This window comes from Babylonia areolata, chromosome 22 (assembly GCF_041734735.1).
Source record: "Babylonia areolata isolate BAREFJ2019XMU chromosome 22, ASM4173473v1, whole genome shotgun sequence".
Classification (NCBI taxonomy): Eukaryota; Metazoa; Mollusca; class Gastropoda; order Neogastropoda; family Buccinidae; genus Babylonia; species Babylonia areolata.
The window spans coordinates 11,561,580-11,633,668 of record NC_134897.1 but is presented as its reverse complement, the minus strand read 5'-3'; the positions used below and the strand labels follow the sequence as shown (position 1 = coordinate 11,633,668).

The following is a 72,089-nucleotide window of genomic DNA, read 5'->3' as shown; positions in this document are numbered from 1 at the left end:
GTGTTTGTGTGCATGTGTGGGTCTGTATTTTTGAGTGCGTTTGTGCATGCGCGAGAGTGTAAGTGTACACAAGTGTCAGTAGAGTTCTGTGCACGTGCGTGTGTGTGTGTGTGAGGGGGAGGTGGGGGTGCGAGGGGAGGTGGGGTAGAGGATGAGGTATACGAGTGTATGCATGCCTACACTGTGGGACAACAGGATATTGGAACGTATATATATATATATATATCTTTGTATATATGTGTGTGGAGATATGGGCATATGTGTGTGTGCTTGTACAAGTAAGTGTTCATCTCTGTGTGTGTGTATGTGTGTGTGTTGCCGTGGAAGCTGTGATACGTAGACCTAGAAATGAGTGTGTGGAGGAGGGGGGGTAGAGGAGGTGCAGGGTAATGTGTGTGGTGTGTGTGTGTGTGTTGGAGCTCATGTATGTTTATATGTATTTGACTGTGCTTTCGTATCTGTGAAACTGCATGTTCGGTGCATATCTGTTATGCATGTGTGGGTGTATATGTGAATGTGTGTCTTCATGTTTTACATCTATTTGCTTATTTATCATCATTGTTATCTTATTTATTTATTTTTTTTTACATTATAGTTATTATTTATTTATTTATTTGTGTAAGTTTATCTATTATTTATTCACCTTTTTTTTTTTTCTCAAGGCCTGACTAAGCGCGTTGGGTTACGCTGCTGGTCAGGCATCTGCTTGGCAGATGTGGTGTAGCGTATATGGATTTGTCCGAACGCAGTTACGCCTCCTTGAGCTACTGAAACTGAAACTGAAACTGTGACACTTTCTATGTGTGTGTGGCTTGTATGTATGATAGGTCATGTCCGACTGTGACCATCAGAACAGCAGAGGAGGCAACTGCTGTCCTGACTGTTTGGGCGAGAATTTGATTATGGTGGAGAGTGTCTTGCCCAGGTTACACCCCCACTCTCTCGGCCAAGAGGGTTTTAGGACAGTCGGTGTTGGGATGGTTCCCAAAGGCCAACTAGCCCCCAAGGCTGCAGCTGTAAGAGCCAGTGCAATTTGGCCTCCTGGTTTGAGAGATTTAGTCCTTCACAGAAGACTAGGTTGTTAATGATTTCCCATTGCAATGGAGAAACCATTGATAATACAGCTCTCACTTTGCCCACCAGTAAACTTATGTCAGTGTGTGATATAAGCTGAGTGTTGGGCCTGTGTGGTTTACAGGAGCGTCACAAGCGACAGCGACAGGATGAGAAGGAGGCGGAGCAGCAGGTGCAGTTTGAGAGCGCGCCCAGAAACTGGTGGTCATTGAGCAGTGGAGAGAAAAACTTCAGCAGGATGACCTGAACCGTCAGCAGGTGTGGCTTTGATTGTCAGCACTCTGTGGCCAGCTGGGCCACTCATTAAGCCCCTGCACCCCACAGCATTTCTTTAGCTTCAAAATTTGTCTCAGTAAAACGATATTCACGTTCCAACACAAGCATAAATCGTAAGGGAAGTGAAGTAACTTCTGCGTATTTCTTGATGTGTCCACGTGTAATTTGGGGAAAAAAACAGTTATTTAAATTTTGCTGCATTATCAACTCAAATACCATAATCAATTTATCACACAAAAAAGCCCCATATTTGATTTTACTTCCTCTCGACCCGGATATGCTTGGTTCGAATCTGCTTAAGATGCCCCCCCTTCCCTGTTTTTTCAAATTTTTTTACAAAAATAAGTGAATGGTGGATTTCAGCCCACAAATGCAGACAAATATTACTTCATGCTTTCCTGTTTAAGGATGGTGGGGGTGAGAGATGAGATACTATAATGCAGGTATGATGAAGTGTCATTGTTTTATGGGCATTATCAGTCGCTTAATCATATGGGTTTTAGGTGGGTATATACTGGTTTCAAGACATCAGTATTTAACAAGATGCAGATGAAATTTGCTTTGTTTTTTTCCTTCCTTCACATTTTCAACAGTTGATAATAATGTTTTGACTGGTGTAAGTTGGGTTTTTTTTCTTGTTTTCACAACCTGTAAAACTGTGTTGTAGTTTGAGATCTTCAGCAGGATCAAAGTAAATGAATTTTACTGAGAAACGTATGTGTTTTCTAAAGGGTGCCATAGGTAGGTGGGTAGTTCCTAGTGTTCAATTGCACAAGTGTATTCTGGCACATGTTTTCTGTGTGGGGGGGGTGGGGGGGGGGGGGGGGCGTTATGGAGGGTTGGAGGAGGGGGTGTGGGAGTGGGGGTGGGGGTGGCGAAAAGTAAAGCACTTTGAGCAGTATTTCTGGAAAAAGCGCTATATAAATGTCCATTATTTTTGGGAATAAGAAATCAAGAACATGGAAAGAATTGAGATAGAACAGCTCGGAGCTTCCTTTTTTGAGGAAGTGTCTGGTTTTGTTCCAGTGTACCTTTAATATACCTGTGTGCTCGCTGAATTGGTAGAATGAGCAGCATGACTTGAAGTTGTGTCCCTTCTACATGAAAGATTTACGACTCTTTACTGTTTATGAATAGAATGCAATATTGATGGGAAATGAAAAGAAAGAAGCTGTATAGCATTCGTTTTATCTCTTCCCCCCGTGGGAGGTAAGCACACCTGATCAGTAGTTCTTCACGAGAAATCTGAGCAGATAGATGGAAAGTTGACCCCACAAGTACAGATGAAGACCAAAGACAAACAAGAGATGCAAGGCCTTCAAGACTCGCTTGTGATACACTTAAAAAAAAAAAAAAAAATCCAAGCTTTTAATGTATTGAGTATAATTTCAGAGTGTAATGTTTAAGATGAGAAAGATCAGTTTAGAGCAAATTAAAGTCCCCTAGCATTAATTACAGAGCAATTTCCCTTTTTTACTATCTGCACCAAAAACGTTTGCAAAATAAATAAAACTTCCTTGCTGAGCAAAAGAAGTTCCTGTTTGAACAGCAAATGATGATAATGACTGCTCTTGTTTGTTGGGTCAATGCAGTTTGCATATAATTAGGCTTCATTTTTGACTCACTTGTGTAAACAAGTGAGTCTATGTTTTAACCCGGTGTTCGGTTGTCTGTGTGTGTGTGTGTGTCTGTGTGTCCGTGGTAAACTTTAACATTGACATTTTCTCTGCAAACTACTTTGTCAGTTGACACCAAATTTGGCATAAGAATAGGAAAAATTCAGTTCTTTCCAGTCATCTTGTTTAAAACAATATTGCACCTCTGGGATGGGCACAAAAAAATAAAGAATGAAGCCTAATTATATGCAAACTGCAATTTACTGTTATATTTATATTTTTTGTATTCTCTAAACTTGGCACTTTGATCTGATATTCTGACCCAACAGCTAGAGCAGTCATTATTATCATTTTTTTGTTCAAACAGGAACTTCTTTTCCTAAGCATGGAATTTTATTTATTTTGCAAACGTTTTGATGCAGATAGTAAAAAAGGGAAATTACTCTGTAATGCTAGTGGAGTTAATTTGCTTTAAACTGATCTTTCTCATCTTAAACATTACATTTTGAATCAAGAGAGGCAAGGCCTTCAAGACTCACTTGTGATGCACTTTTTAAAAAAAAATCCCAAGCTTTTTATGTATTGAGTATAATTTCAAAATGTTAATGTTTAAGATGAGAAAGATCAGTTTGAAGCAAACTAAGTTCCCCAGCAGAGTAATTTCCCTTGTTTTAATGTCTCCACCAAAAACGTTTGCAATAAATAAAACTTCCATGCTTAGCAAAGGAGTTCCTGTTTGAACAAAAAATGATAATAATGACAGATCTTTTGTTGGGTCGAATATCAGATCAAAGTGCCAAGTTTAGAGAATACAAAAAATATAAATATAACAGTAAATGCATTATACTCAATACATAAAAAGCTTGGATTTTTTTTTTTAAAGTGTATCACAAGTGAGTCTTGAAGGCCTTGCCTTTCTTGTTTTATTTTTTTGTGCCCATCCCAGAGGTACAATATTGTTTTAAACAAGATGACTGGAAAGAACTGAATTTGTCCTATTTTTATGCCTAATTTGGTGTCAACTGACAAAGTATTTGCAGAGAAAATGTCAATGTTAAAGTTTACCACGGACACACACACACACACACACACACAGAGACAACCGAACACCGGGTTAAAACATACACTCACTTTGTTTACATAAGTGAGTCAAAAATGAGCAAAGGCACATAACCACATAAGTTTAAATAGATTTTTTAACACGGTTGGTAGGGGCACTTTAGTGCTGTGAGTAAGTCTGCTAACTCTCGACCAGTATATGCTTGGTTCATACCTGCTAAGATGGTCGCTTTTTTTCCTTTTTTTGAAATTTTTTTTCTTTTCCGTCTTCCAGATGAAGAAGATGAAAGAAATAGCCGACAAAACTCTGAGCAAAGTGCGTCGAGAGATCCGTGAGGCTCGCAAAATGAAAGACACTGTGTCCAGACTGCAGAAGCTGAGGGCGATAAGGAACGACACTGCTGAGAAAAGAGGTAAGGTGTGTGTGTGTGTGATGCCATCTATACTGCTCCATATGGAAATGTATGTAGCACATTTCTGACCCAGCAAAATTTGTGGGGTTACTGCCCCCTAGACAAAGCAATTTTTGACTGTAGCAGTCAATGCTGCAGGTTGTGTTGTATAAAATCTTTGTTTTGCCATAATCTTGAACAAATGTACTAACACTGCATTCATAGAAAATTCAGAGGGTAGTTTTCCACTGACGCTTGCAAAATGCGTCTTTGTCTTTTGTCTGCAGTAACAACCATGCCAAAAGTAGATGTCAGGACCAGCAATATATCAGTTGTGGGTGGTACATATTGGCGGAATTTTGTGGGGACCAACAATTTGTTGGTTGCGGTCAGAAATGTGCTAAATGAACTCCAGGCTTCTGATACGTTAACACATGTTGGAGGCCCCTGAGAGACTTTTTCCATAATCCTAGGGGGTCCCAGACTACCTTCACAGGGTCTCTCTAATGCTGCACATTATAACTAAATCGCATCACTGCTCACACACAGAGGCAGGCATAACTTCTGAGTTTTCTATGCCAAGACATGGTGAAGGGAAGCAGTTCTTCTTTGTAGCAGATGATCTTTGATTCAGACTGAAAGTCTGATGCACATTTTCACTCTTTTTTTTTTGTATTGGTTCTAGAATGTTCTAGACTGTTCCAGAGATGTCTTGATGAACATAGTGCCTCCTGTCCACGTTCAAAGTGTCAGTGAACATATTAAAATTAGTTTTCAGTAGTCCCAAATAGGAGCAACAGAATGATCACCTCTGACCAAAATCTATGTGAACAAAAAGTCTTTGATGAATGTTTTGATATCTCTTCCCTGGGGCTGTGTACACTTGCAGTCATCCAGAATTTCACACAGAGAATGTGCTGCAGCTTATCAGATTCATCACTCCCTTCTCTCTGTTATACTGAGAAAGCTGTTGTGGTTGGAGTTTTGGTCTTTGAAGGTTACACACGGCTGCCTCAGCCGAGCACAAAATCCGGCTCTTCTAGTTGCCACCGAGCAGCGTCTAGCGTCTCTTGGGTCAAATTTTTTTTAATGCCAGACTTTCCCACGCACTCTGTACTGACCGGCACCATTCGCTGCGGTAATTTTCCTGGCCCCGGCGCGCCTAACTGGACGCTGCCTTCTTTGTTTCACCTCGGCCCCGCGGCCCCCCGCCCCACTTTTTCCCACCCTTTTCACAGCAACTCCACACATTTCAGCAGCGATTACAGGAAGTTTGAATTATTGTATTCCTGGTAGTATTATTGGAGTGCAAGTTTGATTTGATTTACACAATTTCATTATTTTACAACATCATCCGTTTCATTTTTTTTTTTTTTTTTTTTTACCTTAAAATCATCGTCTTTCTCAGTGGAATGAAGGCCGGCAGTGCCATAAGCCGACAGACACTCACCGCCGCTCTCATCCCCTGCTGCTACACTCTCACCATGCTACAGTGTGTTCATTTACAACGATTGTTTGTGACTGCCAAGAAAATCTCCACAACTCAAAGGTAAGCTAATCTGCATGCAGGCATGCTATATGTCTGTGTAGTATTTACGAATGTTATTGTGCTCAAACGCCTGTTTTCTTAGAAGAGGGATTTAAACTTAACGATTTTTGCGATCCTGTTTCTGTTATCCTTCTCTTCTCTTTCTTCATTTATGTTTCAGCCTTTGCCGCAACAACCGCGATGAAAGAAAACATATTGTGTTTGGAGTCAATGGAAAGCTTATTTTGTGTTCTTTTTAGAAAAACACTTCTTTAGTCCGTTATTTCCGATCCATCCGAGGAGATGATGCGCGAAAGAAACAAAGCAGATTTACCGCCGAACAGCGTACAGCGAGTGCTGCTGGCGCGGCCTGTTTGTCAGCCGCGTTTATTTATATCCATGCCCTACTTCCTGGGTTCACGAACTTTCGCAGGGCCAACTAAAGTGCCAGCACTGAACACCCGTGTACAAAACAAAAAAACAAAACAAAAAAAAACAAAAAAAATCCCTCTATAAAAACTGACTAGGATTTGTAAACTTTGTAAATTTGATGTTGTCCCCATAACAATTAAAGAATAATAAAACATTTGCAGTGTTGGATGGAAAAATCAGAATAGCTCTAATAAGACACGATTCTTGCAAATTATGATCTTCAAAGTTTTGAATTTCTCTTTCGGGTGAAATCTGAGAATTGTTTACTTTGCATTCTTCCAGGCCATTATGCATATATCTGCAGCTAACTTTAAATCGCTCTTGTGGATCATCCTTTCATTTGAATGCTCAGATAAATCAAAATGCTCAGCCTTGTAAATTCAATGACGTTTGGTAAATCTTTGAAACATATGAGTTTGGAAATTTTGTCCAGTAGTCGTTGCAAAAGTGTTTAATTTTGTGCTCTCTTGTGATCATGAACTCTGATAGATAAGGTCATGGTTTGTGCATCATAGGACAGTTAAATTGTTTTCACTGTTTTCAGGTCAGACATTCCCACCCTCAGTTGCTGAGCATTTCACGGCGAAGACAGAAGATCTCATCGACCTTCTCTCACAGCAGATCCAGGCGTTTGAAAAGGAAGAGGCTGCTCTCAAGGTGGGTTTGTCTGTGATTTAACTTGTAGGGTAGGTCTGCCTAATTGTGAATGGTCCAGTTGAAGCGACCAGCACTGGTAATGCACAATTCATTCATCATATCCAGTCAACCCAGCCAATTTAAATTGTGTCAAAGTCCTACTACTTGCTTCCCTTGATTTTAGGATTTTGAGAGCATGTTTGTAAACTTGGTCAACAGTGGTGCGCGAAGAGAAGAAAAAGTGCGGAAATAGCCAGAAAATAACTGACGTTGGGATTGGTTCTTGGAAATGGATATTCATTAAGGTATCAGAATGAGGTTGGAGGCAGACGTTCACATTCCGAACGAAAGGCCCTTATCGTGCCCTACCTGTTTAAAAACCATTTCGGACATAGGGTCCCCGATCGAGGCCTTAGACGATTTTGAATTTTTTGGAGTGGGCATCTGATTTTCATTATAACGTTATGAAGTATGAATATCTTAAGTGACCTTGTCCACTCTACACCGCAACCAGTAAATGCAGTGTGTGTTGCTGTGCTCGCAGCAGGAGTTATTTTCGAGGTGACTGGTTCACATGAACAGTGTGTTGTCAACAGTAGCGTCCTGACCCCGTTGTCTTGTCAGTCACAAGGCAGACAACAGGCAAAGGGTCCCTATCATGGCTATATAATGCGTCTGAATTTTAATCTGTTTTCAAACTCTTTGTTGCTTAACCTGGATTCGTTTACGAGGTCATCAGTGTGTGCAAATTTCTAACAAAAAATGTAAGTTTAATTACACATACTTACCCGTGCCCAACTAGTGCAGACTCCGCAGGGGTCTGACATTCCTGTCCTGTGCAAACTATCCGCCCATGCGGGAGCAAGACGAAACTACGGCCGATAACCTCCCGGAAGTAGGTAACCTCCCCTTTGTCTCGCTGGTTATCGCCCTCTTTTTCCGGGGCCCCTCAGGGCTCCGGGACCGTGCCTCTTAAACCTAAAATTTTTTTTGTATTTCTTTTCTGCTTTCGATTTCCCTGGGTTCTTTTTTTTTGGGGCAAATTTATTCCCAAAACCCCCGGGCACTAATTAAAAGCCGATTTTGGGGAAACGGGCTTAAAAATTTAAACCGGGGATCCAATCAATTTTGCTGAAAACTCTGGGGCCCACCCCCTGGGCCCCCAAAAAAAACGCCAAAACCCGGGCCCCTTTTCCCTTTCCTCCGTCCCTTTTTCCCCGGTTCCCCCTCCAACCTCCGCCACCTCCCCTCTGACTTCCCAAGGTTTGTGGTCCCACACTCAGGTTTATTTTTACCTTTCCCTGTCATTTTTATCGACCCGGGAAATCATCGACGCGACCCCCCGTTTCGATCTCCTCCCATCTCTTTTTCCCTACCCAAAATTTTCACCAAAGGGAAAGGCCCCCAATCCCTTGGGGGGAAAAAAAAAAAAAAAAGAAAAAAAAAAAAAAAAAACAGCTTGTCCCTTGGGTCCCAAATTAGACTGGCCCCCCATGTGGGGATGCCCTCCGTGGGGGCCCCGGGCATCGGGTTTACGCCCACCCCCCACCCGGCTTCCTCGACCTTTTTTCGATCCCAAAACGCCCACCCAGAGGGATGCCCTCCCCTGGTGGAGGGAGGAAGGGGGAAACCCCTAAAGGGGCAACGCTTGCCCATACCGTGCACACCCCCCCCCCCCCCCTTTGGGCCCGGGTCACCCATCCCCAAGGGGGGGCAACCCCCCCGCTTCCCCCTTGGGCCCTTTACGGCCGGGAAATTTAATTTTCCCTTTTCCCCCCCGGCACTGCTCCTCGCCCCTTTAAGGGGATTTGTCACGGGCCTACCAAAACTAGGGGTGAAGGGCCCTATTGCCCCCCACCCCGGGCGCGTTTTCCCCTCCACTAATGGTCTCAGCAACTACTCAACCAAACCAAAACAACAACCTTTGCCAAACTTTTCTGCAAACAATTTGCCCCACCCCTGCCCCTTTCCCGGTCCGGGGGCCCCTTTCGCCCCCAAAACAGGTTTCGTGCCCCCCCCATTGGAAACCCTTTGCATGTTGGTTCCCTTTTCCCCCTTTCCCCTTTTCCCCGCGGGTTTTCCCCGCCCAATTTGGCACTTTCCCCTTGGGGTAACCTCTTTTATCATATCAAAAATCAATAAACAAGGCGTGCCAAACCCCCAAAGGGCCCTTTTTCCCCCCCTTTTAATGTTGGGAAATAAAAGGACCCCCCCTAAATCCCTTTGCATTTTCCCCAAAAAAAGGGGCGCAGTCGAAAAAAACCCGAAAATAAGTAAAGAAATTTTTATTTAAAGTTTTTTCCCCAAGAAAAAACCCAAAAAACAAAATTTTTAAAAAAACTCGAACCGCCACCGTCCAGCCCCGCCTCCGTCTACACTTTATCCGGGCCAAAAACACAACGACAAATGAACGGGTCCCTCCAAGGGAATAATTTTTGGGAAATTTACCCGGGCCCTTCACAACAGGGGATGCACATCCCACGGCAACCGACGGGCTTGTCACCCCCCCCCGGGGCCCCCCAAAACCCCAAAAAAACGGATTTAAAGCGCCCTCATGCCCCCAACCCTCCCCTCCCGCCCACGGGAACCGATTCGGGTTTTAAAGCCCCGGCCAACTAAGGGGATTAAAAATTAACCCCTTTGCCCCCCGTTTTTTACCGGGGGTCCGTTAAAGGTTTTTAAGAACCAAGGAAAAACCCCACACACAACTTTACACTCCTCCCTGTTGACGAGGGCAAAGTCCCCACAAGGGGATATGGGGTCCCCAAAAAAAATTTCCCTTTTCGAGATTTTTCGTTGGGCCCAAAGGGGGGGGAACCCCACAATTTTTAAAAATAGGGGCTCGAAGCTGTGGGTTTTTAATTTCGCCGACACAGCACATCACTCCTGCCCCCCGTGCTGTCCACCAACGATGTTTTTCTTTTCGGTTCTCATTGGTCCTCATGCCCCGTCAGGGACTTGATCACATCTTTGCATACATCTGCACGTTGCTTGCTGTGTTCGCCAGGCTATTGGACTTACAGGAAATGCATCACAATATTTCCCCTTCTATCCATTTGATTTATTATCACAAGCAACAATCACGAAATATATATAGAAAAATCTATAACATACTTACCGTGACCCAAATTTAAGACCCTCCCGTCCTCCCCGCTTCCTGTTCTTCCTGCTTGCTGCGCTGGTGATGGCATATTGCCGTCAAAAGAGGGCGATAACCAGCGAGACAAAGGGGAGGTTACCTACTTCCGGGAGGTTATCGGCCGTAGTTTCGTCTGCTCCGCATGGGCGGATAGTTTGCACAGGACAGGAATGTCAGACCCCTGCCGGAGTCTGCACTAGTTGGGTCACGGTAAGTATGTTATTTAAACGTAATTTTAGATAGAAAATTTCCTATACTTTCATCATCTCACTGTATGATAGCATAAGAAGGGAAGAAGTTTTATATTTTGTCCCCAACTAATTTGTTATATTACAGATCAGTTTGGAAGTTTTCAGTTCATAAATTCTAACATTTGTTTTTGGGCGATTTTGATTCTTGCCCACACAAATGGGTTGTCTGTGGAGAAAGTCAGGGGAGCTAACTGGCAGTACAAAGTGAGTTAAGAGTGTCAAATGTGTGTGGTGAAAATGCTTGGAAATGGGGTGGTGCGCAAACCGTTTGCAGTTACACGCTTTTCGCAATTAGGCATACCTACCCTATTATACTGTCATTGTGTTATCCATACAATTTCAGGATGTGGTCCGAAAGAGTGATCCTCTATTTCAGTCTCCAAGGAAGTCAGTGATTCAATAAACTTGATTAAAATTTGTTGTGGACTGAGCAAGAGAGCAATGATTTGATATTTTTAACCCTTAGCCTGCAGTCTAATAATTCTTTGGAATTGTTTTCTGTTCTAACTTTTATCTGTTCTCTGTCTATCAGACGAGGGCAGTACTATCATTTTTATGGAGCTATTTCGTTTTTTCTGCTGTAAGATTTTCATTCAGCTGATCAGTTCCTGTGAGTTCTGAGTTAGAAGAAAATTTTGGATTCGATCTGTTGTGTAGTAACGTCAGTATAATGACAACTCCTTTTTTGTGGTTGCTCAGTTGTGAAAATACTTGGACTGCTATGTATTAAATAAGTTGTATGCATGTGCGCGCGCGCGCACGTGCACGCACACACACACACACACACACACACACACACATATCACTTTATTGCTAAAATACATATGCACACCCCTATCGCTATAGAAACCAATAAACATGTTAACAGTTCCTTTAGATCAGAACCAGTTTCGTCACTGGGTCCTGTTGTCTGATTGTTCTCAACTCTGTAATGTTGGCACACAGCTGATTCTGGAGACGGAGAATGAAGAAGCAAAGGAGAGGGAGAGAGCGGAGAAGAAGGAGAAAGAGAGAGGAGTCCGGCAGAGAGAGCTGGATGAAGAAAGGCAGTGTCTGTTTGGCAACCTGGGTGAGTGATGACCCTTGTGACTGGATGCGGTGTGTGTTGTAAGTTCAGAAAGAAAAGATCTGAGCACATAACTCCTCTTTTGCAACATCTCCACTCGCTCCCTGTCTCACACAGAATAAAGTACAAGATCAGCACTCTATGTTATAAATGTATTCACAAATCAGCCCCTTCCTATCTCTGTGGCTGCCTTCACCTCTACACTCCATCTCGCTCACTACGATCAGCTTCGGATCCACTCTGTTTACGCAAACCCAGATTCAAGCTTTCGACTGTTGGCCGCCGTTCTTTCTCTGTCTCTGGACCTTGCAACTGGAATGAACTTCCTCTTTCACTTCGTCAAGTCTCCATACTCAGTTCTTTCAAGTCTGGCCTTAAAACCCACCTCTTCCCAAAATAGCCTTCCTTCCCTGCCTCTTCATTTTCTCCAGTTTTAGAGTTATGCATGCGTGTGAATGACTGGTGCGAAAGTGCTTTGATTTGTCGCTGCACAAGATTCAGCGCTATATAAATACCATTATTATTATTATTATTAAGTCTGTCAGAAACAATCACTCTGATGAAAGAAGAAATTGATTGTAATGTCTGCACACATCTTTATATCTGTTTGAAGCAGAGGTAAATCAGCACACAAAAAAAGTGAATAAGTACTTAAATGAATGATTCAAAGAAAGATTAAAATAGATGAACAGTACATGAGGTGTTCAGCAATTGAGTTCTGGGGTAATTGGGTGTATCATGTCAGAAATTGTTTTTATTGGTGTGGTTCTTTGTATTATTATAAGAATTATAATATACTCTTGTAATGTGGCTTGAGCAGTCTTGATAGAATGTTCAATATGATTGGACTTTTAAAAATATTTTTTGTATTGTTTTATTTTGTTTTGTTTTTTCCCTTGCAGTGAAGGTTATATTTATCCAGAAAACACATGTTGCCAAATTCCACAAAACATCACTTGTTGTTACTGTTATTATTGTTATTATCATCATTAGTTTTGTTATTATTTAAGGAAGTAGGAATAAACTGATATTATTACAAAAAAACTGTTATTATTTCATGTTTTGACTATAATTATATATATATTTTTTATTATAATCATCATTATTATTATTATTGTTGTTGTTGTTAGTATAATCATTATTATCATTGCATTGCTGGAATTCCATGTAGATGATGACTGTTTCAGCCATGCCAGGTCCAGGTGACCCGATGCAGCCATTCACACAGTATTACCTGCAGGCCCTGGGCAGTCTGCATGCTCTGCAGAGCGTCAGGTAACACTGCTTCCTGTCTTGGTGAACTGTTCAGCTACAGGTTATCTCACTTAGTGCTGCCAGTTAGCTCCCCTGACTTTCCCCACAGACGACCCATTTATATGGGTAAGAAATAAACTCACCAAAAAAAACAAATGTTTGAATTTATGAACTCAAAACTTCCAGACTGATCAGTAACATAACTGGTTAGTTGGGGACGAAATAGTATATAACTTCCTCCGTTCTTATGCTATCATACAGTGAGATGATGAAAAGTATCCATATTTTTTTTTGTCTTCTTCTTCTTCTGCGTTCGTGGGCTGCAACTCCCACGTTCACTTGTATGCACACGAGTGGGCTTTTACGTGCATGACCGTTTTTACCCCGCCTTGTAGGCAGCCATACTCCGTTTTCGGGGTTTTTTTGTCAAAATGTGCACACATTTATGACTTGTAAAAAAAAACAAGAAAAATCCAGGAAAACACAAATAGATTGAAACAGATTAAATTCAGAACTTTATGTAGCCACAATAGGGCTCCTTCATCTAATTCTGTTGTCTGCCTTGTGACGGACGAAACTGGGTCAGACACCATTGTTGACACACACTGTTCACGTGAACCAGTCACCACAAAATTTACCCACCAAACCAGCCGCCGTGGCAAAAGTGGTTAGCGTCGCGGACTGATGGCTGGGAGGACGCGGGTTCGAATCCCAGCGGAGGTGGGTTTTTCGGCCCGTGGCCGGCTCCTACCCAGAGTTGAGTGTGCTGTGGGCTTAAATGGGGAGACTGGGACCACACAGTCGAGTGTCATCCACTTCAAGGATGCGTCTTTCGGTGTGTTGCTCTAATTACCTGACCAACAATGCAAGTGTCTGTATCTCTCGGGCCTGGTTAACGCCGGGATATCATTATGACAGGAAGCGTAGAGTGCAGCCTTGCCATGCAGTCCCAAACCAGAATGGACCTCCATAGCAACATTGTCATCGTAATTGTCGTCATCCTTTATCATCATCAATATAAACAAAACAGTCTCAATAAGTCTGTGGCCTTTCATGCCCTGGTCTCATGGTGACCTCAGTTTCGATACCCCTCCACTTCTGTGCTTGGGGTGAGTCCTGTCAATGTCTTCAGTGTCGGCAGATTCATGGGTGGCTGTTGTTTGAGGGATGTGGTGGCGGTCTCCACTCTGGGAGGGACGCTCACTCAGTCTGGCTCCACGACTAAGCCATTATTGGCGTTAGTAGGAGTCTTAGTAGGTGGTGTCCTAAGTACATTAAATCCAAACAGGCACCACTGAACACCACCAAAGTGACTCAGCAGCAGTGCAGGGTCTCCTCTGGTGTGTGGCTTCCTGGCGACCTAACATTGATGGTTCCCTGCAGACTGGCAACACTGGAACTGTGACGGATAAACCTGGGTGTGGCCGTGTATGGGGGAATCTAAATGAGTGGCGTGGGAGTCATGCCACTGAAACAGTGCAGATGATGGGGCAGCAAAAAAAAAAAAAAAAAAAAAAAAAAAAAAAAAAAAAATTTACTCACCAGTGGAGAGCGGAAAGGTCAGTTAAGATATTCTTAGCTCATAATATCATTCTCGAAATTAAGTTCCATTCCAAAAATTCGAAGCTATCAAAGGCCCCAATTGGGGGCCTATCGTCTGAAACGGTTGTGAACAGTAGGGTCCAGATCGGGCCCCTTTGTCCAGAGTGAGTTATTCAGTTTGTGGGCCTGTGAAGAAAGACGTGTAGATCTTTTAACCCTTTCAACCGTGGGGAGTTTGCAGGCTTCTATGCCGTATTGATACCAAAAAATGCAGAAAGTGTACTGTTTTTCCTCCAAATTTCATGCGAACACATTCCGAAGTACAAAAAAAATACAGAAAGTATACTCTTTTATCATACAAAGAAATGCAAAGTATACTGTTTTTTCCTCTAAATTACGTGTGAACACATACAGAAATATATAGAAATGCAGAAAGTATTCTGTTTTTTTCCTCCAAATTATGTGTGAACACATTCGGAAATAACTAAAAATGTATGAAGTATACTGGTTTTCCTTCAACTTATGTGTGAACACATTCAGAAATATAACACACACAAAAAGCAACAACCCAACAACAAAAATAAAGCAGAAAATATACTGTTTTTCCTCCAGATTATGTGTGAACACATTCAGAAATACAAAAAAACAAAAAAAAAAACCCAACCAGAAAGCATATTGTTTTTCCTCCTAATTATGTGCTAACACATTCAGAAATACCAAAAAAGAGAGTATACAGTTTTTTCTTCCAAAGTACATGTGAACACATTAAGAAATACCAAAAAAATGCAGAAGTGCACTGTCTTTCCTCCAAAATATGTGTGAACACATTCGGAAATAATTTTTTTTAAAATGCAGAAAGTATTCTGTTTTTCCTCCAAATTATGTGTGAACACGTTAGGAAATATTGCAGAAGTAAGTTCCCTTTCTTTGCAATTTATGCATATGTCGAAACGTGAAAATTGATTTGATAAGACAAATCCTAATGCCAGATGCAGGGCTCAATGAGTGGGGGAAAAAAAAAAGAAGAAAGTTACTATGTGTTCCATGAATTTATGCAACTTAGGCCATGAAAAACTAACAAATATAAAAAGAAAGTCTGTGCTCATATGTCTCTACTTTTGACTTGTGTCTTTTAACACTTTAGGTCTGTGTGACAACCAAGTTTTGTTTGTCTTTTTTTTTTTTTTTAATGCATATTGTGCAAATAATGTTACCATATGATGCTTTATATCTACTGCAGTATACTGCTGGTTTTTTCCACTTTCTCATTCATTCCATTTGTTCATCTTCTGCCCATTTTACCCAGTCTTCCTGTGAAGTCATGATGTAAAATGAAGTGAAGTTGGTCCAGCATGTTTGGTTCAAGATAACGGCATTACGTACTGTTCTTTACGACTTTTTCTCTTGAATTTTCTAAAATGTTGAATTTCTCTTTTGAACCTTACCACTCCATGAACTGTCATAAGTTTCCAGACAAGGAAACTAAAAACATGTTCAAAAAAAAAAAAGGAGGGGGGGGGGGGAAGCCGCCATAATTGCCAGCAAAAAAGGTGACACGTGCATTACGTCCACAGAACACAAAGCCTGACCCTGCTTCCACATTCCAAGAAAATAAAGGGAAATGAACATAACAAATAAGTTAATAAAAACACAATGCACACATTACCAATAATGATGGAGTCTCCCGTCGGTCCGACGGATGAGTAGGCAGGCTGGCTTATCTGTCGGTGTGTGTCCTCATATGGGAGAAGAGGCCGATTCTGGATGCGCAGCACTTCCCACAGGTGTTGCAAGGGAAAACGTCTCCAGAAGTTGAGCCCTGCTTCCTTCACTCACACTTTTCCTTAATGGCCAGCATTCTCTTCAGCATTACCAATAAACCAGCACCATAACCACCACCGTGCTGTGTGTCTCTGTTTTTTCAGACAAGGGTGGGACGCTTTCCTGGTACCCGAGGGTACCCCCCTGGCCAGTCGTGTCCCCGATGGTTGGGTCATCCCCGAACCCCCCTCCTCCTCCGTGTGGGCGTCTGTTCTGCAGGCAAAGCTGTCATGACCTGGACTGATGTCCACTGTTGTGCTGTTGATTTATTGCAGTGCATTGTATCTTTTTTGTTGTCACCACTGTGTGAAATTTCAGGTTGTTCTTCCTAGGGGAGAGCATGTTGTCACATTGCAGTACCACCCTTTTTGTGTGTGTGTTTTTTTGTTGTTGTTGTTTTGTTTTGTGTGTGTGTGTGTGTGCGCGCGTTTTGTTGTTGTTGTTTTGTTTTGTTTCGTGTATGTGTGTGTGCGTTTTTTTGTTGTTGTTTTGTTTCGTGTGTGTGTGTGTGTGCGAGCACACATACACAAGTGTATTTGTTTTTTTTGTCAGAGTGGATGTTTTGGACAGACTTTTTCCATGGACAACCCTTTTGTTGCCGTGGGTTCTTTTACATACGTTAAGTGCGAGCCTGCAGCAGATGTGGACAATCTTCTTAAATGATCCTCAAGTGCCAAGAGAGACCTTGCTACAATAGTTATACGAGTTTAAAGAATGGTGTATGTCTTGATACAAAGACAATATGTCACTGTTTGGAGCCCAAATACTTTTAACGTGTCAGATATGGCCTTAGATTGGCTGATTTCAAACACCAGATTTGCTTGATTACTGTTTCAAAAGTTGGGAATGTGAACTCGTAAACATGTAGGGTTTAAACTCTGAATAGGAAGTCAGATTGTTTTCAGAACACGGGGAAGAGACCTGCTCAGAGGTATAAAGATTGCTTGAGTGCATGTGTGTGTGTTAGAGCTCATGTACGTTTATATGTATTTAACTGTGCTTTCATATCTGTGAAACTGCATGTTTGGTGCATATCTGTTATGCATGTGTTGGTGTATGTGTGAATGTGTGTCTTCATGTTTTACATTTATTTGCTTATTTATCATCATTATCTTATTTATTTATTATTTTATTATTATTATTATTATTACTACTACCTTTTTTATATTATAATTATTATTATTTATTTATTTATGTAAGCTTATCTATTATTTATTCACCTTTTTTTTTCTCAAGGCCTGACTAAGCGCGTTGGGTTACGCTGCTGGTCAGGCATCTGCTTGGCAGATGTGTAGCGTATATGGATTTGTCCGAACACAGTGACGCCTCCTTGAGCTACTGAAACTGAAACTGCTTGAGTGCATGTTGTGTCCTAACCTTTGTGTGAAGACTTTTCTCAGCTGGTAACAGATAAAAGGTAATGTGCATGTATGTTAAATGTTGTTTGTCATGACATAATCATTTTATCCACAAAGATTCCATGCTAGAATGCCCAAGGAATTGTTTGAATTTAGGCATTCTTGCATGAACTTGTTTGATGGAGAGGGGAAATGTTACTTGAATCATCATGGGAGAGGGACCAGAAAAACAAATTGTGAATTAACCACCTCTCGAGTCACTGGGCAAGCAACATATTCACCTATCTCTTAAAACTATTTTACAGACTATACATCAATACTTTTTCTCTCAGCTTTGATCCTGGCAACTTAGGATGCCTTGCGTTTTTGTTAAAGTTTATCAAAATGCTGCTGTGAAACAGATTCACATCAAGAGTGACCTGTAAACCAGAAAAACAATGTTTGTGGTAGAGAAATGAATTAAACTGTGAATAGGAATAACAACAGCAATATATGCTGTGCCTTGTGTATTATTAAAATAGGAAATTATTGAAAATTCGGCAGATATGCCTTATTAATCTGAAGCACCGTTTGGTCAGTGAAATACAGTACTTTGAAAAGTCCTTACTTACTCTGGGTAAGATCCAGGCATCAGTTGTGACATGGTAGGTTTGACTTGCTGATGAAAGGGATTCAATCGACAGACTTGGAACTCCATTTTGGATAGGACATTTTCTGGGTTTGTTTTCATGTGCCGGAAATGGAATGCAAGTGATGTGTAAACTGCAAAAGGTGATCCAATTGTTTTTTGCTCATTGTCAAATAATTTTTTTTTTTTAGCTCATACGAGTCTGTGTAAAGCCCTGTTTTGGTTGTCTGCGTCTGTCAGTATGTATATATGCGTGTTTCTGTGCTAGATTTTAGCAAATTTATTTTAATTACACATACTTAACCGTGACCCAACCCCATATGTGTGTTTCTGTGCTAGATTTTAGCAAATTTATTTTCTCTTGAATTACTTTGTAAATATCAAGCTGTGGGAGAAAATTTTTTTTATACTTATTCCATTCAAAAGGGTGCAAGTCTTTACGATTAAACTTGATTTCTGAATCATGAAAATTGTTTTTTCACTTCAGAATCTGCAAAATTTTCTTTTGGTTGTTTCTGATTTGTTGCCTCATCAGTGGAAATCCTGTTTCATTAAATTATATTTCTTGTTCTTGCATTTTGAAGACAAAAACCTCCACACAGAATGATACTGCACCATTGATGTTTATTGCATACCAGTATTTTGAGTGGGTACAGAATTAACTAGAAAGAACATAGTGCAAGCCGAGTTGGCAACACGATTAACAACACTCCGCCATCTTTCGAATCGTGTATAGCCAGTTCTTTCCAGCTGTGTGTTTGCATTCCGGCAAAACTTTCCAGTTCTGTAAAAAGATGTTTTTGATGGTGAGCAAAAAAAGAAATTAAGATCATATATGCAGTTTACACATCTTTATTGGTATAAATCAATGTTATTTTTAATATAAATTCTGCTTTCGGGCACAGACATTTGGAGTTTTTGTTATGATTAAAAAATTTGTTGGAGTCAGAAAGTTCTGACTTTGAAAGTTTGAAACTGATAAAGCAGTTTGATCATTAAATAATGAAATACGGAATGAAGGATGCTTTCGGTGGAATCATTTCCTTTCCAAAACACAACTTATGGTTGAAAATACATTTTCTTCCAATGTGTTATCTTCCGCATGACTGCCTATATGGTGGGGGTAAATACAGTCACACATGTAAAAGCCCACGTGTGTATACTAGTGAATGTGGGAGTCACATCCCACAAAGAAAGATCATCATCTGCATGTATATACACACAATTGGGGTTCAGGCATAGGCAGGCCTGCACATCTGCTTAACTAGGATACCGATAAAATCACCACCCACGAGGCACTGCAACCACAATAGGAACCCAGGACTCTTAAGTTGAAAGTCCAGCACTTTTACCGCTCAACTGTTGCGCCCATTGTTCATAGGTCTAAAACAAAGAATATTTTTAGCAGGTGCGATTGATACATTACTCAGGTGGGAAGTCTGTGCATACAAATTGAAAAGTATGCAGGTGTCGCTTGATTGGAATTTGAAGAAGGTAGATGATGATCGTCCAAGAGCTAAACTCCATGGTGGTTTGACTAAAGGGTATTAGGATTTTTTTTTCTGCTTGACTGTGGGTAATGATGGATCTGCAATATTGTTTCCGTTTGATTTATGTTCACTGGAATTAATTCATAATTTTATTTTCAATTAATTTTTTGTTCATCTTAACTAAGGTGCACTTGACAGCTTGGGAATTTAATTCACTGCTCAGTGTTAATTGTTGTAGAAAATATGCACATTTCGTTTGATGTGATGTTGCATTTCTTCTGCTTCGTCGTTGAGTTTCGCTCAAGGCGTTTTTGCAGGTTTCTCCAGACGAGAGTCATGTATTTCATTACAGTTTGCGTTTAGTTCTGTGCCTTTTCTGTGAGGCCTGTGATTTTTTCGTTTTCCCCACTGTTGTTTATCTTTTTGTTTCCTGCAGTTTAAAGTTCGGCACATTCAAGTACATTCTGTGCACACACTTTATGTGCATGCATGTTCAGTTTAGAGGGAGGGGGAGCGGGTTGAAGGGGGTATGGACAAAATTGCTCTGTTGGATATTCATTTTGGTGTGTGGAGAAGTGGGAAGGGGTGGGGGGAACAGGCGACTTGTTTGATTTCCACCCCTCGGGGTGAGATTGTTGGGGGTTTTCCCTCTGACGCGCTCATCCGAAAGACTTCATTTACAAGGTGTGCTTGGAAGTTGTTACTCAGTTGGTTGATTTTTTTTTTTAGGTATTTTGCATTTGTAGTTAACAGCGTGAGAGTTCTCTTTGTTTATGTGGAAGTGCCGTGCTGTCTGTACAGATGTACATGTCTTAATAAAAAGTGAGATCGCAAATTGGATTTCACTTGAAGGCTGTTTAACAGTTGCATAGCTTTGCTGGCTTTTGCGTCACTCTCTTCAGGGGACTCTCAGCCTTTCTCACCCCTCAGTGTGGTGGTGACCCCGCCCTCAAAACCAGAGGCATCTGCTGGGGGGGACTACCACATAGGAGGGGTGAGGAGAGGGGGGAGGCTTGTGAAGACTTGGACCTACTGCACAGCTAATTAATTACAAGAGGGTTCATGTTACCCCCTACAATCATTTTGATTCCATGTGAGCAAAATTTTTTTTTTTTTTTTTATGAAAAAAAAAGTTTTTGTAAAAAAAAATTTTCCTCTACTCTTCACCAACCAGGTGCCTTCTGGGTTTGAAGCCAGGTACCCAAGTACACTCGGATTCAGAACCCAAGTGTTCTAATCCATTAGGCTGCAGGACCCTTGGTTTAGAGATATATAAGTTGAAACAGATTCGAATTAAGGAGGGGAAAAAAACATGGGTTAACCTTACAGGAGGGGAGTTTGAAAAAAAATTTTCCCCCACCTTAACTATATATATATATATATATATATAATCTTTCAACCAAAAAAATCTCGACGGGTGCTACAGCCTAATGGTTAAAGCCCTGGGCTCTCAATTCTGAGTGTACCTGGCTTCAAATCCAGGTGGCACCCGTTGTGTGGGGGGCCAAGGGTGGAGAAAAAAGATTTCCCAGTTTGATGTGTGTGCAGACCTGACAGTGCCTTGGCCCCTTGTGCGGGAGGGAGGAAGGAGACAAGGAGGGGAGGAAGGAGTCCAAAAAGGATGAGAGGAAATAGACTTTTAAAAAAATTATATATTAAAAAAAAAAAAAAAGCCATAAAGGGGAAAAAAAAAAAAAAAGCACAGGAATCCTTTCCTCCCCCTCCTCCAATTTTCCAAGGGATACTTCAAGTGAGCCATGAACAAACGGCAGAAATTTTCAGCGCTAAAGGAAGCCAATCACGCTGAATGGCTGAGCCACATTTACACCTTAAGGCATCTTTGTACCACACTGGCCATTGAAGTTAGTACGAAACTGGTGCGAGTTCCAGCCTGAGCTCTAATGGCCTAAGTTCAAAGGTACACCCCCTTATTTATCTGATGTACAGAAACCAATCCACGCAACCGTCTGAAGGGTGTACATGAAAGAAAAAAAAAATTAATCACACATACTTAACCGTGACCCAACTAGTGCAGACTCCAGCAGGGGTCTGACATTCCTGTCCTGTGCAAACTACTATCCACCTATGCGGAGAAAATGAGAGAACTACGGCCGATAACCTCCCGGAAGTAGGTAACGTCCCCTTTGTCCCCCTGGTTATCGCCCTCTTTTTCCGGCAGCCATCTCGACACCTGTACCTGTGCACTTCATACGGCTAAGTTTTTCGCATTTTCTACCTGTCTATCGATTCTTTGGCGTTTCTGTTTTGTGTCCAATTATGTCTTCAAACAGGTCGCACAATTATGTAGCCCGATTGGGAGATTGGGCTAAAATTAAGGCACGATCGCAATCGATTCGTGATCAGTCTGGGCCCTCTACCTCTGCCGCTCTCAGCAACGCCAACCCTACGCCACCTCCACTTCCTCCGCTACCTCCGGTCGACTCCAGACCACCACTACCCACTACGCCTCCTCCGGCGACTTCTACAGGTTTGCTTGCCAATACACAGGTCAGTGGTGCCATTCACAATTCTTTTTTCGATTCGCGATCGGACTCGTTGCGATCCGCGATTTCTCGGCTCTGCCAGTCGGCAGTACCCGAGTCAACCTCCTCTATCCCTTTCCCCATGCCCTCAGTCTCAACAAGGGATTCTAGCACAAACCCTTTGGGGAAACAACGCAAGTCACTTGCTCTGGATCCGCGCACTAGTCTGGGCCCTACGTGCGATGCGTCCGTGGTGGCGGCCGTGACATCGGATCACGAGCCCCCCACGCGGCATGCCTCGACCGTCTCGGATCCTTTGGCGACTGTGGCGTGTAGGGATGCCCTCCCATTGTGCAGGGAGGAAGGTGGACCACTAGGGGACACGCTTGCCCGTACGCGTGCACCCCTCCGCTTGTCACGATTTTCCAATCTAAGGGAGGCAACTCCTGCTTCGGTCCCCTTATCGGTGACCGCCGCAGTTACTTCCCTTGCACCGGCACTGCCCCTTGCCTCCAGTGCAGGCGCGTGCACGGTTCCACCAAGCCATGCAGTGATGTCCACATCTGCCATTCCTCCAGCTGCTGCTGTTTCCCAGCCACAAACGGTCTCTCAGCAAGCTGCTCAAACAAACAATCAGCAGCTCATTATCAGCTTGCTGCAGCAGTTATGCTCCACTGTCCTTCCTGGTGCCACACCTGCTTCTGCTCCTTCTTCTAATGCAACACCACCACCCCCTGCCACCCACCAGCAGCTCCCCTCCACTTCAGCAGGACACACTCAGAGCACCCAGGACAGCCACACTGGCCACGTGCCCAGCACACAGCCTGATCCATCACCCTATGCCACCGAAGAGACATTTTCTGATGGTGACACAGACACAGAGGAACCACCTTCAGAAGAAAACCAGTTGGTTTCCCTGCAGGAAGCACTAGCACACCTAGCTTCCTACACTCAAGACAGGGTGGAGACAATTCACGCACTGGGCACGCCTCAATCCTGCGGTGCTATGGAAATCATGGGCATCCACAGATCCTCCAATGGCCCTCACTATGCCCTCGCACAGTCGCCCATGGTACTTGATGCCCTGCATAATACGCTGGCACACATCAGGGGCCAACCCATCAGCGAGGTCCCCTCTGATTCTGTCCCCAATTTCCCTGCAGCAAATGGGTCGAGGCAAATTCTTAAAAACCCAACCCAGACCGACTTCAAAACCCCCACTTGTTAGCTCCGGGTCCTATCCCGCAAAGGCCCCTGCCTCTTTCTCAGGAGGACCTACTACTACTCCCAAACAGCTCGCAGGGCAATTGCTCAGTCACAGTGACAGATTGATTCTTGATGGACCTGGAAGAAGCTGCAAGGTTGTCCCTTGAATCAACTGCAGCCATAGACAACTTCCTGGCGGGCCTTGCCACAGCACTGATGGAAACGCCAGCTGATCCACCAGCCGGCCTTGACATCTCGGTCTTCTCTCCCTTCGTACAGCAGATCGCCCAGCTCCTTATGCGCTCTGCCAATATCCAAGCGCAGGCCTACATGAATGTGATTTTGGCCAGGAGGGACGCTGTGCTCGACCACTCTCCATACGTGCGTTCTCTGCCAGAACATGCTTCCCTCAGAGCGCTTCCTCCCGCTGACGGTTCCCTTTTTGGTCAGGGCTTCCCCACTGCGGCCATAAAACGCCGCGCAGACTTGGGTAGGGACCTTGCCCTCGGCGCAGGCCCTCTCCGCACTCCGGCACACCCGCGGCACGCTCAACGGCATCAGCCCTACACCTTCAGGCGTAGCAACATTACCTCCTTCGGACCGCGCCCGCGCCAATCCACACCGTCAAACGCCAGAGCACAACCCAGGCCACAACCCAGGGGTCAGCCCAGGCCGTACAGGCACCAGCCGCACTCACTCCGCCCTCCACGCAGGCCAGCAACCAACTCCACACCGGCCCACCCCCAATGACTTGCCCCCGCCCTTCACCCGCCACTAGCGCACCAACAGCCAGCAGGAAGCCTGCCCAGGCACATGCCAGCGTGGCTGTCTCTCCCAGCATGCGAGTGGGTCCTCCGGGTGATAGGGTCGGGGTTCCGCCTGCCTTGGCTCTCCTCCAAGGCACCTCTCACTCCTCCTCCCTTCCCCCCCCCACAGGGCGACGCAGCCTGCTCAGCCCTGCGGGACGAAATACTCTCTCTTCTCCACAAAGAGGCCATAGAAGAAGCTCCTCCTCTCTCTCCGGGCTTCTTCGGCCGCATTTTCGTCGTTCCCAAAACATCCGGCGGATGGCGGCCAGTCCTAGACCTTTCGCCCCTAAACAGATATCTCCAGCACAAATCATTCCGCATGGAATCACCTGCGTCAATCAGGGACTCCATCAGACAAGGCGACTGGGCAGTCTCCATAGACCTCACAGACGCTTACTTCCATATCCTCGTTCACCCCAGGGACCGCAAGTGGCTCCGCTTCTCATGGGAAGGCAAGTCCTTCCAGTTCAGAGCCCTTCCATTTGGCCTGGCTCCAGCCCCGTGGGTCTTCACCAGGGTGGTCAGGGAACTATGTTTGGCCCTCAGGAGCAAGGGCATACGCCTGAGGGTCTACCTAGACGACTGGTTGATCCTTGCAGAGAGCAAGGCCCTCTGCCAGCATCACCTCAACCTCGTCAGGATCCAGTGCCAAGCACTGGGCTTTCTGATGAACACAGACAAATCGGAACTGGAGCCCTCTCAACAGTTCGAATTCCTGGGTATGGCGATCGATTCGGTATCAATGACCATACGTCCGGCCATGCCTCGCCTCCACAGCCTCCTTTCTCATCTATCACAGGCAGCCTCGGCGTCAGCCAGGGAGCTTGCCTCTCTACTGGGCTTCATGGAGTCTCTTGCTGCACTGGTCCCCTTGTGCAGACTACACAAACGCCCATTTCAGCGCCACTTCCAGAACAGGTGGTCCCAGTCTTCTCAGACATGGGACACCCAGATTCCTCTAGGCATATGGTTCTCACAGTCGACCCAGCGCTGGATGGACATGCAATGGCTCAACGCCGGGGTTCCCATCTCGAACCCAACTCCGGATGCAGAACTATACACAGATGCCTCCAACATGGGCTGGGGTGCTCACATGGAGAACCACACAGCGTCGGGGACTTGGTCCCCACAGCAGCAATCATGGCACATCAACAAACTGGAACTGGAGGCGGTCTCCCTTGCCCTCCAGCACTTCCTCCCCCACGTTTCGCGCAGGTCGATCTTGCTATGCACAGACAACACGACGCATGGGAAAAGTCCTCAGAAAGGCTGGAGAGTGCCGCCCTGATTCTCATCGCACCCCACTGGCCAGCACAGCCGTGGTTCCCCGACCTTCTCCACCTCACTCACGTCCCCCCACTCCGCCTTCACATCGGCAGACACTCCCTAGTTCAGCCCCGCTCAGGCATTCCCCACGGAAACCCAGAGGTTCTCAACCTACACGCCTGGCTACTGTGCGGGAATCTCTGTCAGCACTAGGCGCCTCCGATGACACAGCCGACCTCGTGTGCAGGTCACATCGCAAAGGCACTCAAGGCGTTTACTCTGCACACTGGAATCGCTGGCTCTCCTGGTGCTCAACCCACTCAGTCAATCCCACACACCCATCCAACATGGACCTCGCCAACTTTCTCGCTTTCCTCTCCTCCTCCAAAGGCCTCTCCGCCTCTGCAGTACGCGTCCATCGCGCTGCAATCAGCTCCACTCTTCGGCAACTAGGCGGACCCTCTTTCTCAGATGACCCCCTGCTTAGGGCATTAGTCCGAGGGGCTTCCCTCAGCCACACACGTACATTCCCCCGGTCCCCTTCTTGGGACCTTTTTCTGGTACTACAAAATACCTCCGCAAGGCACCCTTCGAACCCCTTGCTATAGCTCCCTTCAAGCTACTCTCAATGAAGACACTCTTTCTCATCTCACTCGCCTCAGGCAGACGTTGTAGTGAGGTCCATGCCCTCAGTGGCGTCACACAGGATATAGCCTTTGAGCCGGACGGATCTATCTCACTTAGGTTCCTCCCTGAATTTCTTGCCAAAAATCAGACTCCCGATACACCCTCTCCCATTCTTTTCATCAAACCGCTCTCTTCCATTCTAGCCCATGATGACGAGGATAGATTCCTCTGCCCGGTCAGGGCCCTGCGCATATACCTCAAAAGGTCGCGTCCCTTCCGAGCGTCCAAGCGACGCCTCTTCATTAGCTGGAACCTGGACCATCCACGTGACATTAGCAAAACGTCGCTGTCTCGATGGATAGTCAATGCGATTAAAGGTGCATATGCAGACGTAGGTTTGAGACTCGATGCCTCCTCAGCCAGAGCGCGTGAAGTCAGAGCGTGGTCCTCCTCTCTTGCCCTGGCGCACTCAATACGGCTACAAGACATCGTAGATGCCGCCTACTGGAAAAATCCTGCCACCTTCATCGACTTCTACCTGAGAGACGTCGCACGCCTGCGGGATGATGGCTCAAGAGGCATCGCTTCTGTCAGGCTATCGCAGCACATAGACAGTAGAACAGGCTAGCCGGCCACCTTGTCGCGCTATTCCGACTAGTTGGGTCACGGTTAAGTATGTGTGATTAAAAGGAAATTTTCTATCTAAAATTACGTTTAAATAACATACTTACCGTGACCCAAATTTAAGACCCTCCCGGCCTCCCTGCTTCCTGTTCTCCCTGCGCTGCTGATGGCATATTGCCGTCAAAAGAGGGCGATAACCAGGGGGACAAAGGGGACGTTACCTTCTTCCGGGAGGTTATCGGCCGTAGTTCTCATTTTCTCCGCATAGGCGGATAGTAGTTTGCACAGGACAGGAATGTCAGACCCCTGCTGGAGTCTGCTGCACTAGTTGGGTCACGGTAAGTATGTTATTTAAACATAATTTTAGATAGAAAATTTCCTTTCATACCTTCCCAGGTTCCCTTGGACAAATAAACACCTGTCAATTTTATTAGATATTTGTGGACAAAACTTCTTTCTGTATAGACACAAAGGCGGTGAATATAATATCAAGGGCATAACAAACGGTCACACGTAACAAAAACATTGGTTGGCATTTTATTATCACCTTTTGTGTATATTTCGGATGCATCTCAAATGTAACTTTAGCATACACCATTCTCCTGTAAATAAACATGTACACTCAGACACACTTGCATTCTCATAACCTTGGGCCACATGAAAACTAAAGCGAAAAAAGCTGCTTTGAATGTTGTGATGCAGCCTTGTGAAGGGGACGCTACCTCTGCCAGTGCAGCTCAGCCAAAGCAAGAAAACACTTGGACCCAGTGCTGACAGGTGATCACACCCATGACCAGGAGAGGGGAGGACTGATGTGCTGAAGACAGGCAGCAGCAGCTAGGGATGGGGTGGAAAGCTTGACATGAACACCTGGCCCAGGAGCATTGCTGTGAGCACCTGCAGTGTACCCCCAAGCAGTCCATCAAGTCAACAGGATCCCCCATTCCTCACCCCCTCAAGATGAACAAGGATGCCCAGGGGTCCCACTTCCAGGGATTTTCACTCTCCATGGTAATCCACTGCCCCTGTCAAGCTACAGTCCAAGTTCGTGCCCACTGTGAAACTAGCACCAACGTTCATTGGTCCATACTGTTTTACATCTTTTCACTGTTGGTGACATCAGACCGAATAGCACCACAGGGCCCACCTCCAATCCAGCTTCTTACAGTCACCACATTCTGTGCCTCCAATCAAACATGTCTGTGTGGCTACAGGATGACTACAATGGACACAACCACCAACCACACAACCTGCTGGCTGACGCACACTGCTTCACACAGGGACACAACGACATGTTTCAAATTTCTGTGCTGTCAGCTCTCCCCACGCCAGGACAGACTGGTAAAATGCTGACCACAAGACACACTGTACCATGCCAGAAAGCCCTTTTCAAAAAGTGAATGCTTATGTGTACAACCTGTTTCTTTACATCCTCTTACAGGTGGAGGGGCCGAGCACTCAACACAAAGCATTCAACCGCAATCATAACAATGTTACCGAGGGAATGTAATCATCTAATCAATAATTACCATAAATAAATGAAACTTAATAACTTAAAAACAGAACCATTTAAAATAAAATAAAAACTAATTTCCATACCAGGAACAGGTAATCCTTTCATTGTTAAATAGCACACAAACCCACAAACAGAACATGACACAGCCTGAAAACACCACCACAAAGAATCAACCGGTACAAAAGGTCATATACATCAAAAAAAAAGACACATACTTCTGCACAAGTACCAATAAGCTGAGAAACCCAAAACAGACAATAGAGTGGTGTAAATCAATGCACTGGTTGACACACGTCCTATCACAACAGCCCACGGACAGAGGACTGGACAGACTGCAGGTGATGACCCCCGGATCTCCGCACAGCCCCAGCACCGCCACACCCGATGCTCACTTTTCTCTTTTAACCACCAGCATGTACATTAATTAACATGCATAACGTAGCCAAAATTTACCACACAGTTGCACCTGAACAGTTGAAAAATAAACATCTGTAAGCAACACAGTTCCATTCACACTGCTTATGTTGTGATTATACCAAGGCAATACTAAGTCATCAAATAAAGTTGATGGACAAAGATTTCCTCATTCCAAAAAAAACAACAACAAACCAACATCATAAGGATGGATGATTCAATGCTCTTTTAGTGTTGTATCTGAAATTTCAGAAACATGGTTCTGGGGGCAATTCACTTTCAGAGAAGAGCAAATGCAAGCTGTCAGAATAAATGAGGCACCTGCCTACCTTTTTCGTTTGTGCATACAAATCACTGTATCCTAATATACTGTATACAGTCTTTCGTTAACACTTTTTCTCTAAAGGACAGTCTTTCTGTAACAAATGACAATATTTTGGTGGTAAAAAAAAAAACAACATGTCTGCTGTTGAAGGAAGGAAAGGCTACAACTGTCTTCAATTATAAATTATTTTTAGCAGGATAACATGCATGCCAAGTTTTACTGTGTGTGGCCTTTATTTCTGACCTAACAATGTCCACTGTGCAGCAACCTACCAAAGAAACGTGTGGAGAAATTCAACCAAATGAATGTGTCGCTTATAATGCGCTTAACAATCTCCACACCTACAAGCCTTGCTAGTATATATCTACATACAGAATTATTTTAAAAAAATAGTAAAATGGAATAAAAGGCATGTCTTCCTTATGCTACAAAGTACAGTGTATCACTGAAAAATTACTTTCCATAACAGGGCAGTATCACATTGTTTTCACAACAGCTTGTCACATTTCACAATCAACTCCAAAACACTAAATACATATGGTCTTCTGTCTCCTTGTTATTTTGTTTTAACTTGCTGGCGACTTTCACTATTAAAAAAAAAAAAAAAAAAAAAAAAGTTTTGGGTGCAATTAAAATAAATATTGTCCTGAACAAGATTAGCTCCAACTACAAAATGAGACATTTTCTTTTATCACTCCTGAATAATTCAAAGACATCCATCTGTTGGAACCTGGAAATTTGACAGAAACCTGAACTGACAAAATTCAAACAGGTCCATCAGACCTGAATTAACCACCATTCAAACCAACAGTGTTTTGATAAATTATTAGATAACCCGCAACAGATTTCTTTGTCTAAGTATTTAAATAAATACATGCTTTTGTTAAAAACCTCAAAGCAAAAAAACCCAACAAAACAAAAACAAAAGCTCATGAGGATCAGAGCTTCCACCATTGTTTTCTCACTCTATTATATTTACGTCGTTGGATGTCTAAAGAATAGACACACAGAAACATAGATCATAGCAACACATTTCTCTTCAGAGGTATAAAGGTGGAGAAAAAAAAGAAAGAAAAGAAGAAGACAAAAACAACTGTAATTGCTGTAGTACGATCACTGTTGACTTGTTCCACACCTGATGACAGCCGACCAGAAACAGGCGTTGTCGTCATTGCTGTCTGGTTGTCCGCGGCAACCACCCTGGGTAGTGAGTGATCTGAGTGGTGTTGGTGTGACGGTGGAGGTGGCCGGGTCTGTGTCTCCTCCTCCCTCTCCCCTGTGCGTGATCCCCCCCATCCTCTCCCCCCTCAGGCGATGGCCTTGGCTTCCAGCAGGAACGACTCCCAGTACTTGATTAGCTACAGCACACACACCATCATCAGCACACCACACACACAACACAATGTTGTCAGGGAGGGTGTGTAGGCCCGCTTTCATCGGGTTCCCTGGCTATTTTTAGCGAGAGATACGTGTGCATGCGCATCTCCATTTCCATTTTTTCCAGGTCACCGAAAGGCTAAAATTTCGTCGTGGAAATCATTGTTCTGATGAAAGGATTTTGAACAATTTCTGTGACTATTTTTTAAAGTTTACAGGATATATTTGGTTTTATAATCACTCCCATTATTTGCTTTACTCTTCTATGTTTACTTTGAGCATGTTTCTTGTCATAAATCTGCCATTACATATTCGAACTGATCCATTTATAAACTCTGCCAAAAAGTTGTCCACACAAAAGCAGTGCACACTAAGAGAAACTGCTTATGGTGGTGGGCTGCGCATATCATCATATGACCTACTTCTCGCTCTGCGATCGACGAAAAATCCACGACGAAAGCGGGCTGAGCAACCTCCCTATTATCATTAAATCTGCCTTCAGCCCAACCAACCACCCAAGGCCATTATCAGGGCTGAGCATGCTGTCAATACTGAACCTGTACAACCAGAGAAGAAAAAAACATGGAAAAGAGACGTCAGGCACAAGTATAGTCATGTTCATGCACATGGAACATAGGGCATCCCTCTGACAGTGACTATTCTGTCAGTCTTTCATCACCGCATTAAATATGTTACATGATTAAATAAAACACAAAATTATATACACATATAAAAAAAAAAAAACATAACAAATGCCAGCAGTCAACTCCTGTACAACAGGGAAAAAAACCCTCAAAAAACACATACACACACAACAAACCCAACAACACCACTGTAAGAACACCCAATTATCAAGTCCATAAACAGACTAAAAACATACTCTACAGAAAAAATACACGTGATCAAACCAGCAAATCAAATTATGCTTGGAACCTCACCGACCACAAAGGCCATCACAAGGCTATCACCATGTTAGCATCTACTTCAAGTGATCCAACCAGCAACTGAAAGAGACCCTGGCATCCCCACAGTGGATACACTACACTACACTTGTATATATCACAAATGTGTCATCACAGCTACAGTGTACATATCGTCAAATGCAGCTGCTGTAACACAACACACATCTGCCTTATCAACCCACACAAACACAGCCACAGTAAGGACAGTTCTGTTGCAACACACAACACACCTCACCACAAAAGTTTCAAAACACAATCAAAAGCATATATATCGTGCACACATCAAAACTGCTGCAATACTCACAGAGTCCAATCCAGTTAAGATATATATATCCATAAGGCTTGTACAAAGACAACTGAAACTGCTTCTGCTTAATATTTATAAGCATTAATAATCTGCTATGACACAGGTACAAAAGTTTACTACACACAGCAACAGAACCTGAAAAGAAAAACTTGGAAATGAAAATTGGGGACAAGAACTAACCACAACAACTGAAGTCACAACCTGCATACATGTTCATGTAATCTTCAGACACTACACCCATTCTCCAGTGCACTTAAATCAGAACTGCTCCTGTCCAAGGACATACACGCAGTGAAGTCAGTCAGCAGGTCAACACAGTCATCTGCTGTAATACCGTCAATACATGCATACACACACTGCTCCAGCAGCACACACAAACAATTCTATACAACCTGAGAAAGAAGAAAAAACAAAATACATAATAAAGATACGTGTCTGCACATCACTGACCAAAAAAAGAAGAAAAAAAAGGTATCGCAGCACACACAGATAGAATCAGTTCTGTCACTGCACTGTCAATACTTGCATATTTCAAATCCTAACTACAGTTGCATGGGCACAATTTCGCCAGTCACAACAAATATATTGCACAGAATAAACTCAGAAACACAGAACATAGCATTACTGCATATAACACCACTCTGGGTATAATTTAAAAGCAGGACATTGAGACAGGAGATTAAAGAAATGGCATATAGCCTCCACAGTCAACCAAACAACTTTTTTTTTTCAGTGTAAAATGTTTATAATAAAAACAAGAAAGGCAAGGCCTTCAAGACTCACTTGTGATACACTTTAAAAAAAAATCCAAGTTTTTAGGTATTGAGTATAATGCATTTACTGTTATATTTATATTTTTTGTATTCTCTAAACTTGGCACTTTGATCTGATATTCGACCCAACAAAGGATCTGTCATTATTATCATTTTTTGTTCAAACAGGAACTTCTTTTGCTAAGCATGGAAGTTTTATTTATTGCAAACGTTTTGGTTTATATAGCAGAACAAGGGAAATTACTCTGCTGGGGAACTTACTTTGCTTCAAACTGATCTTTCTCATCTTAAACATTACATTTTGAAATTATACTCAATACATAAAAAGCTTGGATTTAAAAAAAAAGTGCATCACAAGTGAGTCTTGAAGGCCTTGCCTCTCTTGTTTCAAAATATAATGTTTAAGATGAGAAAGATCAGTTTAAAGCAAATTAACTCCACTAGCATTACAGAGTAATTTCCCCTTTTTACTATCTGCAGCAAAACGTTTGCAAAATAAATAAAAATTCCATGCTTAGCAAAAGAAGTTCCTGTTTGAACAAAAAATGATAATAATGACTGCTCTAGCTGTTGGGTCAGAATATCAGATCAAAGTGCCAAGTTTAGAGAATACAAAAAATATAAATATAACAGAAAATGCAGTTTGCATATAATTAGGCTTCATTCTTTATTTTTTTGTGCCCATCCCAGAAGCGCAATATTGTTTTAAACAAGATGACTGGAAAGAACTGGATTTTTCCTATTTTTATGCCAAATTTGGTGTCAACTGACAAAGTAGTTGCAGAGAAAATGTCAATGTTAAAGTTTACCACGGACACACAGACACACACACACACAGACAACCGAACACCGGGTTAAAACATAGACTCACTTTGTTTACACAAGTGAGTCAAAAAACAACACACGTCTAAGTTAAATGACAAACTGGAAACTGTTGGAATTGACAAAAATCAAGAAAATATGATTTGCTTACTGTTACATCTGCCATACACAATTTTTCCATTTGTAAATACAAGTAAAATAATGCACAATACATTACGCCAGTTATAATTATGCACCATTGATGTTTTCAGTTCTACTGTTTCTGAATACTGCATTAACTGCTTGCAGACCACAAAAATCTGTTTCCAACACCAGAATGAACACTAAAGAAAAACTGATGCACAGCATTTCATGGACACAAAAGGTAGACACTGTCCTACACAACCAGATATGATCTGATGCAAAACTTTTAAGAAACTTGTACGCTGGGAAACATACACAGCCTGCTTTCACTAATTCAATTGCCTTGCATTATTTAGGGCCTGAAGAAAAAAAGACCTGCACTTTCAGAAAAAAAAGCACATAGCATATAAGCGTACACATTTAATTTCAAACAAAGAACCACTTTGTTATTATCTTAATGTTTTTCAAAGCCCAGCCAACCGCTCCAGACCTGTCAAGGCTGAAAACATTCTTGTCAGAAAACATTAAAAAAAATAAATAAATAAATAAAATAAAATAAAAAACATCGCTGTCAATATCAGCCCTGTGGGACCTGAAAAGAAACTCAGGCACAAGTACAGTCAGTCAAATTCATGCACATCATCCAGAAACATCTCTCCGATGCTGCCCACTCCAATGTTTTGCCAGACCATTCAAAAAAATGAACCTGGATACAAAACCAATTATTTCATGCATAAAAAATCAAACTACATGCAAAACAAAAACAAAAAACCACTGTGCAGCCCACACCACCTTAGAACAAAAAAACATGCAATTATCTGGTCAAGAAAATGGCGAAAAAACAAGATTCTTTTCTGGAGAAAAAAAACCACCACCAGAACTTCACCAGCCTGGCACACACACAAACACACAGGCAAAGGGCTGCTGTTACCTTCTGCTGGTTCTCCATGAGGGTCTGCAGGTACTTGATGACGCTCTTCTTGAAGTCCTCCACACGGTACGCCTCAAAGCGAGTCACCTCACGACGAATCACCTTCGACAGCTTCTCAAACTCCTGCTGACCCTTCTCCACCTTACCCTCCCACTGCACACACACACACACACACACACACACGCATACACACACACGCATGCATGCATACACACACACATGTATGCACACACATGCACCACACAATGATTTTGTATATTTGTTTTTGTTTTTATCACAGAGATTTCTCTGTGTGAAATTCAGGCTGCTCTCCCCAGGGAGAGCGCGTCGCTATACTACAGCGCCACCCATGTTTAAAAATATTTTTTCCTGCGTGCAGTTTTTTTAAATTTGTTTTTCCTGTCGAAGTGGATTTTTCTACAGAATTTAGCCAGGAAAAACCCTTTTGTTGCCGTGGGTTCTTTTTGGTGTGCTAAGTGCATGTTGCACACGGGACCTCGGTTTATCGTCTCACCTGAATGATTAGCGTCCAGACCACCACTCAAGGTCTAGTGGAGGGGGAGAAAATATCAGCGTCTGAGCAGTGATTCGAACCAGCGCGCTCAGATTCTCTAGCTTCCTAGGCGGACGTGTTACCTCTAGGCCATCACTCCACACAGTGTTTTAAGGCACAAAATCCAAATGATTAAAGCATTGTACTGTCCCTCTATGGGTTTGAACACCAGTCTGGTGAGTTAAGAAATGATTTTTCCCCATTAAAAAATTACTTTTCCAAGGTTAAGAACTGATTTTCCCCAAGTCAACAGATGTGCTGATCTGCCAGTGCCTGAACAGTATACATAATATCAAATGCACACATTTAAGATCCCATAATCAATGTCAGCTTTTGGTGGGTAATGGAAACCAGAACATACCAAGCATGCATGGAATACGGCTGCCTAAAAACAGCAATGCATGTTAAATCCCATTTGTATATTACTTAATGTGGGAGTTGCAGCCTATATGTATAAATTTTCAACTTACAGTAAGAAATTAATATACTGATGTGATGTTCACCACTTCTGAAGTAATATCAATAAGCAAATGTGGCTCAAACACACACCTCATTATATAAAAGGAAATGCTGCCAACTGCCCAGAAAACATACTGTTACAATATACAAGAGAAATCAACTTAAATTGGAACACAAAAAATCATTACAAATAAATATACTTCAAAAAAGCTTACTTACCATAATACCTTACAAACAAATAAATCTTAGCAACAACAGTAACAATGAAAACCAGAGACAGAGACAGAGATGTAAACTTCCATACTTAAATTCATGGCTATCAATCTGCACCAACTAAACTTAATTTAGCACCATTTCTTCAGAAACAATATTGATGAATCTGCAAAACTAATTCTAACCATCAACTGTTTTCGAAACAGATGCATGAAGTTTCTGTGTCAACTGTATCAAACCACTGTCCTTATCTAAACAAGGAAATACGAATGCAACTGCCCATTGTTGTTAACAATCAACATCACTGAATGGGCCTATAGAGCACGAAAAAGAATGATCTACCAAAGGAAACTGAAACAGCATTTCAGATTGTTTCGGAAATAAATCACAGGATACAAACAAATATATTCCCCTATTAAAACATACTACTCATATCTGCACAAAACAATTCTTGATACCAAGAAGCACATTAACTCTCTCCATACGAACGGCGAAAGAGATGACGTTAACAGCGTTTCACCCCAATTACCACCATCAAAATATTGCAAGCGGAAGGCTCTTATACTGAAGAGGTGAATGTTGACAAAGAATACCACAATTCTGACGACAGAAGCTAAAGGTAGGGTCATTGAGACACCCACTGGACATCCGAGGGGTCTGTGTAGAGGAAAAGAGAGGGCTGGCCGTACTGAGTGAGTTAAGACAGGCTTTAATTACCAGTCTGAAATATGAGTGCATGTGGGTGTCTGCAGCAGACGCACATTTTACCCCCCTGCAATCCTCACCCTCACTCCCACACCTCTGTCAACTACAGCTTGCCCATGGGTGGGGATGACAGAATTTTGCAAAACCAAAAAGTCTTGGGCCAGGGATGCTTGGTAGAGTGCTCACAATAAAATAAATAAAAAAATAAATAAAACAAAATTTAAAAAACCCAAAATGACAATTCCATAGTTATTACAATAAAGCCAAAATTGTAGAACAAATCGACTGGGAGATCAGATAAAAGCATGCATGGTATTTTGAGTGCCAGCTTAAGCCCCTTGAATAAGTCGTGTCTTCAACAAAGATGAAAACTGTGATTTGGGCTGGAAGTATCTTTTCAGGATTTTTCATAGTTTTTTTTATCATCATTTTACTTTAAAATCAGGATAATGCAGCTGCTGTGCTTATCAGAAACAACAATTTTTTTTTCTTTTTAGAAAAAAAACAACAAAAAACTTTCAAATCAGGATAATTTAACTGCTGAGCTTATCATTGACTGAACAACACTAACTCCACCTCCCACCCCACCCCCCTCAAAAAAAAAAAAAAAAAAAAGCAAAAAAAAAAAAAGCTAATCTTAAAACTTTTGTAACCCGAGTCATTTTTCAAAGATCTTAAAGGACATATACTTTTTTTTTTTGAACAAACTGTTCAAACCTGTAGGCACCCTGAACAAGGAAACGGGAATGGCTGGGAAGTGGTTACCTCAGTGATTTCCTGCTTGGCCAGAGCCACCTTGTCAGCGTTGTTGAGGACCTCAAACTTGGCCTTGGCTTCCCTCTTCTTGCCCAGCATCACCTCCGCCTCCTTCCAGTTTTTGTACGACTTGACCCGCTCGTGGAACACTTCCTGTCAATGCACACACCTCTTTCTGTGAACTGTTGCCTCTCCGACACGCACACACACACACACAGTGATCATACCATTCACAATTCCAACAAAAATGTAACAGAAAAAATATCAATACACTGTTAATTGCAGAAAAAATTATGTTTCACATTGATTTCTTTTATTCAAGTGGTGTGAGCAGACACTATGAGAAAGAGATATTTATTTATTAATCTTTTCATCAAATCACGTTGCTTATACCCTGCCTGACTGCAAAGGGGTTGTTTCAGGGCTGAATACCTGTCAGTTCCCCAAACAGAAACAAAAGTGATGTTAAAAGGTCAATCAAAATAACATTAAAAAGATCAATTCACCCTACAGGTTTAGATCATGTACTGCAATAACACATTTCTCTGTGCACTTTGTCTCTTCAACACTCACTGTGTGCTCACACTGTGCCAGTTCCTTCCAAAATGTTATGGAGAAAGATAGGAAATTTTCTTCCTAAAATTACGTTTAAGTAACATACTTATCATGACCCAGTAGTGCAGACTCCGGCAGGGGTCTGATTCCTGTCCTGTGCAAACTACTATCCGCCCCTATGTGGAGAAAACTAAAGTAGCTATGGCTGATAACCTCCTGAAGTAGGTTACCTCCCCTGTGGATCCCTGACTAGGGCCCTCGTCTGCATACGCGCCTTTAATCACACTGATTTTTCTTAGTTTTAAATTGTAATGATTAGTACAGAGAAGACACTACAGGAGGGTTTTCTAATGAGCTGACTCAAGGAAAGAACAAGAAAACCTGAAGTCAACAACAAAATGTTTATGATTTGCCGTCTATGAAAGAGTACCTTGAATCGTCTGAAAGGCTAAATAAGAAAAATATAAATACCTCTAAGTACACTTTATAATGCAGGGCTTCCTACAGCTGGTTGGCTTAGAGAGTCCACAGGACTCCCACTCAGGCATTTTAGGAAGTCCTCATGTGGTTCTAGCAAGTCCAGTCGCAGGTTAAGAAACCATTCTTTCAGCCAAACACATTACACACTGCCTTACATTCAGTTCACACGCACACACTAACACACTGAATGAGTGGAAGAGATAGACACACACGCACACACTCACTCACAAACAATCTCCCAGAGATAGAGAGAGAGAGATACACACACACACACAGAAAGAAGAGGGATACACATGCACACACACACACACACACACACACACATTCTATTTTTAGATCAATGCACTCACCCCCACCTCCTCTCTCAAATACACAGAGACATGCACACAGTGACTGAGTGAGAGGAGTGAACCACTGAAAACGAAAAGCCGTACAAGCACAATTTTTAAAAGTTTTGTCGAATCAGAGACCCACATACATGTGTTAATGGAAGCCCTGTTGCATATGTGCATATTACTGTTAATTTTTGTATTAAACACAGTCTGCAGCTGTGTATGCATTATACGAAACACTTTCTCTTCCAAGTAATTTCTGTCTTTAAACAATCTGAATTTTTGTTTTTAAACAATCTGTAATTGGCATTAACATGTACAAATTATTTAGAACAACTTTCTCCTCCAAGTCTTCAATTCAAACATCTTCAAGGAACGGCTTTCCAGTAAGATGACAGGAACAAAGACACTACCCTGCCCCCCAAAACAGAATATGGCTGCCTGATGGCTGTGGAACAAAGACCATGCAGGCAAAACCTTTCTCATATCAAATAAGTAAATGTGGGTAGTTGCAGACAATGAACAAAGAAGAAGACAGACACCACCACAGGGTTCCCACAACAGTGAATCTACAAAACTCCATACATTTTACAGACACCAAATACAGAGACAAACTTACCGGTAATCACAAATTTTTATTTTCAAAACCTGACAAAAGAGGTCTTTAAGTTTCATCATTTTTTTCCTGAAATATATGTTTTTGAAACACATTGAGCTCCTTGTTGAATAATACTGGTCATGATTTCTATCAAAATTCCGAGACTTTTCTGAACCCTGAATGGCAAAACATATTTTTCCTGGACTTCCAACCCAAGATATGTTCTGTCCTTTTTCCAGACTTCCATAACACCATACAAACCTGCCCACACCACCCAACATCTCTCAACGCCCCTCACCTTGACAGAGCCAATGAAAGCGATGTAGTCCTTCAAGAGTTCGGCCATGACGTAGAAGTCTGTGTCGGCCTGGCCCTTCTGTATCGTCTCAATCTTCTCCTCCGTCTCTGCCAGCTGGGACAGGGCGCGGGACAGGGTGGTGTGCTCCTCCATGTTGCCCAGCATGGCCGCGCTCTTGGCAAACACCCCAGTGGACATGCTCAGCTCTGTCACGCCGCGCCCACCACACAGGGGGAGAGAACAAGATTAATAATGTAACAATTTTATGGATAAAGGAATAAATGATTGTTGGACTTTAATGGGTAGGAAAAATTTTTGAGAAAATGACTGACTTCATGAATCTATAACATTGAGTTAAAGAGAAAATCTTTAGCTTGATAGAATATTTGTGCACAAAAGGGAAATAATCAGTGACAAGCACCTTCCGTCTGGAATTCTCTTCCTCTGTAATTATTATCATTAGTTATGAAATTATGTTTTTATATATGATGGCCAGGCAAGACGTCACAACACTAGCTCAACACACTTCAGCTGAGATAAGAGAACACAGTGTACCCCAGCTGTGAGGAGAGGAGACAGATACACACACACACAGTGAAGGGACCCACCTCTCCTGTGCGACACCAGGGCCTCCACACTGGTGTGCAGCTTGTGCAGCTGCTGGTCAAGAGCTTCAATCTGCTGCTGCTTCTCCTCGAACCACTGAAACACACCAACATCACCCCCATGTTACACTCAAAACACAGACTGTGGCTGCCTTTATGGCACAGGATAAAAACCAGAGTTCACGTAGATTCAAAAGAAAAATGCAGTTGTAGCCTTTGAAAAAAAAAAAAAGAAAGAAAAAAGCACTACAGGTGAGGGTAAAGGACAGAGTCATTTTTCATATACACATCATCAACAGCGTGGTGTTGGAAGAAGAAAAACAGGTAACACTCACATAGTCATGAACAATCTATCACCACAATAAGCTATAGATCAGACAGTGAATTACACAATGTGTGAAAAATACCCAGAGGTGGGTGGAGGTACTCCTACTAGAACACAAACCCAGCACAGGCCTGCAGGTTGTGAAGGGGACAGTGGAGAAGCAAGGCACACCAGGTGCCACACTTCATTCACTGAACAGCTTCCCTCTTTTCTTAGGTAACAATGCATCACAACACAGATGATGATGATGAAGATGATGATGAAGATGAAGATGATGATGATGATAATGATGTTCTATGTCAGGCTTCTCTCAACACCTTCCAGTTATAATGTATCTGACATCACCAGGCCCAAGACGACCAGAGACTGGATGGATATTACTAGATGTTCATGTCACACCCCAAAATTTTTTTCTCTGAACAATAACTGAATAAATGTCATAATGTTTGGGCCTGCATATAGTCTCACTTTCAGTCTCAGTCTCTTCCCCCCCCCCCCCCTCTCTCTCTCTCTCTCTCTCACTCAAGATGGTACAAATCCAATGATGGATAAAGAGAAAGACATATAAAACAAAACAAAAAAAATCCTCTCCAGCTTTTTAAAATTCAACAATGAAACATGAATGAGTGATAGAAAACACTATGTTTGCAACCACAATTCATGAACTTTGTGCAAATCCAATGCTGGCACAAATGGAAATCAATCAGAAATATCCTTTTCAACATTTGTGATTAACTCAGTACTTTTGGAGTAAGAATTAAACAGACAAATAATTCAATTTACCCCTGTGATAAAAATGTTTGAGCAACACCTAGTTTCCTACAAGTAATTAATTCTGAAATTATGACAAAAACCTTTTAGCAATTCTTAAAGATGGATGACTAATATAAATGCCTACTGTAACATGTAATACGACTGATTATTTTTAAAGTCTAAAATATGACATATATACTGCATGTAAGAAAAATCAGTCATCAATTTCCATGAAAGCCTGTTCCAAACAATAATGACAGCTTAAGTGGAAACACTTGCAAATGGCCAGAACTTGAAGATGTAAAGGTCACCTCCCCCCTCCCAAACTGAATTCAAATTGTGTAATTCTAATGGGAACCATCAATATAAAATGTTTTCAGAACAGCCAACAAGCATTACTGCACTGCCAGAAAGTTAGAAAATAAGTGACACAGCAATGTGTTCTTTTTTTTTTTTTTTTTTACAGAAACGGACGTCCCACTGTGGCTTACAGGTTTGGAAATTAGCCTTCATGCTTTTTGCAACTGAATATGTTGACTAGAAATCCAATACTCAAATTAGGATTTTAACGAACAAACAAAAACACTGCAATGCACAATTTGTATTAATTCAGCATGTAACTGACAGCTCATGCATTACAAGCTCCACAGGGTTAATCAATGCTTATTCCTAACTGTCTAGCTGAGTCACAGGATGATGGGCGCAATAGCCGAGTGGTTAATGCGTTGGACTTTCAATCTGAGGGTCCCGGGTTCGAATCACAGTGACGGCGCCTGGTGGGTAAAGGGTGGAGATTTTTCCGATCTCCCAGGTCAACATATGTGCAGACCTGCTAGTGCCTGAACCCCCTTTGTGTGTATACGCAAGCAGAAGATCAAATACGCACGTTAAAGATCCTGTAATCCATGTCAGCGTTCGGTGGGTTATGGAAACAAGAACATACCCAGCATGCACATCCCCAAAAGCGGAGTATGGCTGCCTACATGGCGGGTTAAAAACGGTCATACACGTAAAAGCCCACTCGCGCATATACGAGTGAACGTGGGAGTTGCAGCCCACGAACACAGAAGAAGAAAGAAGAGTCACAGGATATTTCTTAGTGTCTGGTAAAGTGATAATTTCACTTTGAAAGAACAACTCTCGTTTCTGCAGAAAAGACAAGATTTCCAAATGCACACAGCAAAGTTCTGCAAAAAAACTTTTCCATGAAAGCAGGTACCACATGCACAACATCCACTGCAGAGGGGAGGAAAAGGAAAACTGATTTCAACAGATCTATTCTACAAAGAAACAAAAACAAAAAAAAGACAAAATACTATGAACAAAATAAAAACACAAACAGCAAAACAAATAACTGGGATTCTAAAGCCAAATAATACAAATAATTTGAGAGATAATATCAACAAAATGTAACCTGATGGCTTAACAGTCTCACAACACATGGATAACATTTTTTTTTTTTTCAAATTGTGACAAAGATTTCCATCTAAAAATGATAGTGCACAAACCAAACTATGAGGGAAGCTTGTTTCATGACAAATCAGATTTAGTTCAGATATGTGGGTGACTGGTAATTCTTTTAACAGCATCACTTTTTCACTTGTGTTCAGCAGCCCTCGCAGTTATGTACATTAAACACCATGAATGATAAACAAAAAAGAAAAAAAAAAAAGGAAATGAAATGAATCCAAAAACAAAGGTAATAATGACACTAATACATAAACATAAACGGCTGAGTGAATTTAATCATTTTCAATGTGACAGCCCAAAGAATCTCTAAACTGAAACAAAAAAAGAGAAAACAGGCAATACAACACAAACAGTTCTCTCTGTTCTGTGATTACACCTTCAGATTCATCCTCAGTGATTAGCAGAACTGCCAGCATGTTTTCCACCGTGTGCTATGATTATGGTAGTTACCAGCACTGTGTTCAGTTGTCATCACTATAGACAAGAACTTAGAGCTAATTTGTCACATAAGGAAAATATCTACAGACATCACTCGAATGCATATCCTAATATTTTGCTCTAACTACATATACTTATAGTTTCAAACTGGTTCAGGCCTATCTACTTTCATTTCATTTCAATGTAAAGGTGAAAGCAAAGCTGACTACCATTCTGTCACTAAGATCAAGTGTGTGTGCATATATGTCTGATTTCAAACTGAAAAATTCTTTCAAGTTCTTTTGTAATTTTTCTATTGCACTCTTCAGGAATTCTTTCTTTATCAATTAAAGCTTTTCCGTCAACTGTGACGACAAACTATGTTTGCCAATTTTTACTATTCTCTACGAAACTATTCACTCTTCAATTCACAGCAACACAAACAAAACCATGACTAAACACAAAACAGCCAAACTAAGGTTTTCATGCCACAATCTTTCCGTATACATATAGATGCAACAAATGACCAAGAGATGGGTTCATATAACTGAATTTTTGATAAACAAAAACTAAGAAAGAAAGGGGAAAAAACTGAAAAAAACAACAACCCAGTGCATCCTCTTCCAGTTTGGGAAAATGTCATGTAGCCTTGGGAGTAACACACGACAGAAACATGGTGCTCTGAATAAGGGGAAATAGACACAAGTCTTCAATGGTCTCTTCCTTCCGTTTTCCTTCAATATCATCAAACACAGCAAGTTTCCAAGCTGGATGCTAGGTATCCAGGACAGAAAAATACTGTGCCAAAAGACCAGCCACAAAAATTTATGGTGGCCTGTTTTTAATCAGTGTTTTAAAGTACATGCCTGAACATCCAGCAATATTTGATGCTGCCATCACTATGTGAAAAACCAGTCAAATGAAGCCAAAACAGTGGCCATATCATTGATCAAACTCATGCACATCCCTCCTTTGGCATTCTGAAATGAAACAAAACCATATTCGTTTTCACAACTGGACAATAAGTTTGGAGACTGTGATGTGAACCAGTTAAACAGTTGTTGCAGATGATTACGTGGCAAAAACAAATCATCTTGGTCACAACTTTTCATAAGAGAATCATTTCCTGCACTATGGCAGCTTGATAATCAACAACAATGAAGCAAGAACAACTATTTCAAAGCAATTGTTACAGAAAGAACAGACGCTTGTGTTTACAGTATGTGTGCTGCATTCTATTTCTACACAACCTGAACCACATAGGTGCAGAGCAGAAGCTTCACCATATGAGTAAAGAAAAGTGTGCATCACACTAACTACCATTAGTGCACCGCCAACATCAAACAGCGAGGAAAAGGTGGCAACCGAGACCATGAAAATCTTTCCTGTATGACTGTCTCCACATGTGGAACAGGTTATGAACAGGTCACACCACTGGTTCTAAACAATCACCATTACTGACTACATCTAGTATTCTGTCTAAAGACTGTCTTCATGTTGCTAAGCAGCCCAGCTGACCACAGGGGTCCATACCTGGGCTGAAAAACTGTAAACATCAATCCTGTACAAGATCTTTTGTTGCTAACAGCCCAACTGACCGCACAGGGCAATACCAGGGCTGAAAACCCAAAGAAACTCATCTTTTGTTGTTAGCAGCCCAACTGACCGCACAGGGCAATACCAGGGCTGAAAACCCAAAGAAACTCATCTTTTGTTGCTAACAGCCCAACTGACCGCACAGGGCAATACCAGGGCTGAAAACCCAAAGAAACTCATCTTTTGTTGCTAACAGCCCAACTGACCGCACAGGGCAATACCAGGGCTGAAAACCCAAAGAAACTCATCTTTTGTTGCTAACAGCCCAACTGACCGCACAGGGCAATACCAGGGCTGAAAACCCAAAGAAACTCATCTTTTGTTGCTAGCAGCCCAACTGACCGCATAGGGCAATACCAGGGCTGAAATACTGTATACACCAGTCCCCTACAACCTGCCAAAAAGAAGAGAGAGAAAGAAATTAAAGGTTTACAATATGAATTAATTTCTTTTCTTTTCAAACTGCCCCTTTAAGGTACAGACTGAGAACCACCACAATAAGGTGTCTTTTCTCCTTATTCTTTACTGACATCACCGTTCAGCTTCTCCCTGCTTCCTGCCCTCAACCCTACACCCGCAGAAATGCCCTCATAGGGAGGGAACTCAAAGCTCTGGAAGGGAGGGGACCCAAGGCTCGGAGAGTCAGATGAACACTTCACACACTGGATGCTATGTTCTTAGTGCAAAGTCCCCATGTCCATGCTTCAAGAAGTATTGTGAGTCAAGGAGAAGTGGAGTGGCATACCACATGCATCATGCAAACACAAGCCTGAAATGTGTGGACTGGACGGACCCACACAGGAGGAGGTGACTTCAACACTTGCTATCACTGCCTCCATACCAACCTTTAGCCTTTATCAGCCTCACACACTTTTTCACAGCTCAAACAATTCACGAGATAAACACACACACACACACAAAAAAAAAAACAACAACAAAAAACCCCACCCTCTCCCATTCTCCCCTGTGGTCAGTGACCTGATCCTCAAAGTCCAAGGCATCTTACTGTTCAAAGCTTATAAAAACAAAAAGTGTGACGATGCAGTTATGTGCAAACAGATGTCCAGTCCACCCAAAACGATGACCAGCAACTGAAATGGAAATGAAATTGCAAGCAAGAAAACAAAGTTTTGGTTCAGCCAAATGGCATCGCTACTCTCAAACATTTCCTGCCAGTGTTCTGTTGACTGTTCATCATCATTCCAGCTGTGCTGACAATACTCTGACAAACTCTTGCTCTCTCTCCACTCTTCTGCAAACTCTCTCCCCACTGGGCACTAACAAATTTTAAACAAATAATCAAATTTCAATTTGTGAAACATTTTCTTTTGTTTCTTCCATTTCTTCCATAAAAATGGATGTTTGAAAAATGACATTCTGCATAAATCTGACCTGTATATGTAAATGATTGTAAATACTTCTAAAATCAGGTCTGATACTGAATGCTTGTTCATGTATGGTGCATCTGAGGTGTGTATGTTTACGCATGCATAACATTTTTATTGTAAACGCCACAAGCTCCCAGCTTGGGAAGTGTGAGCTTCAGTCTGCTTTATAACTACTATTTCTTACGCTTCTTGAAAGTTAAAAATTGAGAGACAAATGATTTGACAGGAAATGGTTGATGACTACAGAAGGGCATCAAAACAGGGGGGACAAGCAAGTCACGACACAGGGTGGCAAGCAGAAAAAGACATACAGTACCTCCATTTGAAAATTCCGCTGGTCAGAAGGAGAGCGAGGCAGGATTGAGCAAAAATAAGTATGAAGATAAAGCCCCCATGACTGTATGTACACAGAAATAGCAGTTGGAACAAACAAACAAAAAAAAACAACAAAAAACCCACAACCAACAACAAAAAATCCCAAGACATATATCCAATAACCAGACAAAACACAGACTTTGCCATTCAAATCAAACATAAATCTGACACTAAGTAACCGACTGAAATGAACTGGTAATTTATGTATAACCACATTCATATAATTCTCTACTAACAACATTCCTACACCAAAATGCATTGTAATGCAACAAAATACCTTTAAGAGATTCATTTGTACACAAAAAAGTTGTGAATCAAATCCACATAACTACACAAAAGAACACACAACTTTGAGGGCTGCTTTGAAAAGTGAAATAACAAACACTATAATGAAAATTGAAATGACAAACACCGTCATGCTCAATTAAGACTGTCAACTTACTGCCAACCCCAATTCAGAAACAAACAACAAAAACCTGTCACACCAGTTACAAGCCATCTCAGCAAATTTTGGTGTATTAGCCATCTATTTGGTGTATTTGCAATGTTTTTTGCTAATAGTAAACAACTGCTCAATGATTTGCGGTTAAGAAAATCGAAAACAGGAAAAAAATTAAGAAAGAATGAATGAAAGAACGAAAAACATCAAAGCAGTCCAACATCAACGATTTGATAATGACAAAAATTGTGATAATCAAATGAAAGTTGACAAGCACTGTATACTATGGAAACACCATCCAAGACCAGAAAAGAGTATATAAAAACAATCAGAAACCAACAAAACAGGGTTCTCTGCTTTCTAATATGATACTGATAATCAGAAACCAACAAAACAGGGTTCTCTGCTGTCTGATATGATACTGATAATCAGAAACCAACAAAACAGGGTTCTCTCTGTCTGATATGATACTGATAATCAGAAACCAACAAAACAGGGTTCTCTGCTGTCTGATATGATACTGATAATCAGAAACCAACAAAACAGGGTTCTCTCTGTCTGATATGATACTGATAATCAGAAACCAACAAAACAGGGTTCTCTCTGTCTGATATGATACTGATAATCAGAAACCAAAACAGGGTTCTCTCTGTCTGATATGATACTGATAATCAGAAACCAACAAAACAGGGTTCTCTCTGTCTGATATGATACTGATAATCAGAAACCAACAAAACAGGGTTCTCTCTGTCTGATATGATACTGATAATCAGAAACCAACAAAACAGGGTTCTCTCTGTCTGATATGATACTGATAATCAGAAACCAACAAAACAGGGTTCTCTCTGTCTGATATGATACTGATAATCAGAAACCAACAAAACAGGGTTCTCTCTGTCTGATATGATACTGATAATCAGAAACCAACAAAACAGGGTTCTCTACTGTCTGATATGATACTGATAATCAGAAACCAACAAAACAGGGTTCTCTCTGTCTGATATGATACTGATAATCAGAAACCAACAAAACAGGGTTCTCTCTGTCTGATATGATACTGATAATCAGAAACCAAAACAGGGTTCTCTCTGTCTGATATGATACTGATAATCAGAAACCAACAAAACAGGGTTCTCTCTGTCTGATATGATACTGATAATCAGAAACCAACAAAACAGGGTTCTCTCTGTCTGATATGATACTGATAATCAGAAACCAACAAAAGAGGGTTCTCTGCTGTCTGATATGATACTGATAATCAGAAACCAACAAAACAGGGTTCTCTCTGTCTGATATGATACTGATCATCAGAAACCAACAAAACAGGGTTCTCTGCGGTCTGATATGATACTGATAATCAGAAACCAACAAAACAGGGTTTTCTGCTTTCTGATATGATACTGATAATCAGAAACCAAAACAGGGTTCTCTCTGTCTGATATGATACTGATAATCAGAAACCAACAAAACAGGGTTCTCTACTGTCTGATATGATACTAATAATCAGAAACCAACAAAACGGGGTTCTCTGCTGTCTGATATGATACTGATAATCAGAAACCAACAAAACAGGGTTCTCTCTGTCTGATATGATACAGATAACATTACAAGAGTGAAAAATCACTCAACCAATAAACACCACAGTTGGCTTGCACAAGCGATCTTTATCATCTCAGGAATGCTAAGTTTGCTTAGCGTTCAGATTTTCCCCAAGTCCATGCTAACTGCGTAGACTGAGAAAAGTTCCTAAAGGTAAGCAAACCTAGCACTGCTAGGATTACTCATGCAACCCAACTCACTCTCTTTCCTCCACCCCCCCCCCCCTTTGACTCCCCCTCCCTGGCCCCCCCTCTCCCCCTCCCCCCCCACCCTCCCCTCTCCCCTCCAGGCATTAGCTAAGTCTGTCAGCTCTGATGATCATCTCTGATGTCACTATTTCAAATCTTCTGTTACTGACAATACAACCTCCATCTGGTAGTTTACAAGTGGGAAAACACAGGATGGCATGAACACTCACTCAACAGTCTGAACATAAACTGCTTGGATAGGGTACTGACAGGACTGTACACAACAAGCCAATCTGTGTGTGTGTGTGTGTGTGTGTGTGTGTGTGTGTGTGTGTGTGTGTGTGTGTGTTTGTGTGTGTGTGCATGTGCACTTAGTAACATTTAAGTCTAAAGTCAGTCTTTCAAAGTTAACTATACATCTGTCTCATTTTATCTACTAAATTAATTTTTTTTTAAGCCTTTTTTAAAAAAAACAAATTTCAAGTTGTTCTGCAATTCTATCTGTTTGTTAGATTTTTCTAAGTCAGAAAAGTTCTGGTTTTTTCATGCCATACTATGGAACATTCTGAACATGCACAAACTGATAAAGATTGCTGGTTTTAAATTACAGCTTTGGATAAAGACAAAGGTTTAGAGTACTGACGTTATGTACTTGACTTCCGAACTTCCAGCTGTTTTTCTTCTTTCCTAGTTCAGTGCTAATCCTAGCAAGCAGGAATCTGAACTGTAATTTACCAAGGACATTTACCGAAACCTTGACTAAAATAAAACTGAACACGGTTTGTGCCCTGCCATTACCACACCAGGTACCAGCTTGCCTGAAGCCAAACTTTTTAGTTTTCAGGTCTTAAGCCACAAAACTATGTTCAGCTATAGTCCTCCAGTTCAGAAAAAGAAGAAATAACGACACATCACATGTCAGTCACCAATAAGTAGATCAGTCCAAGAGAAGGAATAAAAAAAACAACAACAACAAAACAGAGATCCATCTATACAGCAGTCAACATTTGTGAAGGAAGAAAAAAATCCAGTGTTGTTAATTCTTCAAACATCCATCAAAATGAAACTGATCTGCAACCAGTTATTAGTTTTTAAAACTCAACGTGCACTTTTTTTCAAGGGACTATATTCAGTTTGAAAACTGCGTTTAGAAATTAGAGTCTCCTGTGCCATAAGCTGACTTCAGAAAACTATGTTCTCAGTTCCACCAGTTAAACAGACACCGCAATGGCTCTAAACTGCTGACCAAGGTATCTCACCCACATGCCTGTCCATGTCGGTTCTGGTCTGCTTGAAAAATGTCAGCCTGTTTCGGAAAACTCTGAAGTCATTAGCTCTACTGACAGCCGACACATTTTTCATGTCTCTGTCTCCATGGATGCAACAGTCATTTTGTAATTTAATTGTTTATTTTTGTCTCACTTATGTAAACAAAGTGAGTCTAAGTTTTAACCCGGTGTTCGGTTGTCTGTGTGTGTGTGTGTGTGTGTGTGTGTGTGTCGTGTGTCTGTGTGTCCGTGGTAAACTTTAACACTGACATTTTCTCTGCAAATACTTTGTCAGTTGACACCAAATTTGGCATAAAAATAGGAAAAATTCAGTTCTTTCCAGTCATCTTGTTTAAAACAATATTGCACCTCTGGGATGGGCACAAATTTTTTTTAAAAAGAAGCCTAATTATATGCAAACTGCATTTGCTGTTATATTTATATTTTTTGTATTCTCTAAACTTGGCACTTTGACCTCTTATTCTGACACAACAACAAGAGGAGTCATTATTATCATTTTTTGTTCAAACAGGAACTTCTTTTGCTAAGCATGGAAGTTTTATTTATTTTGCAAACGTTTTGGTGCAGATAGTAAAAAAGGGAAATTACTCTGTGATTAATGCTAGGGGACTTAATTTATCACAAGTGAGTCTTGAAGGCCTTGCCTCTGTTGTTCCAATTGAAATCTCTGAGGAACAACAAAAGTGATAAAAACATCTGCAGTCTCTGACCTGGATGGTAACAAAAAAAAGTTGTTTTTTTTTCAATCCACCAAAAAATGTTTGAACTTTGAGCCAGTATCAGGAGATGTCACAAAGAAGAAAAGAGATGTCTTTCTTCCCTATTGTTGAAAACTGAAATGAATAAAATGCCTTTGTACAAGCCATGGGCTGAGACAGATGACAATGCTCTGAGGTGTCCAATCAATGCTTAGCTGGGGTGCACAAAGTGTCTGCCCATCAAGGTCAAAGTAAAATACAAACAAAACTGGTTGACAACTTTGAAAAGATCAGAACAATTAAAAATTTAAAAAAACAACAACAACAAAACAAAAAAAAACCCAACAAAAAAACAACAACATCATAAATGGAGAGAAAATGATGTTCCTGAAATAAGTCAATCGAACCAACACCTACCAAAGTACCATGAAATGAAATAAACCCAAGAAAATAACACGGTAACAACACAGACAATCTGCAAAAGAAATCAAAGCACCACTGAAAGCAACACTTCCAATACACATTCATCAATTAGGTCAACATCATTGTCATGATATTTCATTCTGAAGTTATTCTTTCTATCACAGCAAATCATAAAGGCTTAAAAAAAATAAAAAGTTTCAGGCACTCTTCAAAATGTTCTAAAAATACTTTCCAGTGAGAACAAGAAGGAAATTAATTATTCAACACCCCTACCCCCAAGTTTTGTCTATGATGACAGTATAAAGTCATGTTTCACTACTGGGCAAGTATCAAACTGTTCTGAGATGAATACAGGGATTCTGATCCTGACAGTAATGACAGTAACATTCGGAACGATTGTTATAAACACTTTAGTTAAAACAGTCAATGAATGATCTTACCAAACTGTCATTCTCTGAGATTTGAATCATTCCCAGGAGGGGAAACTGGCACAACATTCACCGCAATCCTTACAATACTGAATGAGTGAAAACAATTCAACATTCAGCTGATATTACTGAACTGTTTCTGGGCAGCAATGACCAAAGTCTGAAAAATTAATTTTCTCATAATTATTCCTAAAGTGGACACTTTTCTCCAGAAAACTAAATCTGGAGGTAATGTAAGAGTAAGGTGGGTGTTGAGAGGGGTGGCTGGGTGGGCAATCTGTAAAAAATGACATCCTGCTGAATATAAAGAACAGTATTTATAAGCTAGGCGCCTTAAACAAATGGTTCTTTTATTTCTGCAACCGTGGGCTTGGATTCCCACATCCACTCCATCATATCAGCAGGGGTTTTTTTTTTGTTTCTTTTTAGTGCATGACTATTTTAACCCTACCATTATGGCAGCTGAACTTGTTTCCTGGGGTGTACATGGTGCATACATTCATGTTTCCATAACCCACCGAAAGCCGACATGGATTAGGGGATCTTAAACATGCGTATTAGATCTCCTGCATGTGTATAGACTCAAAGGGGATACAGGCACTGGCAGGTCTGTTGACCACGAAGATCAGAAAAATCTCCACCCTTGACCCAGCAGGCGCCAATGCCAGGAATGAACCCAGGACCAACTGAAAGTCCAACGCTATAACCACTCAGCCATTGAATGGTCAAAGCGTTGGGCCATCAATTTGAGGTCTTGGGTTCCATCCTGGAATCAGCGTCTGGTGGGTCCAAGGTGGAAATTACTCTGATCTCCCATGTCAACAGGTGTGCAGACCTGCTAGTGCCTTTGTCCCATTCATGTCTACACACATCAGGAGATCAAATGCACACATTCAAGATCCTGAAAACCATGTCAGCGTACAGTGGGGTATGGAAACATTAACATTACCAGCATGCACAACCCCCAAAACCGAAGCATGGCTGCCTTTCTTGGAGACAGTTTCTCAGTTTATTTCTCCGTATCCCTTCTTTATCTGAATCCAAACTGATGGGAAGTGATCAGCAGCAATGGCCTGAAGTTGTGTCCCTTTGTTTCACAAAGGATTATGGTACTTATTTGTTTGATGTTTCTCTGCTTCATTTACTGAAGACTTCTAAGTTTATTTCGTTATTTTGAATAGGTCATGTATCAGCAAATTGTCTTTCAACTGATGGGACAGCCAATGTCTGGAACATACTTTCTATGTCAATTAAGGCTTGTCCAAGTCTCTCACATATTCATGCTCACATGCTTCTTTCCCAGGTTTTATTAAGAAAACAGGTTGAAATATCAGAGTCTCAGTCTTTTGACACTTTTGGACCAGCGAGTTCTATAGCAACACTTGAAACAGACTTCCCTACCCGACAATCTGGATATCAGTACAACAGCCTCAACAATTAGGAAGATAAAAAAAATATATATATATACATCAGTGACACACGTTGGTTTGCCAATTCACTTGGTGGTTTTTCTGAATTTCCACTTCTGAGAAAATTCTGGTTTACATGAATTTAAACTGCCAGTGTGAATGTCTGAAGAAATTAACCGCATATGCTTTTTTTCCTTCTCAGAACAGCCATATTTTCTGTATTTTTGTAACATGGCGACATTTTTGTCAATTTTCCGGCCACAAATACAGATTAATGAAGACAGTAGGGGTGTCTGCTCAAAAAGTGACTGACTAAACAAGCAAACAAACAAATGACAACGATGTTGACCTGCAGGGATGAATACCCAATGAGCTGAAACAGAAGACGATCAATACGCGCACAGTGCCCGAGGTGAAGTGACAGTGACAGTGACAGTATACTCAATAACAGAGAGGTGTGAGAAGATGCAAGAACAAGTAGCGAGGAGGCACCACAGTGGGTGGGGGTGGTGGGGGGGCCTCGTCTTCCCACCTGCAACACCCTCACACTCACGCACACCACCTTCCTTCCACCCGTCTCACCATTACACACCTAACAAAAAGCAGCTTTCACCACCAAGTATGTGTGTTTGTGTACACACCATACCGAAAACATGGGCACAGGTAGGGACCAAAATATATTTATAATCATTTTCAGGACAATATCCACCTGATAATGTGAAAATATGTGTCCCAGACACTTTGAAAAGAAAAAGAACACACTTCAAGTTCATAAAAAAACGGTGGGTCCCTGAGAGCTTTTTATTTTTTTTTTTTTCAGAAATCTAAACACATCAAAAGCACAAAAATTTGTGCTTTGGAGCTTCAGACTAATGCTAGCAATGACTGCTCCAAGGAACAGTTACTTCCTTTTGCAACAGAAACCCAGACGACTGTAACTGGAAGATAGATCTGCCTGTTTATGTGTGCAGCAATGCAGGTTCAATTAGAACGTGCAGCACTGAAGTGACCCTCTGAAGGTAGCCCGGGGCCCCAGTCCTTGTGTTAAAACAGGACCCCAGTCCTTATGGTAAGACTGGACCCCAGTCTTTGTGGTAAGACAGAACCCCAGTACTTATGGTAAGACAGGACCCCAGTCCTTGTGGTAAAACAGGACCCCAGTCCTTGTGGTAACACAGGACCCCAGTACTTATGGTAAGACAGGACCCCAGTACTTATGGTAAGACAGAACCCTAGTCCTTGTGGTAAGACAGAACCCCAGTCCTTGTGGTAAGACAGGACCCCAGTCCTTATGGTAAGACAGAACCCCAGTACTTATGGTAAGACAGGACCCCAGTACTTATGGTAAGACAGAACCCCAGTCCTTGTGGTAAGACAGAACCCCAGTCCTTGTGTTGTGGTAAGACAGGACCCCAGTCCTTGTGGTAAGACAGAACCCCAGTCCTTGTGGTAAGACAGGACCCCAGTCCTTGTGTTGTGGTAAGACAGGACCCCAGTTCTTGTGGTAAGACAGGACCCCAGTTCTTGTGGTAAGACAGGACCCCAGTCCTTATGGTAAGACAGGACCCCAGTCCTTGTGTTGTGTTAAGACAGAACCTCAGTCCTTGTGGTAAGACAGGACCCCAGTCCTTGTGGTAAGACAGAACCCCATTACTTATGGTAAGACAGGACCCCAGTCCTTGTGGTAAGACAGGACCCCAGTTCTTGAGGTAAGACAGGGACCCCAGTATTTATAAGACAGTCCCTAGGACTTCCAACATCTTCAACTTGTCACAAGTCCTGATATCACACCTTATTTCTTCCACCACTCTTTCATTCTGTGCACACTATCTCAGTACCTTTCAGGCTTTGAACAAAGCAACAATATCCATTTTCTGGTGTACACCCCACATATGCCTATGTAGAAATATGATCTGTCAGTATAAAGTCACCAAAGTCACACAGCTTCATCATCTAGTCTTGTAACACAGACCTGATAGGAGAAGAGGCCCAGCTTATATAAACTCAGGAAGTGGGGCACACTCTTGTAACAGAACAAATGGCTGGTGTAATAACATATTCCACTGAAAATTATTCAGTTCACAAAACCACTCTTAATTCAATTTTATTTCCCTTGCATTAATTTCATATGCCTTTTGAATTACAGCTGAGTTTGTTGCTGATGACCACTGATCACACACAATGTAGCAACATGGCTTCCGGAAGACTGAATCCTTTTTCATACAGAAACGTTTCCATTTTAGATCAATCCTTTCCAGGTACATGACAGGGTTGTTCACCACATCCACGCACACCCTACTCCAGTGCTGAATGGACAATTTCATTTGAAGGATCGGTTACAGATGTTAGAAGTGACAGGTGCAAAGAGATTTACAGTGTAAGGTGCAGGAGAGTGAGTACTGCGCATGAATGAGCAGAAAAAAACAATCACACTACTAATAATGACTGCTGTTATAGATAAGTCATGCCTACACAGAACAGTCTGATTTAACGTAGATCTACTGATAAAATGTATCACAAAGGGATGATTTAGAATGCCATCTTTACCATGATGGCAATGTAAGCAGTATTTTGTAGAACAAGCGTTTTAGCAACAATGTGCAGTGAGCAAAACAAAAAAAAAACCCAGTAAATACCAATAGTAAGAGGCACTGCTCTCTGTGACTGCTGCCATTTATGTCATGCTTGCAAAATTAATCTGATTTCATGTCCACTGACAAAATGTGGTATTTAAAAAGGACACTGCAGATTGTCAAGAGTACTACAATGACAATGTCTGCAGTATTTTGTACAACAAGTATTTTAGTAACAATGTGCAGTGAACATTACATGACAATAACAAATGTTAATGTGGGATACTTACTTGCACCTCATTAACATTTCAACTAAACTTCATTAGTTCATTTTGAATGGCACACTGTATGAATATTCTTCTTACAAATGATAAAATTCTAAAACAGTAATCATAAACCTATGACGTATGCAGGTACAAAATAGTACAGTGAAAGTCCAAAATACTGTCACTACTATCTTGCTGCCTTTTAGTGTAAAGGAAAACAATGTCTTCTTTTTCTTTCTTTTTTTTTTCTTAATGAGACAAGAAGAACTTCCAAAGAAAACTTGAAAGTCCAAAATATTATCACTACTATCTTGCTGCCTTTTAGTGTAAAGGAAAACAATGTCTTCTTTTTCTTTTTTCTTTATGAGACAAGAAGAACTTCCGAAGAAAACTTGAAAGTCCAAAATATTATCACTACTATCTTGCTGCCTTTTAGTGTAAAGAAAAACAATGTCTTTTTTTCTTTTTTTTTTAGACAAGAAGAACTTCCAAAGAAAACTTGAAAGTCCAAAATATTATCACTGCTATCTTGCTGCCTTTTAGTGTAAAGGAAAACAATGTCTTTTTTTTTCTTAATGAGACAAGAAAAACTTCCAAAGAAAACTTGTCCTCATCACTTCAGTCTCTCCTCATTTTTTTTTCTTGCAGAATGTATTTATAAAATGTCCTTTTTTTCTGATGTGTTTCAATGTATATAATAATACATTAACAAAAAGAAAAACAACAACAAAAAACCCAATCACTAACAGAATCTAAACATTTATCTGTCATAGCAGAACACATTTAACAATCAAACCCCTTCAACTGTGTTTTGAAAATACTGATGAAAACATGTAATCATGACAACAATGCAAGGACAAATCAACAGACCTAGTTTGCTTTAGTTTGATTTTGTATAGAACATGACACCAAAAAAATTTGTATAAAAGAAAAAAGACTGGAAAATAAAAAAATCTTAAAATATCAATGGGAAAAAAAAGGGAGGTGGGAGCAAATGTTTTCAAGCTGACAAATTAAAACTTATTCTATACTTCCTTGTTGGTCTAATTCTAAGTATTTAGGAGAGGAGTTGCTTTCCAGGTGACCAATTAAAACTTGTTTTTTACGTTCCTGTCCCTGTTGTTCTAAGTGCTCTCTGTGACGACATATTCAAACAGCCATACAGACAATCAACCAACAAGACCCCCCAAAAGGCTTTCTGATGGTGGTGGGCAAAACACACAGGACCTGCTGCAGCCAACATAGCAGTGAATCAGTCCACCAACCCACCCCCAACACCACACTACTACAGCCACAACACCCACCACACACTGGCTCACCCACACCAACCCCACCCTCCACCAACATAACACAACGCCACACAACCAAACTCCAAGCAAACACAAAGAGAAATGTTAATATACTGACTTCTCTCTTCTAACACAATCTCCTCAAGTCTCAACCAGCTCAAGTAGTTGTAGTGAAATTCTACTCTAGGCTAGTATATGCTCTCTTGCTTTCCAAAAAAGAGTCTAATCTATACCCAGTGCAAATATAGATAAGGAAGCAATCAGTCAATGCCACTCAGAATTAAAAAAAACAAAACAAAAAAAAAACCGAACACAGGTGACAACACAAGAACATGGAACACTAACCTCATCGTTTTCATCCATTTTGAAGGCCATCTTTTCGAAGGAGCCACCCACTTTGTGAACCAGGCGCATGATGCCAGCACCACTCAGAGCTGAGGTGCTGGTTGCCCGCGGCAACTCACTGTCCTTCTCCACGAACTCCTTGAAATGCTCATCGGCCAGCAACACAGGGTGGGAGGCTGTGCGGTTCAGGTACCTTCAACAAGACACGCAAAACCCTCACCATTTCATGGACACTTACATACCCACATAATAAGGTGGGAGGAAAGCTGGCGTTTCTCAGCTGGATAAGTTATCAGGCACCTTGAAGATACAATAAATCTCCCACACAACTGGAAAATTTTCATAGTCGCTTGCATGCCCTCACAATGCGTGGTAGGACCAAAGCCAGTGTTTTTCACCATGAAAAAAATGCCGTTTTCAGACAACAATAAATTCTGAGCTAAATTCATGTTTTACCTTTAATGTTTGAAACCCATCAAACCCACACAGGGTCGTTTCAGGGCTGAAATGCTTAACAACCCCATAGACCCTGGAAAACACACATATACACATGCACACACCCTGGAAAAGAAAATTAGGCACAAGTACATTCATTTCATGCACACAAACCCAGGATATATCCCTGACTTTGACAATTCTGTCAATATTTCACCAGACGATTAAAAAAGAAACTGAACATGAACCTAATTCTGACATGATACACAAACATGCAGACAAACCAATCATCTCTTAAAACAAAATGAACCACAACCAAACCAAATTCAAATGAAATCCAAAACACTTTATCAATCCGAATGGCAATGAATTAAATCCTGCAGTCACAGGCTTGTTATAAACACAAACATGATCTGACCAAGCACAACAGCAAAAGTCCAAGTCGCCACTGAGCGCAACACCACTGACAAAATCAAACATTTCAAAGAAAGTAGTTCAGTTTTGAGTTCAATTTCTCAAGGAGGCGTCACTGTGTTCGGACAAATCCATATATGCTACACCACTTCTGCTATTCAAATGCCTGACCAGCAACATAACCCTATGCGCTTCGTCAGGCCTTGAGTGCATGCATATCCACATTATGTGGAGTGATGACCTAGAGGTAACGCGTCCCCCTAGGAAGCGAGAGAATATGAGCGCGCTGGTTCGAATCACGGTTCAGCCGCCGATATTTTCTCCCCCTCCACTAGACCTTGAGTGGTGGTCTGGACGCTAGTCATTCGGATGAGACGATAAACCAAGGTCCCGTGTGCAGCATGCACTTAGCACACGTAAAAGAACCCACGGCAACAAAAGGGTTGTTCCTGGCAAAATTCTGTAGAAAAATCCACATTGATAGGAAAAACAAATAAAACTGCATGCAGGAAAAAATACAAAAAAAATGGGTGGTGCTGTAGTGTAGCGACGCGCTCTCCCTGGGGAGAGCAGCCCGAATTTCACACCGAGAAATCTGTTGTGATAAAAAGAAATATAAATACAAATACAACAAATACAAATATATACATTTGTGTACCTATCAGAGTGGATTTACAGAATTTTGCCAGAGGACAAAAACTCTCATTGCCATGGGTTCTTTTCCAAAGCGCCAACTGCACAGAGGACTTCTGTTTATTGTCTCATCTGAATGGCAAGACGTTCAGTGTGATTTTCCAGTCGAACCTGGTAGAAAGGGTGGGAGTGGGATTCCAACCCAGATCCTCATAGACTCTCTTTACTGGCAGATGAGCATCCATTCTCCCACCACCTTCCTCCCAGAAAAAAGAAAGCCCAAACCAACCCCAAACCCTGACCACCCACCTTTCCAGTGCTGCCCTCCTCCTCTCCACAAACTCTGCAGACCCAGACTCCTCCTTGGACATCTTGATCTTCGTCATCCCTGCCAACACACCACCTTTTTTGTTCCACATTCAGTTCATCAGTTATATCAACCATTATTTCAAAACAAAGATAAAAAAAAACAAAAAAAACAAAAAAAACAAAAACAAAGTGAAAAGAAAACTACTGAAAGCACACCAGTTTGTTGATGATTCTTTTGTCATTAGCATGCAGCTAACCCGGTGTTCGGTTGTCTGTGTGTGTGTGTGTGTGTGTGTCCGTGGTAAACTTTAACATTGACATTTTCTCTGCAACTACTTTGTCAGCTGACACCAAATTAGGCATAAAAATAGCAAAAATTCAGTTCTTTCCGGTCATCTTGTTTAAAACAATATTGCACATCCAGGATGGGCACAAAAAAAAAAAAAAAAAAAAAAAAAGAAGCCTAATTATATGCAAACTGCATTTACTGTTATATTTATATTTTTTGTATTCTCTAAACTTGGCACTTTGATCTGATATTCTGACCCAACAACAAGAGCAGTCATTATTATCATTTTTTGTTCAAACAGGAACTTCTTTTGCTAAGCATGGAAGTTTTATTTATTTTGCAAACGTTTTGGTGCTGATAGTAAAGAAGGGAAATTACTCTGTAATGATTGCTAGGGGACTTAATTCGCTTTAAACTGATCTTTCTCATCTTAAACATTACATTTTGAAATTATACACAATACATAAAAAGCTTGGATTTTTTTTTTTTTCAGTGTATCACAAGTGAGTCTTGAAGGCCTTGCCTCTCTTGTTTCTTTTCTTTTTAAATTCAAGCTGTACTGAACTGCACTCCTTTCAGACAAGTGCAGTGATTTCATACATGACATAAGCATCATAAACTTGATTAATCCCTATGACTTTTAGTTTTACCTATGGAAAGCAACGTAACATAAGTAATATCATTTTCCCTTTGTTGCCTTTACACACACAAACACGCATACACACTCACACTGAATCCAGGTAATGACAGTCATACTACCTTCATGCACCAGAGTCACTAACACTTATTTCTTGTTAATGAGTCCACTACTGTCCCATGTACCTTCAACCACCAACTCAACTAGAATGTCAAGTGAAGTATAACAAAAAAAAAAAAAAAAAAAAGAATAGGAAAATAGGAGTTGGGGGGTAAGAGTGATAAAAAGAAGAAAAAAAAGAAAAAAAGTGAGTGTAATACGTTAACTATTCAGCACACTGAATATGAAAAAAAACAACCCAAAACAACAACAAGATCTAAACGAAAAAAACATCCTGAAAACTACCAGTTGAGAAGTCATGTAAGATGTAGATCATTGTAATACTTTAGCCTTTCATACTGACTCTGAACTCTTACTTGGTTGCTGAAAATGAGAAAATGAGAAGAAAAGAAACTTACACACACACACACACACACACACACACAACACACACACACTCACCTAGAACACTTTTTTCAGGGGCAGGAGGCACCACGATGCCCAGAGGTGTGTGTTTCTCTGCCAGCTTGGCATGAAGTCCCAAGAAATCACTGAATCGCCTAGGCACATTCATCTCGGACTTTCGGAACATTGGGTTGGTGGTCTGGGAGAGAAGAAGAAACAACTATCAGTGGCACAACAACAATTTACCACCTGTAATTTGTTCACATCTCCGTTGTTCCCATTAATTCTTACAAGAAATGTTAAGGTGACTGTGACCTACAATGACAGGCAACTACAGGTACTTTGTGAACTTGTGTCAATTCCAAAACTCTGTGTGCAGTGCTCTAACACTAATCTTTCAAAAACTGTGGCAGAGAAATGAACACACACACACACAAATTAACTACATTACATGTGCTGTTACTTGCTGCAGTAAGAAAACAATTTCCAATATACAAAACTTACTCAAGTGTGCTGTGGAATGGTAAATTTAAGTGGTTTAACCCACATGCACTGTCTGCACAAGGGCAACAACTGTGAAGGTCTTTTCAGTGTTAAACACTGTACCAAGTTTAGTTTCTCTACCACTTGCAATTGCCCACAAATGCCAGTGTAAATGTTTACCCCCTGATATACATACACATACAGACAACCAAATCATAAAGACCCACCCACTCAAACAGTTATATATATATGCACGTCAAAAACAAGCTAATGTCCTAAAAATCAAACACTGCCTAAAATGCACCAAATGCCACAGAGACTGTGATTCAAACATCTTTTTGTACAGTTACAACAAATAACATGCAATATATCACATCAAAAACAATATCCTAAAAATCAGACGCTGAAAAAACTGTGCCAAATGCCACAGAGACTGTAATTCTGGCATCTTTTCGTACAGTCACAACATATAACACTACGTGCAATATTTTAAAGCATGTCCACACACACTCACACACAAACCCAAACCAAAGCACACAGTGTCACAGGTAGGAGCGTTACCTTGGTGACCACCCTGTACACCATGTAAGCAGACATCCCATCACCCATCTTCTGGGGCTCTGTCACGGTGATGTTGATGTCAAACTGGTCCTCTTCTTCCCCGTTCTCCATCTGCACAGACAACATGGGAACAAGAAGTCAATCATATGGTGCCAAATATCTGACAGAAGTCACCAAAATATACAAAACAAACTTAAAACATCAAAATGTTTACCTTTCAAGTGAAATTCAAGACAGCCATTCAACAACTAATGCTTTTTTTCTTAAGCATGAAAATCATTTAGTTTTTATTTTACTGCAGAAACACTGACATGAATACTGCATCAATCCACAATTATATAGTTTGCTCTCAACAACAATCTAACCTGAATAGTAAAATTGCAACAGAAAGCCAATGGGCTCCTAATTATTAAATCGTTTTCAAAATTGATCACTTCTTCTTCTGCATTTATTGGCTGCAGTCTACATTTGTGGGCACCAATACCCATGTTCACTTGTGTTGACAAGAGGGCTTTTACATACATGACCAGTATTTACCACATCATGAAGGCAACCATATATATATATGTGCTGTTACTTGCTGCAGTAAGAAAACAATTCTGTTTTGGGGGGCGAAACTGATCACTCTTTCTGTTGTCAGCTGATTTTAAGTCCCTCGTTTACAGCTTAGTCTTTTGTGAGGGACTATGACTCTCAAACTAGGAGGCAAAATTGCACTGGTTCTTGGTGCTGCAGTCTTGGGGACCATCCCCAACACCGACTGTCCTAAAACTCTCTTGGCCGAGAGAGTAGGGATGTAGTTAACTTGAGCAAAACACTCTTAACTATAATCAATTTCTAGCCCAGATAGTCAGGACAGCAGTTGCTTCTTGCTGTTCTGATGGTCACAGTCGAACACAACTGACTACCATACAAGCGCCCTACAGCTGACTCACCTCTTCTCTAGAACTCTTGCTGGTGCTGGACACCTTGGACACAGACGAAGTGGACATCTGAGACACCGAGATCTGTGGGGTCTCATCCTTGCTGGCCGCACTGGCCGCGGCCACCCCTATGGCCGCAGCCGCCGGAGCAGCAGAAGGAGCGTCAAAGGGGCTGGAGTACTCCCCAGAGTTCTTGCGCTCCTCTGTTGTCGTGGCTGAAGTGGCCGGGCTATCCCCTTCCTCATCTGAATCCAGTTTGATCTCTGAGCCAGCCGCTGATAGGACACACACACACACAAAGTAATAATCAAATAATGATAAATACATTTACATAGCACTTTAAAAAAAAACCCAAAAAACTAGTATGTAATAATAGATGCATTTAATTAATGGTGAACCAAAAAAGTAACAATATTAATAAATGTGTTGATATGGTGTTAAATCTTGTGTAGACAAATCAAAACACTTTCACACTAGTCGTTCACACCCATGTATAACACTAATTCAAATGGATGAAAGACAAAACTTAAAACTTCTATACATTCAAACAGAAAGCTAAAGAAACTAGAGACTAGAAAGAGGGAGCAGAGGAGAGAGCTATTCTGGAGAGAGGTGAGTTTCAAGGCCTGACTTGAAAGAACTCAATGCAAATAATTCAACACGGGAAAAGTATGACGGCTGATCCCAGCAATGCTGATCCCATATGTGACATTACAATCACAGAGAAAGACATAAGCCTGTAGAATATATTTCCTATCAATAACGACCACAAAGGAAGTAAATCAACCTTTATAAAACATCTGCTGAATGCCAACCACAAAGAAAACAAATACTGTTAGTGCAGCAATGAATAAAAGATGTGACCTAGTTAAAAAAAACAAAATAAACAAACAAAAAAACAGTTTCCTCAACAGCTCAAGGAGACGTCTGTATGTGGGGTAAATACATGTATATCTGCTAAACACAATCTGCTGCAAAAAGTACACAAGAGTGGGGAAAAATAAGTGGGGGTGAGGGGGGGGGGGGGGGGGGGATGATTGCTGCCTCATAAAAAGAGACCCATTACATGCTTGACCTAAGTATACACCCCAATAAAGCTGGTCAGGTTAAACCCTATAATGCTAGGGGCATTAGGGCTTATTTTCAAGATTAGGCGTAAATGCTCATAATAATGATAATGCTGGTCAGGTTTATACATAAACCCCATAATACTGGTCAGGTTCATACATAAAACCCATAATACTGGTCAGGTTTATATATAAACCCTTTTGTGTTGGTCTAGTTGATACATAAACCCCATAATACTGGTCAGGATTATACATAAAACCCATAATACTGGTCAGGTTTATATATAAACCATTTCATGCTGGTCTACTTTATACATAAACCCCATAATGCTGGCCAGACTTCAAGCATAAATTTATCTCAAAATGCTGGTCAGGCTTTATGCATATAGTCTGTGTAACACTGGTCAGGTTTTATCCATCCACTGTGTAAAGCTAGTCAGGTTTTATGCATTAACTATGCATCGCTGGTCAAGCTTTATACATACTGTGTAACACTGGTCAGGTTTTATCCATCCACTGTGTAAAGCTGGTCAGGTTTTATGCATAAACTATGCAACGCTGGTCAGGCTTTATACATACTGTGTAAGACTGGTCAGGTTTTATGCATCAACTGTGTAACACTGGTAAGACTTTATGCATGAACTGTGAAATGCAGGTCAGATTTTGTGCATAAACTGTACAATGCTGGTCAGGTTATATGTATAAACTGCGTGATGCTGGTCAGACTTTAGTTACCCACCTGTCGGTCACAATCTGCACTACTGCACACCATATATTTCTGAAAATACTTTCTAGTATAATAACACTAACCGTGTGTGTTTGTGATTCCAAATTATATTTTACCTATTTGTACTGCACCTGCAAACTTTTTTTTTTTAAAGTCATGACAGAATCATAGTATACAATGCAAAGTTTACCACATGAATCAAAGATACATGAATTCACAATTATACCCACCCCCTGGCAATCCCTGCAAACCTCTCCAAACTATCTAATCCCCTCTGAAAATAAACACAGCTGTGCTGTCTGCAATCTAATTTCATATTGATATTTTTTTTTTCTTGGTCAAGTTAGTGGTTTCCCATTTTTCACAATTTTGAGTTTATTGAGAATTAAACAGTGAAGAGCTCTGATGAAGAGCTGCAACAGTGAAGAGTTCTGGTGGCAGTGTATCTGAGGATTAAGAAAGTAACCACAATAGCATAACAATGTCAATGTCACAAATACATGTATCCCCACCATTTTTTTTTTTTTTTTTTTTTTTTTTTTTTTGTAATTTGGGATAGTTACCAAGTTACTTACCACCTGCACATTTCCCCTCAAAACTCACCATCATCAAAAAGGTCTTTCTTGTCATCAGCAGCATCGTCGTTCTTGTCGCCCCCTCCACCGCCACTTATGGGAATACTGGCTGTGCTGGCATCAGTCTCTGGGGAGGACGGCTTCTGTTGACATTCAACAAACGCTTCCATCAACTTCAGTGCCAAACAACTAGGTTTGGTGCAAATTTTGTGTTCAACTTCTGTATCAAAAGATTTAGGTTTTAATCTTCATGTCAGTAAGCTGTTTTGACACCTCAATAGCTGTGTCTTATCGTATCTATGACTTAGACACACAATGACATGAAACCCAAACATACACAAAGGCCACCACAAACACACACACAAACTGTACACTCAACTCATGCACCCATAAATGTGCACACAATGCAGGGATAAGGCAAAGAATAGCTAAGTTATTGTATTAAAAATTATCTAAGCAAAGAATAACTTATCGTATTAAAAATTATCTAAGAAATAAGAGGAAAGGCAGAACCTGTACCAGTCTTAGTGTGCAACCTCCATTTTCTACATTTAAAAAAATTGAAGATGCACTCCAATTACTGAATTCTGATTTTCATATTATATTTATAAATGTATCATAATTGCAAAATGCTTTAAATATTTCTTTTTTTGAAAACCTGCAATGTTGAAATACAAACGTATTCTTTTTTTCCCTTTTTTTTCCTCTTTTTTTTTTGTTTTGTTTTTTTGTTTTGACAATGCATTATACTCATACAACTTATAACAAGGCAAGAAACCCATAATCAGTATATCTGCACTGACTGCAGCAGACAGCCTCCAAATCTATGAAACCTCAGAATTTTCTTGCAGAACATGGATATTCATGAGAGAGACAAAAAAGGTTTAAAAAAACAAAACAAAACAACAACAACAAAAAAACACCCAAAAACAAAAACATGCCTGGCAATGATCTCTAAATACTGTTGATAATCCTCTTCAAGATCACCTGCACAGCTACAGCCACACAGGGAGTGTAATGTTAACATTTTTTTCCAAATGCAATGGTCTTTGTAACTGTGCACAAATATTAGTTCTAGAAAAAAAAAAAAATGTGACGTGTGTCACTGTATGCCTATTTTCAGGTGCAGAGTTCAACAGTGCCCCTTAGCAGACTTCCCGGCTGGCTGGAAAAACCAGGGGCCACGACCTGTGGTTATTTTAAGTGAGGGTTCATAAGGCAAATATCATTCAACTGTAAACACAAACAGTAAACAATGACTACTCACGATACTGAACAAAAAAGAAAATTAGCATGTCTGTTAGACCCACAGGGGAACAGCAGCATGTGCCATCAGAAGAAATGCCATGAAAAGACATAATGCATCAATGATGCAGGTGTCCTGTTATTCTAGAACCCTTCCCTGCAAGTTACAAATTTCAACTTTGAGTGAAAGTGCCCTTCACATTCAGAATTTCAAAATGAGGGAAGACACAGTTCCTAACAAAATAATACAAATAATAATGAAAAAAAAAAAAAAAGACTATGGAGCCCCAGATGCAAATCATCATGCACAAGTACTCATTATACTGTCATGGATATTTAGACAGATTTGTCTGAAACTACGGTTACGAACAATAATGTACCTTTATGCTATCCAATCTGAAGAAAAATGGTGTAAAGACTAAAAGCTGAAAGTAACTTTGTAAAGGCTTCAATCAATTAAAAACAGACAAATCATCATTCAATGAATGTTAAGAATAGATGATCATGACCATTAATGAACCTGTATGTGGCTGTGTATGAGGAACTCTGTGCGAGTGGCAGGCACTTGGATAATGCCACTGAAAAGCTGAAATTATGGGACAGAGAAAAAGATCAAATTATTACCAGATGTGTCACAAAAAAAGACTTACCTAACTTGAAAACTGAACATTTAATCTCAACCACAAAGCGAATCACCCTTAAAGTTGCTGCATCCTGAAGTGGAGTTGTTCTTCCCTATCTGCTTTCACCAGGCTCCAAAAGACCCGATTGTTGTATTTCCGCAGAGAAGCCACTGATACACTTTTTTCCCTTTGGGACATGACACACAATGCACTGTTTACAGCTTTGTGACAGCTGCTTTGTTTTGGCAAGCTTCCCGGCCCGTTACAAAGAGAAGCAAAAGTGTCACTGTCAGTACCGATCTTTAACACAACCATTTATTCTCCTTTTCTGGGTGGGGTTAATTGCAAAATGATCTTGACCTTTGTGTTTGCTTTGTGCTAAACACAACAAAAACGTGTGAATATATAAATCAGTATATTTCTAACATATTTATAATAAAGATAGCATGACATCCCATACACTTATAATGAGAAAAGGACACTAATCTGTTCAGAAATATATAAATCTAGTTACTTTTTTGTGTTGTTGGTATGTATGTTCAGCAATTTCAGACCAAGTTTCACCTCACTATTCTAAGCACAATGTGCAAAAACTGTGCTGAACAGTTTTGCATATATATGATATATCTCTTGACTGCTGACCCCTTGTTTCAATTAGACACAGAACTTGAGAGGTGTGAGGTATGGCCAATTCCAGTTTTATTTTTACTTTGAAAACAAAAGAAAGAAGGAGACCAGTGGATTGCAATATATCAGTACTATCACTGATAACAAACACAATACATCTAAAGTTTTTATAACAGTTAATCTAAAAAAAAATTTTTTTTAATCAAATCTGGTAACGAAAAAAAAGGATCTGAAAACAAAAATTCACATTAGAAAAAATACAAACTGGTTGGGGACAAGAGACAAAAACAAAAAAAAAACACAACAAAAAACAGTACAAGTGGTCAGCTCAGCTGTATCAAATAATCAACTCAAGCAGTATCCAGCAAATAAGCATTATTTGGCATTTTCGAAGAAATACTATCCACAATCTGACTAAATTATTAAATCAGCTTGTTCTGAAATATAATATCACCATACCTTAGTAACTGACTAAATCTAATAAGTCAATGGATTGAAAATTTTCTTTAGCAGATAATGGAGATCACCATTAAAAAAAAACAATTAATATTGTGAATCCCACCTCTCTATCACATATCGTAGAAGGATTGTCTATTTCCATGGATAAGACTACTGATAAATCCACATGGGACAAAGAATCATTGTTTTGTTGTTGTTTTTTTCATTGGAGAAACATTTCACATTTCTGTAAAGTATCATTTGTATTTTTCATTTTAGAAACAATTTTGTAAAGCAATTTCATGATGAAAGAATTGTTTGCCTGCACGTCTATCCCTCCACTATAATAGTATTATGTTCTTTTCGAAAAAACAGAAAACAAATTATCTAAATAAGTTCACCAAACATACAATATCAAAGTTTTACTTTTTCTTAAGTGAGGCACCATGACAGGGTTATGCTCTATTGTTGCATCCTCTAATAAACTTGTTTACATATAAATCAAATATTCACTGCACCAGCCAGGGCTAGTAGTCAGAAGCTGAAGGTACATTTTTTCGTAACTCTTAAGTAAAATGAAATTTGTGCTTAATTGTTAATGTTATCATTTATTTATCTTTTAAGTATGATTAATGTTACAGACTGAGACATTTTCTGAATTCAATTTAAGACAACTGTAATACAATGTGCATTTTATTTTATCAGTTTATGTATTGTTTATCTATAAATCTTTGTATCTTATTAATAAATTCTACTGTTTCAAGTGTCAATTCCATTTGCTAAGTATTTGACAATATAACATATAACATTTGATTTTTCAATGTTTGCTGTGAAAAGGTCATCAGCAAAGTGGGTGGGGCTTGGAGGTGGTTCCTCTGCACTGACATAGTGACAATCTCCGAAAACCGTTTACCTCAAGAAATACAAGTTAAAATCAGAATTATAGCATTTAAGTGTGTATAAAGTAATTTGTGCACAGACGCATTTGAAAAGTATGAGATGCGCAATACTTTGTCTCCTAAACATAATAACTGCCGGCAATACCGAGAACTTAGCAAAGCAAAATAAGTTTGCGCCTGTGAAAACGGACACACCTCCCGACCAAACAACGACCCTTCTCTTTTTCGCTATCACTGGAGTTTGTAGATCAATTTGATGGATATATTCAACTGAAATAATACAAATAAACACAATTGCAGAAATATTATGTTTTCTTACATACGCTGAACCTTTTTTTTAATTTTTTTTTTATTTGGCAATGTAAAAGAACAATGAAGTAAAAGGCTGATGCTGTGTTCTCTGAGTCGTAAACCTCTCCGACTTCTGTCTGCACAGTAAATGCAGAGATGAGTATGGCCGTCCAAACATAATTATCACTTCAACATAGAACCATGTCCATTTGTTCCTCATGAAACAAGAGCAGTATCAACAAAACATTGTATTAACAATATTAACTAACCTCTTTGGCGTCAGAGAAAAGATCGTCGTCCTCTTTTTGCTCCTGTTCGTCTTCGAAAGGGGGTGGCTCCATTCCATCTGCCATTTTGCTAATCACGTGACTGACTGCACTGGCTTGCCTCCCTTTACAACGATTTTCGTTCTGGCGTAACGATTCTGTAAGATTGACCACTGAAGAACGATTCACTTCAGTCCAATTTGTTTTAAATAAAAAGTCGCATTAAGTTAGGAACAGCTTGCTGAGGTTCGGCAAATGCCTGAGGCAAACGACTGCTACGTGATTTGAATTAGGCTAACTCGGGGGCGGATCGTAGTTGAGTAAGACTGGATGCACACCCCTTGATTTGGACTTGGCCCATTTTTGCTTGGGTCACCGGCCAGAGTCCATTGCTGCAGGAGGGGAAAAAAAAAGACACAAAATGGACAATCACACTGGAATAACAAAGTAAACGATTAAAAAAATTGAAAATGATTAACCACTTGTAAAGGCATGCTTTCATATGTGATATATGGAAGCAGTTAGGGCTGTTATTTGCATCAGTTAAAAAAAAAAAATCATTTATTATTTTTTAGTCGTCCGCAAAGCCTAATATCAATTTACTATTGCGCTTAAACACGTAAAAAAAGACCGTGCTTAATTCCACTAAACCTACTTGCACATGTCAAGAATCTCGTCTGTAAAACCACTACAAGTATATTAAGTGTAAATTTTCAAACCAGCAACCCCAGAAATCAATGTTTGAAAACGAGCGAGGAGTTATTACCTCGCCCCATAAGCTAACTGTGAACTTGGACCTCAGTTTTCAGTTTTGATGAGTCAAGACATAGACACTAGACATTAGTGTCTATGGTCAAAAGCACAAGGTCTGTGGTCAAGAAACTTGAAGGGGGCGGAGGGGTGGGGGTGTAGGATTTACACCGTCAGTCTGTCTGTCTACACTGATCAAAAGCTATGCAAATCCACACTGAGTTATTGAACCGATCGAACACAAATATGGCATACCAACCAGTTACAAAGCCTTTTGCGCATATAAATGTTTTAGCATGAAATTAATGTGTTGCTTTATTCAAACATTACAGCTGATCAAATTTTTGAAGTGCCTTCTTGATTCCACTGCATTATGCGGCGAAACAGAAACAGAGAGAAATATACACTGATATTGGTCTTCTCCTTTTCAAGTTCCACAACTCTGTGACCGAGGAGTAATGGGGCATCACACAGAACTGTTTACCGCTGAGATTCTTCCAGGTCCCGATAACGGTTAATTTCAGTGTGTGTCAAAGCCTGCCCGCCTCTCTGCAGGTGGTTTTCCTGTCCACTGATTCGGCCACCGTGAATTATGATGTGGTCAGTCCAAGTCCATCGTTTTTTATGCCCCCTCCCCCAGCCCCACCCCGCGGGCCCGCCCCCGCGCTGCCCCCGTCTCCTTGATTCCCTCAGGCAACAGGTTCCTTGGAGTCACAGTTGTGCAAGGCCATAGACGGTCAGTTTCGACGGATCGGTGTTATGTGGCCATACCAGCGTCTGGCTTTCTTTTAACTGATGTCAGCAGATCTTCATAAGGTCCAGTGTGCCGCTTGATGGTTTGCGGCCGAGCGTATTTGTTTATTGGTGATATACTGAATCACTGTATCTGATACTTCAGTGGTATCTTAATTGCGTTCACACCCATTTTCACGGCTTGAATTCTTCCGTCCAAAGCCGTGGGCCGGGGTCCATGTTTCGCACTATGCGCACGGCACAGGAAAATCAGTGGAATATACCAGTACAGGCAGGTGTCTGACTGACCGTGTGTTTCATAATTATGGAGAGTGTTCTGTTCTCCCATCATGATATAGGTTTCATTCTTGACAGTGCTGACTGACATTGTCTTTGCTACCCTTGAGAGAATTTCTGGTTTGGATCCTTCACTGCTGGATAATGGTTTCCAGCATGGATGTATAAGGGAACATATCAATGATTTCAGGTCGAAGCAGTGGTAACAAAGTGGACAGAAGAAGCGGCACTTTTTGTGGTACTGATAAAAAATGGTTTTAGTCAGTAGTCAACATCATACACATAAATCGTCCAGACTGATTTTTTGAACGATGCAATAATGATTTATACAAGTTTTAATTCAGGTGAAAGGCCATTATACATCTAAGTACCTGTTTCTGAAAAAAAAAGTTTACACACTGAGGAGCATTTGACATATGATACGTTTCTCCATCAACATTTCTTGCGGGACTGAACTGAGTTAATGATAATAATTATATTTATATAGCGCTGAATATCGTGCAGAAACAATTAAATCAAAGAGCTTCCGCACCAGTCATTCACACGCATGCACAACTTAAAAACTGGGAAAAACTGAAGACAAGGAAGAGACAGGGAAAAGAGGCTATTTTGGGAAGACGGGTGGGTTTTAAGGCCAGACTTGAAAGAGCTGAGTGCGGAGACCTGGCGAAGAGAAAGAGGAACTTCATCCGTGAAGAAGAACTGAAACTAGAATATCAACATGACAAATGAAAAACTTTTTTTTCTTGTCTAACATCCATGTCTTAACGAGATCACTGCATTCTACGTTTTCTCTTAGTCACAATAGCAGTGTAGCATCACTGATACAGTGTTTCTGCATCCCAGGTTTGATACTGACTGACGTCTAACAAGGCTTTATCATCATCAGTCCCCCGACTTCAAGCAATCGTGGGAGATACCTGAAGGCAAAAGAGATGACGCCATCTTCAAGCCTTTGTATAAAGCTTAACAGATGTATTTTAAGACAAGCCAGAATGTCATATCAATTAATCCATAAAATTGTTTTGTTTTGTTGAAGCGGTTCTGGATATGCGGCGATTTAAAACGAAAATCTTCTGTCAAAATTTACCCCAAGATGGTTTGCGTTTAAGCTATTCATTTGCATTGCATACATGTCGTTTTGTTTTGTTTTTCTACCAGCGTGCACCACTTTTGATTTGACAACAGAGAAATATACTCCTTGGCCTCTGGTAGTTATTTATTTCTAACCCATGACCTTCTGAACTCTCAGTTATGCTAGCAAATATCTTAATTGTCTGTTGATGACAAAACCTTAAAGTCTCTCATGTGGCGGGCTGTCAAAAATCCGATTGTAGTAAATAACTGGATCACCGTCATCACCTCCATTACCCCTATCACGGAACAATGTGTGATGCAAGATCTTATACTTCT

At 40.9% G+C, this 72,089-nt stretch overlaps 2 protein-coding genes across 5 annotated transcripts in view; one reads left to right on the top strand and one right to left on the bottom strand.

Annotated features, from left to right (window-relative positions):
* LOC143296912 (programmed cell death protein 7-like) overlaps positions 1-20,654 on the top strand; it is a 38,032-nt gene extending 17,378 nt beyond the window's left edge. For 2 of the 3 annotated variants that reach the window (XM_076608913.1, XM_076608912.1), the window contains exons 5-6: positions 1,199-1,332; positions 4,300-4,436. In XM_076608913.1, the coding sequence (XP_076465028.1) occupies positions 1,199-1,321 (123 nt within the window). In that variant the 3' untranslated portion in view covers positions 1,322-1,332; positions 4,300-4,436. Of the gene's footprint in view, positions 1-1,196; positions 1,333-4,299; positions 4,439-6,921; positions 7,035-11,348; positions 11,473-12,656; positions 12,745-16,190 lie in introns of those variants that run through there. The other variant, XM_076608916.1, reaches the window with a different exon arrangement.
* Positions 20,655-27,097: 6,443 nt separating this feature from the next.
* LOC143297398 (sorting nexin-2-like) lies at positions 27,098-69,211 on the bottom strand. 2 transcript variants are annotated; one of them, XM_076609731.1, is made up of 13 exons: positions 68,901-69,211; positions 64,537-64,651; positions 62,152-62,414; positions 61,217-61,327; positions 60,230-60,371; positions 58,743-58,821; positions 56,952-57,144; positions 45,947-45,964; positions 39,685-39,778; positions 39,077-39,282; positions 36,823-36,966; positions 34,128-34,280; positions 27,098-30,190 (listed from the first exon to the last, which is right to left on the bottom strand). In XM_076609731.1, the coding sequence occupies exons 1-13, from the start codon at positions 68,982-68,984 to the stop codon at positions 30,140-30,142; spliced, it is 1,653 nt and encodes a 550-aa protein (XP_076465846.1). In that variant the 5' UTR covers positions 68,985-69,211; the 3' UTR covers positions 27,098-30,139. The 2 variants fall into 2 exon arrangements, with proteins under 2 accessions (XP_076465846.1, XP_076465848.1); XM_076609733.1 differs by lacking the exon at positions 45,947-45,964 and having other exon boundaries at positions 68,901-69,209.
* Between the last annotated feature and the right edge of the window lie 2,878 nt (positions 69,212-72,089).

What these genes read in the sequence shown, in the direction of transcription:
- LOC143297398 (XM_076609731.1), bottom strand. Translation starts at nt 68,984, where the DNA reads ATGGCAGATGGAATGGAGCCACCCCCTTTCGAAGACGAACAGGAGCAA. An exon ending in TTTTCTCTGACGCCAAAGAG is followed by an intron (nt 64,652 to 68,900) that starts GTTAGTTAATAT and finishes GAATGTCAACAG; the next exon opens with AAGCCGTCCTCCCCAGAGAC. An exon ending in TGTACAGGGTGGTCACCAAG is followed by an intron (nt 60,372 to 61,216) that starts GTAACGCTCCTA and finishes CTTCTCTCCCAG; the next exon opens with ACCACCAACCCAATGTTCCG.